Source organism: Canis lupus, chromosome 17, assembly GCF_011100685.1.
Source record: "Canis lupus familiaris isolate Mischka breed German Shepherd chromosome 17, alternate assembly UU_Cfam_GSD_1.0, whole genome shotgun sequence".
NCBI lineage: Eukaryota > Metazoa > Chordata > Mammalia > Carnivora > Canidae > Canis > Canis lupus.
In genome coordinates this window covers 13,867,602-13,939,690 of record NC_049238.1, presented here as the reverse complement: position 1 = coordinate 13,939,690, position 72,089 = coordinate 13,867,602, and the positions used below count along the sequence as shown (strand labels likewise).

At 37.9% G+C, this 72,089-nt stretch overlaps 2 protein-coding genes, 1 long non-coding RNA gene and 1 other non-coding gene across 11 annotated transcripts in view; 3 read left to right on the top strand and 1 right to left on the bottom strand.

Moving 5' to 3' along the window:
• LOC111090421 overlaps positions 1 to 10,664 on the bottom strand; it is a 137,165-nt gene extending 126,501 nt beyond the window's left edge. For all 3 annotated transcript variants that reach the window (XR_005371827.1, XR_005371825.1, XR_005371826.1), the window contains exon 1: positions 10,499 to 10,664. This is a non-coding gene — a long non-coding RNA (uncharacterized LOC111090421). The remainder of the gene's footprint in view (positions 1 to 10,498) is intronic.
• Positions 10,665 to 29,447: 18,783 nt separating this feature from the next.
• Positions 29,448 to 51,665, top strand: NT5C1B (5'-nucleotidase, cytosolic IB). 4 transcript variants are annotated; one of them, XM_038560842.1, is made up of 10 exons: positions 29,448 to 29,603; positions 31,640 to 31,729; positions 32,066 to 32,248; positions 32,867 to 33,004; positions 34,519 to 34,992; positions 35,263 to 35,430; positions 36,727 to 36,856; positions 39,487 to 39,609; positions 40,031 to 40,215; positions 51,181 to 51,665. In XM_038560842.1, the coding sequence occupies exons 1-10, from the start codon at positions 29,571 to 29,573 to the stop codon at positions 51,214 to 51,216; spliced, it is 1,560 nt and encodes a 519-aa protein (XP_038416770.1). In that variant the 5' UTR covers positions 29,448 to 29,570; the 3' UTR covers positions 51,217 to 51,665. The 4 variants fall into 4 exon arrangements, with proteins under 4 accessions (XP_038416770.1, XP_038416768.1, XP_038416767.1 ...); XM_038560839.1 differs by lacking the exon at positions 51,181 to 51,665 and adding an exon at positions 48,619 to 48,942 and having other exon boundaries at positions 29,481 to 29,603; positions 31,587 to 31,729; XM_038560838.1 differs by lacking the exon at positions 51,181 to 51,665 and adding an exon at positions 48,619 to 49,722 and having other exon boundaries at positions 29,571 to 29,603.
• LOC119864077 lies at positions 36,251 to 36,352 on the top strand. Its single transcript, XR_005372861.1, has one exon. It is a non-coding gene; the product is annotated as a U6 spliceosomal RNA (small nuclear RNA).
• A 366-nt stretch (positions 51,666 to 52,031) lies between the features above and the next one.
• RDH14 (retinol dehydrogenase 14) lies at positions 52,032 to 57,229 on the top strand. Of its 3 annotated transcripts, none has more exons than XM_038560844.1 (2): positions 52,032 to 52,479; positions 56,153 to 57,229. In XM_038560844.1, the coding sequence occupies exons 1-2, from the start codon at positions 52,096 to 52,098 to the stop codon at positions 56,768 to 56,770; spliced, it is 1,002 nt and encodes a 333-aa protein (XP_038416772.1). In that variant the 5' UTR covers positions 52,032 to 52,095; the 3' UTR covers positions 56,771 to 57,229. The 3 variants fall into 3 exon arrangements, with proteins under 3 accessions (XP_038416772.1, XP_038416773.1, XP_038416771.1); XM_038560845.1 differs by having other exon boundaries at positions 52,033 to 52,458; XM_038560843.1 differs by having other exon boundaries at positions 52,033 to 52,488.
• Positions 57,230 to 72,089: the final 14,860 nt, after the last annotated feature.

The window sequence follows — 72,089 nt, the reverse complement described above, 5'->3', positions numbered from 1 at the left end:
CTTGACCACTGGTCATTTAGGAATTTTCTGGTCAGCACTAATGAAGTAATCTGTCACATGGTCAGTCTCCTCACCTAAAAGTTGATGAGGTAATCTACATGATAAGACCCTCTGCCCTACGCTCTAAAGTGACCTTGCTTGAAACAATCCTTTGCTTTTGCTAATAACTCTTGCCCCACCTTCCTTCTTAATAAAAACTTTCTATTTTGTAAAACTCTTCCGAGGGGTGCCTTTGGCTCAGGTCATGTCTTGGGGTCCTGGGATCAAGTCCTGCATCAGGCTCCCTATAGGAAGCCTGCTTCTCTCTCTGCCTATGTCTATGCCTCTCTCTCACTGTCTCTCATGAATAAATAAATAAAAATCTTCTTAAAAATAATAAAAAATAAAATAAAACTCTTCTTCCAGCTTCCCTCTACTTTCTGGATGTGAACAGACAGATTCATAAGAGATGTAACAAAGTCAATTAGATTTACTCAGTTGAATTTCTGGTGTTTAACACTATAAAACCAGCTTAGGGATCCCTGGGTGGCGCAGCGGTTTAGCGCCTGCCTTTGGCCCGGGGCGTGATCCTGGAGACCCGGGATCGAATCCCACGTCGGGCTCCCGGTGCATGGAGCCTGCTTCTCCCTCTGCCTGTGTCTCTACCTCTCTCTCTCTCTCTCTCTCTCTGTGTGTGTGACTATCACAAATAAATAAAAATTTAAAAAAAAAATAAAAATAAATAAATAAATAAAACCAGCTTATTCAGTCATGGTCTTTCTTTTAAAGAACAATGGGCATTTGTATATATCTTCTTCTATCCTTGATTTCATTAGGGTCCTTTAAGTAGGAGACATGACAAACAAGGAACCGTCTCTAGTTTCAGGTTTATTCAAACATTTAAAGTGTTACTATTACTGACATTAATCTCTTCTGTGAAGCCTCCACGGCCTAAAGACTAATAGCACAATGTATTTACTCATACTTATTTACTCAAAGGCAAGAGAAGTATAAGTGGCTTTCTGGTGACAATAAGTACTTCTTCTTTGTTTATATTCAGTAAGAGCCCATTCTATGGACCTGTTCAGGGCTAAACAGCATCTGAGAGTCCAAAGAGTTCCCTAAGTCACTCAGTGATAGGAGCCAGCTATAGGTAAAGACAGCTTAGCTGAGTCAAAACAGTGTGTCTAGTTGGTCCTGGCTTCTATTGACTTTCACTAAGAAATCAGGCAATTTTTTTCTTAAAGATTTATTAATTTATTTGAGATAGAGAGCTAGAGAGAGTGACGGAAGTATATAAGGGAGAATCTTCAAGCAGACTCCCTGCTGAGGGTGGAGCCCAGTAGGAGGGCTCCATCCCACAACCTATGAGATCATGACCTGAGCTGAAACCAAGAGTTAGAGGCTTAATTGACCAAGCCACTCAAGTGCCCAAGAAATTAGGCATTTTTGGTTCCACTGAGATAAATTCACCTATGGATGGAACAGTTGTGGTGGTTCCCATTGACTTTATGTTAATATTGCTATCATTAAGTTAATGATAATATGTTAATATCATTATCATTAAGTTACTGTTTATGACGTGATGACTATATGCCAGGCATTCTACTAAGTACTTCACATATATTATCTCATTTAATCCTCCCCACTACTAGACTGTTATGATCATTATCCCCATTTTACTGATAAGAAAACTAAGATTTTAAGAGTTTAAGATTTGAGGGCACATAGCTAATAAATAGCAGATCAGTGTCTTAAATCTAGGTCTGTTGGATTCTATAGTTTAGGTACCCCCCATAACACACACATAAATCTTTATTGCCAATCATATTTAGTATATAGACAATTTTTGACATAAAGAGCATATAAAATGTCTCTTTTTACAATGTAGCTAATCTCTAATGTCAACCTTCCTCTTGAGTTTATTAGAACTCTGAAGCAAAAACATTGGGTCTTACATCAGGAGAAATAAGTTCTGATCTTGAATTTATCACCAATTTGCAATGTGATTTGGGAAATTCATTTCCCTCTTTGTGCGTCAGTGTTGAGATCTGCAAACTAATGGAATTGGATTATATTATCTCTAGAGTCACTCACCATTTTGAGATTCTGTGAGCTGTCCATTGGTTGAGAAAGTCTTATCTTCATGAAACGATATACTTTATTGTAACTGCAATGATCATGATTTTTCAAATCAATGGAATTTTGAGAAATCAACTTCATCTTTAAAAATTAGGTTAGGGCTGAGAAATGTAACCATCTGAGGAGTCTAAGTATAAAGATAGGAAATTCCAAACATTGTGCTAAGTGTTTTCACTAATGCTATATCATTCTAAGATATGTCACTTTACTCTCATTTTATAGAAAAGGAGATTAAATCCCCAAGAAGTAAGGTTTCTGGTCTGAAATTATGTAATTGGTAAGTGGTACAGCAGTGACTCAGACCCAGATCCCTCTCTGGAATCACAGGCTATTAGAGATGGAAGAGGTTTGGGAAGTCACATAGCCTAATGTTCTATCTAAAATTAATACTGGGGGGATCCCTGGGTAGCGCAGCGGTTTAGCGCCTGCCTTTGCCCCAGGGCACAATCCTGGAGACCCGGGATTGAATCCCACGTCGGGCTCCCGGTGCATGGAGCCTGCTTCTCCCTCTGCCTATGTCTCTGCCTCTGTGTGACTATCATAAATAAATAAAAATTTTTAAAAAAATTAAATTAAATTAAATTAATACTGGGTTGCTCAATCCTGTGAATAATTTATGATCCTTTTTACTAGGTGTAGGTTTGAAATGTACACTAAGTCACCCATGGTTTAGATGAAGAGAGAGGAGACAGACATAAAACTCATTAAATGGGAAAAAAAAAAAGTGAGATCCAATGAAATAAAGGAAAAACTAAGTTTAACACAATGATTAGGAACTCAAGGCTTAGAAACAGACTGACCTGGGTTCAAACTTTACCCTGGCACTGAATGGATATGTGACAAGCAAAGCATTTACTTTAAGCCTCAGTGGTATCCTTATCTGTGAAATGGGAATACAGAGTGTGCTCCACAGCCTTCCTATGAAGATTATATGGTATAGTCCATGTTAAAATGCTCAGCAGAGTACCACGTACATAGAGAAAAGTGGGCTACTGTCTCTTACTTAGCTCTGACCTCTAGAACTCTAGCCTTTCTCCTTCATCCCCCACTGCCATCATAAAGAAATTATATTTCACTAAAGACAAACTGTTCACGGTTCAATGACTGACCTCAACACTTTAACCAGTCATTCCAGGTCTATGTAGCAGTTGCATTAACAATAAACTCTTTAAGAAAAAATGAACAAGGGCAGTTGGGGTGGCTCAGCCATTTAGCACCGCCTTCAGTCCAGGGCGTGATCCTGGAGACCCAAGATCGAGTCCCACATCAGGCTCCCTGCAAGGAGCCTGCTTCTCCCTCTGCCTGTGTCTCTGCCTCTCTCTCTCTCTCTCTTTCTGTGTCTCTCATGAGTAAATAAATAAAATCTTTAAAAATATTAAGAAAAGATGAACAAATATACAAGTATCAAACAACCCCATCATAGAGCTTCAGTACTCAATACAAATCTCAGAATACTTAACAACATCATCACAGACGAGGTAGAAACCTAGGCAACCTTTCACCAAAAAATATTTGGCAAGAACTAGGAATGTTAGAAAATGATGAGGGAAGGCAAAGCATGAGGTAAGCAAAGTACTTCAGCCTCAAATATGAAGGAGATGGATGGTTAGTGATAGGGCTTTGTCAGATACTGGTAGCATGGATGATTTGTCTTGCATGAGCTTGTCTAAAACAATAATTCTCGTTTACATGCAATTTTTACAGTACTTTCCTTGGAAAACATGAGGGTTCTCAGCCCAGTAGCTCAAGTTCTTCCAAAGAACAATTAAAATAAATAGTTCACAGCTACAACAAGGTGGGCAAGCATTGAAATAATCAGAGAATGGGGCAGCCCGGGTGGCTCAGCGGTTTAGAGCCACCTTTGGCCCAGGTTGTGATCCTGGGGACCCAGGATTGAGTTCTACGTCAGGCTCCCTGCATGGAGCCTGCTTCTCCCTCTGCCTGTGTCTCTACCTCTCCTTCTTTCTCTGTGTGTGTCTCTCATGAATAAATAAATAAAATCTTTAAAAAAAAAAAAAAGAATGTGTTCTTAAAAAAAAAAAAAGAATCAGAGAACAACAAAGACAGTGGGCAGCAAATGGAAAAATGGAACAGGGACAATCAATTCTAATGAGTGGAAGCATAACAAGGGGGAATAATCACATTAATGGTGCCAACTCTTTCTCTCACTCCAGAAAGGGCCTGGTTATTTTCAGATTGTCTCTTCCAACCTTCTCCCTGTCATCTCTCCTTTCATACCTCAAATTATGAGCATCTGGAGGACAGGATCACATCTTTCATCCCTGTGTGTCTGACCCTAAGAACTCAGTAAATGCTTTTTGAATGAATGATTAAAATCAGTAAACTCTAAGGTGTGCAAGCACCTAGACTTACAACACTACATTTTCTGGCTCCCTAAGCTCCATAATATCATGTTCTACAACTTGGCATGGCTATGTCTCATTGTGTATTTATTTTTTCCTCTAGGAGTATAAACAATTAAACAATGTGGTCATGAACTTCTCTGTTTGTGTAGGGTGGGAGGCTGTAGAAACAAGTTTTGTGCTGCTAATCGTCTCAGTATCCTTTGCCTCAATATTTAGTGCTCCTTAACATCACTACAAATTATTCAATTAAAGTTTGAGAGGAAATACATGATCTTATCCCCCTTTCAATTGAGAGGTTCTTCTAAGACTTTTGGAATATTTAGTTGACTATTTTTAAATCATTAAATATACTTAAAATTATATATAAGATACATTTTTGGATATAGGAAAGCATTCTAGACTAGAACTCAAAATGAAAACAAATGCTATGGGCAAGGTAGCATGGTATATCAAAAAAGTTGTTGAACAGGAATTAAACCATCAGAATTCTGGTTATGTCTCAGCTTTGACTTGTCATGTCATTTTGGACACACTGTTCACCTTTTCTAGACACATTTTCCATGACTGTAGGTTGAGATGGGTTATTAACCTCAAAGGGTTCTCCATGCCCTAAAACTGAAAGAGGCTGGTAATAATTTTATATGGAGCCAAATTTATACCACACATGTATACAATGCTCTTATATGAAAGCATACAATGAGTACTGTTCAGTTGGTTAAGTGCCCAACTCTTGATTTTGGCTCAGGTGTGAGCCCACAGTGTCATAAGATCAAGCCCCATGTCGGGCTCCACACTCAGTTGGAGTCTTCTTGAGATACTCTTTCTCCCTCTCCCTCTGCCCCTTCCCCTGTTCTTCCTCTCTCTTTTTCTCTCCCTCTCTTTCTCTCTCTCTCTCTCTCTCTCTCTCTCTCAAATAAATAGATAAAATCTTTAAAAAAGAGAGAGAAAGAAAATCTTTTAAAAATTTTAATTAATTAATTAAATAAAATGAGCCACCACACACAAAAAAATTAACTTGTATAGCTGGGCAAAGAAATGCCTAATGAAGTAACTTCATCAAGGAAAAAAATGAAAATAAATTTGGATCTGAAGGAATAAATGAGGAAGGAAAAGATTTTGATGACTTTCCAAAACTAACTCAAGTTGTTCAATAAAGTTTAGCAATATTTATTCAAGATAAAAACTATAGGATTTGAACAAGTTATTCTAATTTTAATATCCAATGAAGGCTTAAAATGGAAATTAATGCACTTACTCCCATGAAGTGAAGAAATTAAAAAAACAACCTGTAATGTTAAGCAAAACAGTGGTAACTTACAGAAGTATTTCAGTTATTTATGACTAAGAAACTAGTAACCATAATACATATATCAGAACTATTTCCTATAAAGTAATCTGAAAAGATAAAATGTTTGATTCCCAAAAAAACAAGCCATATAAACACTTCTATAAATTCTTATAAAATACACATTTGTATTCTTGAATTGTCTTGAAAATCTAATCCACCTTCATATAACATTGGATCCATGGAAAAATGCAATAGTTTCAAAATAAAACAGAATTTCAAGTGAATTATCTGATTATGGGTATTATCTGATTATGTGTACTGTAAATATCAGAGAACAGTATCCTATAAATCCACTTAGGCATAAAAACCTCTTATCTATGTAATTCCTTGGGCTACCAATTCCACACTTCCCCCTCTGCCTACAGGTGCACCAGGTATAACATAAAACAGGAAAGGCTGCACATTCTTTTTGTTCACAGCTTTAATTCAAAACCATTTTGTCAGACCCGTTTCTTGCTGCTGACTCCACACTGCCTTCCAAGTTCTGTCTACTAGACTTGCTGCCCATTTTCATCCCTACATTACCTACTGAATTTGTCATTTACGGCCACTTTTCTAAGTTCAACCTTGGTTTCTCTCAACAATACTGCTCTTTTTATAATAGGATTATAAATACATAGAACTGGGAATGAGCATCTTTTAGAGAGTCCACATGGTCCCAAGACCTCTTGTTCCAGCATATTCCACAGACCAGGCCACCATTAGCTCTGTCCAGCCTATCGAAGAAAACAAGACCAAAATCTTTATAATCAAATAGGCAGGGTTTATTAACTGGTTAAAATCACATAATGTTAAAAATGCCTCATAACTGCCTGATTATTTTAAATATTGACTGGTATATAGAAATAAGAGTACATTTGGGCAGCTCAGTCAGTTAAGTATCTGCCTTTGGCTCAGGTCATGATCCCAGGGTCCTGAGATTGAGTCCCCCATCAGGCTAAGCCTGCTTCTCCCCCTCCCTCTGCCTGCACTCTCCCTGCTTGTGCTATCTTTCTCTCTGTCAAATAAATAAAATATTTTTAAAAAGAAAAAGTATATTCATTTGGCAGGATCATACATGATTGCTCACTTGGTCAACAAGTAATTATTAAGCACCTATTACATATCAAGCACTGTGCCAGACATTGGGATATAGTAGTAAACAAGATATATTCCATACTGTAGAGTCTAGCAGGGATGAACTTTTGACAAGTAATTATGAGATGAAGGTTATGAAGTAGAGGTGTAAATACTATAGAAATGTATAAAAAAGGAGGCCTATCTTATTCTGGGATGTTAAAGAAATCTAGGTGAGGAAGTGAGTCAGGAAAAAGACTTTATAAATTATTCTACCTGAGTGTTCAATTACAAATAAAGCCATTTCAAGCTGGAAAGAGGAAATGACCAGCTTGCCCCATGACTTAAAGGCAGAATGGAAAGTGGCTGTCTCTATATATACTTCTCTCTCTATCTTGCTACCTATTCTCTAAATAGAACCCTCCAAAACAAGTAATGAGTTAAAGAGACTACAATAGAGAGATAGGGGTGCCGCAGGCAATTAATCAAAATTGTTATTTGGCAACATTTAATTTAATTCAGTGAAAATATATAAAGTAGACAACATGAAGTAAAATAAAGGTTTGTATGCACTGACAGCGCAAGTATTCCTTTTGACAGTTTAAATTCAGCTCATCTTTAAAGGCTTAGTTGCTTTTTATGTTCTCCAAGAAGCCTTACTCTAGCCACAAGGAGCTCCTTCGAACTCCTGGCACACATGATTCTCTGCATTACTCCTATGGCATCGTTTATTGCATTGCCATCTTTTTGTTTTCACACTGTTTTAAGTTTGAGTATAGCAGAAACTACACATCAAAGCTTTGTGCATAGCCTTTAGTGCTGAATAGTAATCAAGGAATCATATCATATTATGGTAGGCTGAAATCTAATGTAGTCCTCCAAGATTCTAACCCCATGGGATATGTGCAATCCCTTCCCCTTGAGTTTGGGCAGGACTTTTGCATATGATGGATTCCAAAAGTAAAGGAATTTTTGCAGATATAATTAAGGACTTTTAACCAGTTGACTATGAATCAATCAAAATCAAGATTTTGCCTGATCTAATCAGATTAGCTCTTTAAATAAAACTGGAAAGAAAGTTCAGAGTTTCTTCTGCTGAGTTTGAAAGAGCCACTGTGAGTTCTACAGCTGCAAGGAAATTAATTCTGCCAAAAATCATGTGAGCATGAAAGAGCACTCGCAACCTCAGATAGCGACTATCATTCCAGCCAACGCCTTGACTGCAGCTTCTAAGATTCTGAGCAGAGGACTTGGCTAAGGGTACCCACCCTACTGACCCATGGGAAATATGATATAAAAAGTGGGTCTTGTTTTAAGCCACTAAATTTGTAGTAAATTAATATGTAGCAATAGAAAACTAATTTAGTATATATGACTGTGCAACAGTCATGTGTGCACCTGTCTTCTCTCTGAGGGACTGGAAGCTCTGATCCAATTCATCATTTTATTCCTAAAACTCAACATAGTTCTTGGTGCAGGAAAGGCACTCAACCCATGTTTTTGGATAGAAATAATTAACAGGAAAACATATAAAGAACAAAGCCTATAGGAAACTGCTCTTGGTCAATGCTTCATAAAAATTATTTTTCTTTCAGCTGAAGAGCTACCTTAAGTCTCAATTATTTGGCACCTACTTTATGACAGGCATTGTGATAGCCCCTGGTGATGCAAAGATGAATCAGATATAGCCTACAGTTAAAGGACCTCACAGGCTGTTAAAGGACATATTCAAGTAAACATTCACACTGTAATGTACTAAGGAGTAGGTTAGAGTGCAGCACAGGGTTAATTCTATGGGAATTCCAAAACAGAAGTGTCTAACTCATCTAGGGATCAGGATGGGGAGATAGGAAAGCAGTGGATGTCAGGGATAGTGACAGCAGAGCTGGGACCAGGACAGGACCTCCCCACTCTTTTGGAGGTGACTGTGAACACACAGGCTTACATCATTGATCTTAGTTCTCCCAGCAATATTTATTTGAACAGTTCAGCATTTCACTGAGTAGCAGGTGATTGAGCATGAATTTACAGAGAAGAGATCAGTAGGTGGCACAGTTAAAAAAACAAAAAAACAAAAAACAGCCACCTCCTGTAGTCAGTGGTTACCCCTAGCAGGAATGATATCTGAAAAAGTGTCAGGAGGGATGGTTACAATGAATTTGCAACAGATTGGAATGCAAGTCAAGAAAGTGCAAGACAGAAGACAAGAAAGGAGCAGTCACTGAGAAAAGGCCACAAGGAACCGACTCAGTTCTTCAGAAAGGGCTCCTCAGGATACATTGCCCTACAGGCTCCTGGCACTCAAGAATAACCATTCCTCCCTCCTGCTTGCAATCTTGGAAGCTACCCCATTTACCAGGCAATCACACTGTAAAGCAAAGGCCCCTCCTTTTGCATCTATCCCACTATATTAGTTTGTTAGGGCAGCTATAACAACGTCTCACAGACCCAGGGGGCTTGAACACCAGAAATTTATTTTCTCACAGTTCCAGAGGTTAAACATCTGAGATCAAGCTGTTAGGAGTATATTGGCTCTTTTTGAGGTCTCTCCTTGGCTTGTAGATTATCTTTCACCTGTGTCTTCGCATTGTCTTCCCTCTATGTCTGTGTCCTAATCTCCTCTTTTTACAAGGACACTGGTCATTTTGGGTTAGAGCCCACCTGCATGACCTCCTTTTATATTAATTACCTCCCTAAAGGCCCTTTCCCCAAATACAGCCCGTGTCTCACATCCCGAGGTGCTCGAGGTAGGGTTTTCAATGTATGAATGGAGAAGGGGACATGATTCAGCCTATAGCACCCCATGAAATGGGTGCTTTTGTTCTGTGTTAGACTAAGCTTTCTGGTTATGAGAACTTTCAGAATTCTGAGTGGGGAAAATGATCTCCCTGAGGTGTGCTAATATCCTTTTGGAAGAGGTAAATATTCTTAGATAATTAAGGAGCTTAGATGGATAGTTTCTGAAGAAGGTAGTTCTGATGAATAGCACATATTCACAGTGTGAATGTTTACTGGGTCTTGTTTAAAGCCACTAAATTTGTGATAAATTATTATGTAGTAATAGAAAACTAATTTAGTATGATGAATCTTAATAAAGTTTGAGCATCAAAGTCTGTCAATATGAGTCCTGGGTACCACAGAGTCCTCTAGCAGGAGAGAACAAGCAAGATCACTATGAAGAAACATTTCTAGAGAAGCATTTTAATAAATTGGCAAAGAGATTTCAAGAAAAGAAACCTGAATATCCAGGTCTCCAGTAATGTGTTATGATTATGTTTCACATTCTTAACAAATATTTACTTTTATACCTAATTTTGTATTCATAATTTTGTATTCTTTCTCAAGTTTCAGACTCCCCTCAAAACTAGATCTGCCCCATAGAATAAAATGAAACAGATGAAATACTTTCTCATAGCTTGGACATTGAAATGTCCATGAACCTAGAGTAAAGCTCCAGAATTGGGATGTTAGACTTGCCATCTACTAAGGAGAGGCAGGAGAGGGTTGGGAAGTGAAAAAGTAAGGCAAAATGTGTTTTATCTCTGGAAGTCAACACCAGTACGTCAGAGTAAACAGAACATGTCTATTCCTCATGGAACTTACCCACCTTTGAAGTGTTCAGGCCAGGCCTTTCCAATGTAAAGATAGAAAAAAAAAAATGCTTTCACTCAAAAATAGTTTAAAAGCCTATATATTGGCTCTAAAATTATTTTTAACAAGAACTAAGAGACCTTTTCTCCTAGCAACTGAATTCCCAACTCACCTAAACCAGACCTTTGTAAGATCACACCTAGGTGACACAACAGAGGACACCACACAATTCATGTTCACCAGAGCTTGCCTGGCCCATCACAATGAATAATCCCAGCTATACAATATGCATCCTGCCAACTGCCAGCTTAAGAGGCCACAAGCTGCAAGACCTATGCAAACGAAGCTGACCTGCCTTACATCAAGTCTACCAGGATGCGAAATCTCATTCTCCTTGTGTTATTTTGCATTCTAAATGCAAGTCCCCCTAACTAGGGCTCTGTTATTCCTGCCCAATGAGTTTATATTTGGAGTTTTAACTTCTGATAAGTACACCTCACTCCTCAATTTCAGTTTTGGGACTAGTTGAGAGTCAGACACGGCTGTCAGAGAGATGAAGACCCAAATCGGATGTGTTATTTAATATAACTAGATAGGAGGAGGTGAATGAGATGGATAGTCATGGTGAACTATCTAATAATATTTCCTCCAGACTTCAACTTACCCATAAGCAGAGTGGACAACTGTAGGCATGCACAGCCAACCAAGTTGTCCTGGTAATCTGACCACACAGCAAAGAGAAGACCCAGACAAACTCTGTTTGTGGGTAGCCACATCTGAGAGAAATTGAATCTAGGAAGAGCTGAACCAAATTGCCTGCTTCCAAACTCACCCATTAGATAAATCATGTCTATCCCTAAGGGAAGAAGTAAGTGGAGACAGGAGGGCAAAAAAAGACCAGGAGGGTCTCTCTGGCCAAAACAATGAACACAGGGAGTGGAGGCTTCCATTGTACACTATGGGCAACAAATATCTCAGGTCTAAAAAAATGTTTCGACCTTTAGATCAAGTAACTGAACTTTCAAAAATATATCGAAAGAAAATAATCAGTGATACAAACAGTTATGTACCAACATCCTCACTTTAACATTAGAGCAGGACAAAATCCAAAACAATAAAGAAAAAAAATAGTAAGTCTCCATTAAAATGTTTTCTAAATTTTTTTTAATAAAAATGAAAGACATTTATGTTGAAATAATTTTTTTTAAAGGCAACAAAATTGTACTACAACAAAATCCCAACACTGATTTTTAAAAGATGTTTCCAAAAAATATAAAATAGATGAGAAACAGGGCAGCCGTGTGGCTCAGCAGTTTAGCACCGCCTTCGGCCCAGGATGTGATCCTGGAGACCCAGGATCAAGTTCCATGTCAGGCTCCCTGCATGGAGCCTGCTTCTCCCTCTGCCTGTGTCTGTGCCTCTCTCTCTCCCTGTGTCTCTCATGAATAAATAAATAAAATATTAAAAAAATAAAAAATAAATTAAATAAAAAATAAAATAGATAAGAAACATTACAGGTGTATTTCTCTTATTACATATTTTCAAGTGTTCTACAAAGAGAAAATATTAATATAATCAGAACAAGATTATTTTTTCAATTTTCCCAGTGTATCTAATCCTTGATATTTACTATGTATATGAATTTCATAAAGTAAAAAGGAATTTCAAATTTTTTAAAAAGATTTTATTTTTTTTATTCATGAGAGACACAGAGAGAGAGAGAGAGAGAGAGAGAGGTAGAGACATAGGCAGAGGAAGAAGCAGGTTCCATGAATGGAGCCCGACGTGGAACTTGATTCCGGGACTCCAGAATTACGCCCTGAGCCAAAGACAGACACTCAACTGCTGAACCACACAGACATCCCAGAATTTCAAATTTAGTATCACTCTTCAATCATAGGTTATACAAAAAAACCTAAACCTGTGCAGTACATTACTATAGAGACAACAAAATCAACAACAACAACAAAAACAACCAAACAACAAACAAAGCAAGAAAAACGGCACATTACAACAAATATCCATATCTATATGGATATTCCCATATTATATTTCTATAATATAAAATGGAAAACATATATTTTATCCTACTTTTATAATCAACCTAAAAAGATGAGGATAAATATCTAATATACCTATTGATTCTAGAAAAAAAACTAATCAGTGATCGAATTGATTATTGCCTATGAGCAAAAGCAATTTTGACTTATTTTAAAGATTTTATTTTATTTTATTTTATTTTATTTTATTGAGAAAGCATGAATAGGAGGGACAGAAGGAGAGGGAGAGAGAAAATCTCCAGCAGATTCCATGCTGAATGCAATTTGATGCAAGGCTCAATCCCACAACCCCAAGATCATGCCTTGAGCTGAAATCAAGAGTCGGACATGCAACCCACTGAGCCACTCAGGCATCCTTTGACATTTAATTATATGTGATTAGGGTTGCCAGATAAAATACAGCATGTTCAATTAAATTTGAATTTCAGATAAACAACTTTTTTTATTAGAAGTATGTCCTTTGCAATATTTGAGAGTCCATGCAATATTTGGAACATACTCATGCTAAAAAATTATTCATTATTTATCTAGAATAACAATATAATTGGCCACCCTGAATTTTTATTTGCTCAATCTGGCAATGCTGTTTATGAAGTCATTTCAGAAAGCCACGTTGTCTCCCTGAATATCCATTATTCTAGTTCCAGTAAGGGTAGAACAATCGATTTAACCAGAAAGCAGTCATCAAATGAAAACTAGAGCTTTCTAATTCAGAAGGAAACACTCCTAGGAAGGACACCTGAACAGATTCCATGCTTGCAAAACTTGCCGTGTATACTGCACTATAATTGCCTTTGCCAACTTCTCCCCATCCTCATTCCTGTTGCAAGTTCCAGATAAAACAAGAGCAGCAGGGAATCCAAATGTCCTCATTTCCCAACTAGTACTAAATGGAATATGTAGGTTCTGGCAATCCTTCCCACACCCTGAGAGCTACCCATCTGTGCTGCTGTATCATGCAACAGCCAGAGCAAAATCTATCATCACTGGAATAAATAAGAAAGACATTGTCTGGCTTCCTTCTTACTCCAGAGATGGTTACCATATATTATGACCACAGTAAAATGGAGCCTGAGCAAGGACAAGAAGGACAACTGATTCATTATTATCCTGTGGCTGTTGTTTAATTGTATGAATAATAAATACAGATATAGAGCAAAAGATGTAGTTATTCAAATCCTCTCTATCTCACATATAGATAAGAACTCAATCTCCGAAAAGACTTTGGTACCTAGGTGGCTTTCTGGATCCTTTATTAAGTGCTGATCCCAAAGCCCAAAAGATTTCTACCCATTGTTTGGCGCATTACTTCCAGGAAAGTTGTTTTAAAGGAAGATCTTCAGAGGAAGAACTCTGAGAACCACATCAGCAGGAGTAGGAAGGAATCCAGCAGAGGGCCTCCAAAGAGGACAAGTTCTGCTCTCTGAGCTTTTAACTAGATTACCCACCATGCCAACTGGGATTCAGAAGGGCAGCTGCAGGCTCCTCCCTGGGTAATCTGCCCTCTCCTCAATTCTCTGAGATCTACCCCATCCCAGCAAGCAGGTTTTACAGCCTAGTGAAGAAAATGACAAGTAGACAAGTAGACAACAGCATGATTAATTCCTGCTATTCAATCACAAAAATGACTATAAGACTCAAGCTAATAAATTATACATTTATCACCCTGCAATCATATATTTATTCACCCTGCAATGTCCTGTTCACCTATAATTGTCCAGTAGACACAAAGTGAGGAGGATAAGCACCAATGTCCAAAAGTTTAAAATCTATACTATTAGCCCAAGGCTGATTGAATGCAAACCAAAAAATAAAACTCATACTTTTTGTATCCTAATTTTTGTAACTTAAATATCATTTGCTTTCAAAATTATTTGTATATATGTGTGTGAATTTCGCATTTTGCTGCAAAGTCAATGTGATCCTCATGTGTGTGTAGCATATTTTCTTTTTAGCTCTATCCTCTGTAATACTATATATTTTAGTTTTATGTCACTTGTCTTAAGACCCTGTGACACTCTGTTTCCAGTCCTCTTCACCCAATCTGGCTTCTCAGTTGAAATTTTCTTACCTATCTAGGCTGATTGTCTCCAAATGTCCTGTGGCTGTCCATTCCAGTAGCTCTATAGAGAAAGAAGTAGAATGCTGAAAGAAATCATTCCTAGCTATTAAGAGTAAGTTCTCTTCCCATCTTTCCAATCTTTTTTTCACTGATATTGGCAAAAAAGAGGCATTTTTCCATAAAGGACAGCAACCAGCTGGCTTTGAAAATTCTTAAAACATTGAAAGGACATTGATATTGAAGACACTGACATTAGACATTGAAGTGTTCTACATCAACAGAACACTTCTAATAATCATTTTCAAATCAATGCTGCTCTTAGAGAACCTAAATGTCTAAGCTCCTCATTGACACAGGCACCCACCAGTTTGCTTCTTCCTCCCTGAATCCATGTGAGGTGGGAAAGAATCTTTAATTCACCTTGATTATCACTCTGTAATATGAATGGATAGCATCTAAAGTAAGATGACTCTATCAGGCTGCTTTCCCTTCACAGAAATAAAAGTGGGGTTAACCTACTATATATCTTTATCAGGAAAATAAAACTCTGTTGATGTGCATAATGAAAGGACCACTTCCTTCCTTCACTACAGTGTTGGGGTGGGGAGCAGTCAAGAGAGAGAAAACCTGGCTGAGTCCCTGGGCTTCTACTTGCCAGGACTGAAAGGGACTTTGCCTAATGTGTGTGTGTCAGCTTCCTCATCTAAAACACAGGAATGAAACCATGCCAATCTCCTAAGCCTATTGCAGGAAATGAATAAGTTCATGTAAGCAAAGAATTCTACAAACTGTAGTGACCCCAATAAAAGCAAGTTCAAAGCATGTAAGCTCTAGCTACAGAGGAGAATCAGTCTCTAAGGAGTCTCCTCAAACTGGGGGCAGAAATGATGACTTGAAAATAATGCTTTTATTTTAATCTAAGTAATTTAAACAGTGTATATCTGCACTGAGCAGATATGTTATTTGGGGGAAAAATAGCATGCTGGTATTTTCAGTTTGTTTATTTTCCACCACTCCTACAGAATAACATAGCCCTTCTCTCCAAAAAAAAAAAAAAAAAAAAAAAAAAAAAGCCTTTCCTGATCAATAATGTGTTTAACCTCAACATTAAAGAGGTATTTAAATTAGCACATGACTCTCAAGTTCCTTTTCCTAGAGAAGTTCCACAGAGTAACCTTCTAAATATTGCTTTTGTCTGGGCCAAATCAACTTGAGATGCCAGAAATACATTTCTACAAAGCTGCATTATAAGACAGTGCCATCATAACAAAATGGTGAAAACCAGAGCAGTTTTTATTAATAACAGCAGAACCTAATTTCATGGGTTTTAATTTACCACTTTTACATTTTACTATGACATTATCCAGATATAAATTGTTATGATGAGAAGCTATTCACTAGGGACAAAAAAAAGTACAGCTCTGCTTTAAAAAAAAAAGACTTTGCATATATCAGTGAAGGACACACTAATAAAGATTGGTCTGGAACATTTCTCTTTATGACGATTGACTTATCAGCAATAGTTACTGCCGCAGAGTTGGAAATTACATAATTGCAAGAAACTGTAGATATTTGACTTGGCAAGAACCCTAGGTTTATCTGATTTATTTTTGTAAGAATCGGGCCCCGTGGATATTTAGAAATGTTTAATGAAAGAACAGTAGAATATAAATGAAACAAGCAAAAATCCTCTTTTCAAAGGCTTCATTTAACTCCATCGTCACTGTTGTGATAACACAAATAAACCAAAGACAAACCTTTGGTGATGGCATTGGGGAAAAGCACTGCTCTAAATTAAAACATTATGAGCTACTAACATCTGGACAATTTCTCTCTCTTTATCATCACTCTCGTCCATTCTCTGCCTACTATTTATCAGTGGGCACTGCATAACATGACATTGAGCTTTGGAACACATGCACGGTAATGGGCACAAAACACGATGGGGCCATGTTCATGCACAGGTATGTTCTGACCTCTGCACTTGGGAAAGAGGTCATCCATTGGACAGACAGACAGAGACTGAGAGAAAGAGAGAGACACAGAGAGACAAAGGCAAATGTTTTGTTTATCCCAGATTTTTCTGCCTTTGGATCTCTAGTGCCTGGTGGATGCTTGTTACAAAGCTAATTCTAATTGAGTGCTTTGTTGTAGAATTGAAGCAGATGAATAGCATGGACTGATTAGTTGGATATAATAAGAAAAGACAGAACACAAAAAGTGTTGGCTCTGGTTATATCATCAATACCATGTGGCTTTAGGTAAATCCTTTCTTCTTTCTAGGCCTTGGTTTCCTCATCTGTAAAATGAGTTCATATTGCTGGATGGTATCTGAAATATCTCAAATACCATATACTCTATTAACTGAAATTTTTTTAGAAGGTTACTGTCTCACCAGATATGTCATACTTCCTCCCCAATACAGCAAGCTGTTTGTATTCACTACTATATTTACTCACTAAGTTGACTTATTTTGGCAATGTCTCCCAAAAGAACTTCATTGGTAGCTAACTTTTCAGCTCTGTTCCTCTTGATTTCCCCAAGTAGCATAGCTCTGAGAGCATCCAAGCAGTGGTGGACAGAATCACGTAGCAAAAAAAGTTCACATTTTGGAGTCAGACCAACAAGAGTTTAGATTTGGTTCCTTTACTTTCTCAGAAAGTTACTTAGCTTCTGTGAAACTTGAACCTACAAAGTGAAATACAATTTCCTTTATCACAGAGTTAGGCTGTAAGGCTAAAATAAGATAAACACATAAAGCAGTCATTTGGCACCTAGCAGTTTCTCAATATTATGTTTTTGCTTATAATCCACCTGCTACCTTGCTGATCCATTTCAGAAATGTATGTATGTCCCTTTTTTCCCATCCCACAGTATCACATTATAAGATCAGGTCCAGCAGTGAATGGGTTATACAAACCCTAAAAGAAGGGAAAGCTATCCACTTCAGAAGTTAATCACCCATCCTTCATTCATTTGGAAACATTTATTGAGGACCATGATGAAGCAGGACAGTATCATGCATCACAGTACAAAACAGAATCAAAATGTTGTAGAGGAGAAAACATAAAAATGACAAAGTGTCATGTAATATGTTTGATAACAGAGGGATATACATGATGATATAGCAGCACCAAGGAGCGTCTGAATCTGGTAAGAGTTGCCACTAGCTTGGTAGTTTCAAAATTTTCTTGTCTCCCTTAGTAAAAGAGGAATATAATTCTGGGTTACATACCCTCCCCCTTGAGGCTATTTTTAAAGCAGAGTAAAAAATTATAAAGAATTGACTCCTTCCATAGGAATATAAGTAATGGGATTTTAGTTGAATACTTATTTCACAGATACCTATGCATATAAAAGGATTATTGTAAGGTCTATTTGTACATTAAAACATATCAAGCTTGTGGTTTTCTCATAACTATAAAAATGTTCATGTACATAAATGCTTCAAATATCCATAAGATCTTTATATACTCAAAGTCATAAGAGACCTGGAAGACACAAATTCAACCAAATCTTCAAACTAAAATCATCAATATTAGGAAAAACTGACATTGTGATCCTCCTAATGAGATGCACTGAGGAGGACACAATATTGCTTCAATGACATTATTTCAAGAATAAGTATCCTGATTCTAATGATAAGGAACTGTCAGAAAAACCCAAACTGAGGAGCATTTTAAAGAATATTTTGCTAATAATTTTCAAAATGCAGAGTCAAAAACAGAACAACATAGAAAGTCTGAAGAATGGTACCAGAGATACAAGATTAAAGATACATATAAACTAATGTGTAACATGTGATCCTGGGTTAGATCCTAGACAAGAAAAACAATAACTATAAGAGACATTATGCTGTCAGTTGCCAGATAGGAATAGAAGCCCAGGATTAGATAATATTATTATATCAATGTTAATTTTTCTGATTTTAATAACTACATTGTAGTTATGCAAGAGAACATCCTATATTAGTAAATGCACACTGAAATATTTAGGGGTATAAGGGGCACAGTTTATCCAACTCCCAAATCATCAAAAAAAAACTCTATCTATCATCTATCTATCTATCTATCTATCTATCATCTATCATCTATCTATCCAGGAAGAGTGAGGAAGAAAGAGAAAGAGAAGTAAACGGGATAAAATATAAATAGTCAGTGAATCTGAATAAAGGGAATTCAAGAGTTGCTTTTAGTATTTACTTATCTGTAAATTTCAAATTACTTTGAAATCAACTATATCATGCATTTACTCAATGAACCTAATTCTGGCTCTCAATCAGTTCACAGTACAATAGCAAGAATTTAAACAACTTCATGAACACCTTGTGCTGGTAGAGATATTTACTGGCATAGTGGTGACCCAAAATTAGAAGTAGTCGCCTCTGCTTGAGGAAATCAGTGAACTTAGTTCAGAAGTTCCTGTCAGAAGTGATGAGGGCTGAAACCAGAGGAGGGGACAAGTTCAAGAGATATTGTGAAAGTTGAATCAGTAAAACTGACCAAATAAATGGCTGGATAGCAGAGCTCGGAGAAGCTTTGTATGCCTCTTGTGCTCCTGCTCAGGTAACAGAGCTCACCAGCATAAGAAACACAGAATGAAGAAAAGATATTAGAGGAAGAGAATAAATCCAATTATGGAAATGTTGAATCATCACACTGATCATCAGGCAGCAATGACACCTCTGTTTACTTAGAATAGTCTCTGTCAGGCTATCAAGTAGACTAATTAATCACTGAGGACATCTGGCTGAGAGTTGGAAAACCCCAAATAGGTACAAAGTCATTCAAGCCTCATGTTGGTGGAAATAGAATTGGGATCTAATTATAGGATCACAAAAACCACCTCCTCAAATGCTAGCCTGACCTCTGACATTGAAAGTCTTTCCAGGGGACACAATGCCTTGACACTCATTTTTTAATTCATCCAGGAAACATTTACTTCAAACACTGTACAAGGCAGTGGAGATACAGAGATGATTAATTCACAGGCCCTGTCCCCCAAGGTTTATCACAGACTAGTGGAAAAGAAAAATAATTATAAACCAGAGTGCTTAGGGTGGAGGCTGCACAGAATGGTGTGGAAGGGAATAGAGTATGACAGTGAACATGCATTTGGGGGTGTGGCTGGTCTTGAAGATATTAAGGAAATCCCGCTAAAAGATGCTAAGAAGTGAGCTGACCTAATATGACAGAGAGTAAGAGGCAGGACAGATTTTACCTGAGCTACTGGAAGGATGGTCTTACCAGTGACAGGAATAAGAACACAGGAATAGAAGCAAGCTTTTTGTTTTAATGGGGAGGAGGAAGTGGCCAGCAGAGGGGACTAACTAAAAAAAACCAAAAACCAAAAAATGTCACAAACACCAATTTTGTCCATATGCATTACCAAAAATACCAAATGCAAGCTGGAGTGGACTCAGGACTCTACTCTGAGCTGTGATGCACCAAGGGACATTTGTCACTGATCTATATTTTGCAATAATACCAAGGGGGAGGGGGAGCAGAGGACCTCTAGAAACAAGCTGTTTGTTCCTTAAATAGCAAACACACATATTTTCTCACCAGGAAATCACACAGACCCCAAATCAAAAACAAGCCAAAAGGAAACAGAGAGACAAGCCTCCTAGTCTCCTGTTCATGGGGCACTGAAGTTCAGGGCAAGATCCTCTCTAGGTGGTCACACGGTCCAGATAAAATCCTTCCAGAGCCCCTGAAATTTGTTTATGCAGGTGAGTAAGGAGTCAGGGTCCCTGGAAAGGGGATGGTTACTGAGTGGCCTGCTCTGTGCCAGGCACTGTGCTTCACCCTCCACGTTCTGCATTTCCTGTCTCTCTAGGAGGTCAGTATAATTATCATTCCTATTTCACAAAGGAAGAAACAGGCTGTGGGGTTAAGCAACTCACAGAGGCGCTTGGGCAGTGGCAGCACTAATGTTCAACGCTAAGCCTGCAGATGACAAAGCTGTTTGTTTTCTCAGCAATGTGTTGCCTGTCTCACTGAGGTAAGCATGCTTGCTTGGGAGCTCCTGGTGGCTGGAAATGAAGCACCTGGGACTGCCTGCCGTCTCTGATGTGGGAAACAAAGGCATAAGGAAACATAGATAACATTAGATGTGCTTATAAACCTGCTGCCCATTGACAAATATTTGAGCCAGGCAGAGTACAAGTTTCCTCCAGAAAATCCCCAACTGTCCTACATGTAATGTCTTGCAAGAGGGTAAAATAACTTGGTTTGACAAGAGCAAAGCCTCCAGGATCCCTTGAGTCTTCTTTAGCATGTGAAAACCCCTGGGGGACCTCTCCTACCCTTTCTTTCCCCAACCCCAAAGTATATAATCAGTTGCTCCTCACAATTTTGTGGCAGCAGCTCTTTCTGCCCATGGGTCCTATTCCCATGCTTTAATGAAACCACCTTTTTGCACCGAAGGCCTCTCAAGAATTCTTTCTGGCAGTCAGCTCCAAGTCCCAACAACATTACTCCAAAACCACATCATCTCCACACATGAAATAACCTGAGGACAATGCAGGGACAGTGTGATGAGTGTGTGTATTAGTAGGTGTTTCAGCCATTCAGCCATCCCCTTTGTTGTTTTCTTTCTTTCTTTCTTTCTTTCTTTCTTTCTTTCTTTCTTTCTTTCTTTCTTTCTTCTCTCTTTCTCTCTCTTTCTCTCTCTTTCTTTCTTCTTTCTTTCTTTCTTTCTTTCTTCTCTCTCTTTCTTTCTCTTTCTTTCTTTCTTTCTTTCTTTCTTTCTTTCTTTCTTTCTTTCTTTCTTTCTTTCTTTTCTTTCTTCTTTCTTTTTTTTGATACCTAATAGAGAAAGCCCGTCAGTCCCTACAGTCCCTCTCAGATTTTGGGTTTTCTGAGCAAGCTGATAAAGTCCTGAAGGCCAGGAGGCATTTCCCTGCTTTGTTCTACTCAAAACTTGACTCTGGAAAACAGAAGCATCAGAATATCACACAGAACCAGACAGCTCAGACGGCTGCTGTGAAATCCAAAATACGTCCTCCTTAACACACAGGAGTTCCAGGTGCGGCAGTTACGTGCCCTCAACATAAGGAGGGCACATACTGAAGTCCTATTTAGCACTTGGTTCATCTGACCGGCATGCAGCAGGAAACTGGATAATTTTTTTTTTCCCTTGGATGAGGCATAGCAAGCTGATTAATGATGTGAGGGAGAGTGGGCTAAGGAGGGGAGTTTTCCAAATGTTTCCTTTAGGAGAGCCATGGCAGGCATGGGGAAAGAAAGGTGTGCATTGTAAGGGGGTGGCAGGCAGTATTTGGCTAATTAGGGTTCGGTTAATGCTGGTGAGTGTCGAACATTCCTGCTAATGGCTGTTACTAATGGGAGAAATGGGATCATTTGTTAACTTTACTTAGGAAAGTGAGTGTTGAAGGCAGGATGGAGAAAAAAAGGTGAGCATGGCCCACTTTGCCTAAGCCAAATGAAAAGTGGAAAAAACTCCTCATGATTTTCTTTAAAAAAGCAAGACCCTGATTTCACAGGGATACCAAGCTCCTTTGCCTTTATAAGAAAGTGGTCACCAATTTCTACTTTGCCTGCCTGATTTTCAGGCCCTTTGGCCATCTTCCAATTGACCTTTCCTCCCTGTTCGACATACAGATTTTTAAATGGAAGTTGTCTTGGAGGCATGTGTTATTAAGAACTGACTGTGAACTATGCTCTGTGCTTTGACTTGCATGATTTCATTCAAGTTTTACAGCACAATTGTAAGATGTATATATGCATCTAATTCCTATTTTACAGATGAAAAGATTGAAACCCAAAGCCCTAATCTACACAACTAAGTGGCACTTTTATTTTTCAAGGCCTTATGTTTTATAGAGTATTTTTACCTTTAAGACTCCCTCAGGATAACCTTTAAAACTTATTTTCTAAAGTACAAGAATTCTTCTTTTCTTTTCATTCTTTCCCAATCCTTCGGACATATTCCATTCCAGTGTCCCACAGAAAGATTTCTCTGGCCATTTGAATTCATGGTAACCCCTGAGTCATGTGGGTAATCAAGATGGACTGATCCAAGAAATATGAACTTGAAAAACAACTTATTCTTCCCTAGTAATTCTGAATGACACACTCTCCTCTCTGAAGAGCCTTCTCAGAACAATGTATGATGCAGCCATGACCTGCATATGTGGAAGGCTGACTTTAAAAGTCATCTAGGTAGAGCCTAGTAAATATGCACATTGGCCTCCAGTCAATATTTTGAATAAGGAATTTCCATTTATCAGCTTTCAGCAAGAGTACTCTCCATATATACTATGAATAGGGTTGATATGATAAGCTGCTCCTTAATCATGCTCTCAGACCTGTAAAGACATGGTCTCAACTGATAAGGTTTATATTTACAAATATGAAGACTCATTCTCTAGACTATTTTATTAACTGCATAGGATTTCAGATTGAGGTGTTGTTAACCTGGGTATTAGAGAAGCTCCCTCAAGAGGAAGTACAATTAAGCAGTTAGTCACTGAAGCTTTAGACAGGTAGGACTGAGAATCTTGATTCTACCAATTGTCTATTTTGTGACTTTGGACAATTTGCTTTACTCTGCATGGTAGTTGAAAAGTAGTAAATAGTATAAAATGTGTAAAGTGTCTCTTAATTCATAAAGATTTCAAACCATTCCTATGGCATTTGTATCTCAAAAAGGAAAAAAAAAAAAAGAAAAGGTAGTCACTGCAAACCTTTGAAGACCTGGGTTTTGGCACTTATACAATGTTATTGCCCCAGCATTATATAAGATAAAGCACGTCGCAGGCAGACCTGAATTCAAGGAATGGGAAACAGACTGCACTTCCTGATGAGAATGTCTGCAAAATATTATGCATGACTTAGCCACAGAACCGGGTACTCTTAGTCAAACATGCTACATGTATTGCCCATATATTTCTCCCTAAAACACCCTGAAACTAGGTGTTACAGGCCCATTTTATAAATATGAAAAACAAGGCTTAGAGACATTAAGAACTTATCTGAGATTAACCAAGTAGTGAATAGCAGGTCTGGATCTTAAACAGAGGTTTTTGTTTTTTTGTTTTGTTTTGTTTTTTAATTTTTTATTTATTTTTACTTTTTTATTGGAGTTCAATTTGCCAACATATAGCATAATACCCAGTGCTCATCCCGCCAAGTGCCCCTCAGGGCCCATCACCCAGTCACCCCAACCCCCCACCCACCTCCCCTTCCACTACCCGTTGTTCATTTCCCAGAGTTAGGTGTCTCTTATGTTTTGTCACCCTCACTGATATTTTCACTCATTTTCTCTCCTTTCCCTTTATTTCCTTTCACTAATTTTTATATTCCCCAAATTAATGAGACAATATAATGTTTGTCCTTTTCTGATTGACTTATTTCACTCAGCATAATACCCTCCAGGTCCATCCACATCGAAGCAAATGGTGGGTATTTATCATTTCTAATGGCTGAATAATATTCCATTATATACATAAACCACATCTTCTTTATCCATTCATCTTTCGATGGACACCGAGGCTCCTTCCACAGTTTGGCTATTGTGGACATTGCTGCTATAAACATTGGGGTGCAGGTGTCCCGGCTTAAACAGAGGTTTTACTCCAAAACTAACACTGATAACTCATATATACTTTAAAGTATATTCATTCATAAGCAATGCTTCCATGTCTATAGGAAGGAGCAAAGAAACATAAAGTACTTTATCATCACATTTATTTTTTAGGATTATTCAAAAAAAAAAACCCAAATTGAGTATATAAACTCCCTATTTAGGTGTCAAGGTGCTTCCAAGTCTGTTCCATGCCAGCCTCAAAAATCTATAGAGAAGTGTCCACCACTCCTCCAAAAATGTCCAAAGACATGAATCCAAGGAACTTAGAAATAGGCTCAAACAATGCTTTATATATTACTTTTCCCAGCCTCATACTCTCAAAAAATAGGAAATGTCTTTAAATGAAGTGCCAAGAGCAGCCCTAGTTAGCCCATATCCCCAGAAATAGATGATGGTGATCATCAATTTGCAAACCTAGATTTTATTCATTTAGTTCAAAATTGAAAGCTCACTAAGTAAGGTCAAGTCAGTTAAATGAATGTTGTAGGCAATAGTCTAAGATGAATTCCTAACTATTCTTGGGCAGTGATTATCAAAGTGTGGTTCTCAAACCCACATCAACTTCATCTAGGTACTCGTTAGAAATTCAGATTCTTGGGCTATAATCCCAACTTAATGATCACAAACCCTGGAAATGAGGCCCAACAATCTGTGTGTATTTTTTAATTAAGTAAACTTCTTAAAACTCTTGAAATAATTACAGATTCATAGGCAATTGTAAGAAATAATACAGAACAATCTCATCACCCTTTGCCCAATATATCCCAATGGCGATATTTTGTAAAACTATAGTATCACAGCCAGGATGTCGACATTGATATAGTCAAGTTAAAATACAGAGTACTTCTACCATCATAAGGATCTCTCATGTTGCCTTTTATAGCCATATCCACTTCCCTCTTGCTGTCACCTACTTCTTAACCCCTGGCCACTATTATCCCCATTTGTATAATTTTATCATTCAACAATGTTATATAAGGGAATCAAACAATATAACTTTTGTGGATTGGCTTTTTTCACTCAGTACAATCCTTTGGAGAGTCATCCAGGTGTTTGTGTGAATCAATCAGTTTGTTTCTTTGTATTGCTGAGAAGTACAGATGTTTGAATAACCATTCACCTACTGCAATCCTGTTTCAACAAGCCATCCAGGCAATTCTGATGCATGTTTGTTTTTAAGAACCTCTGGTCTCTAGACAAAGAACTTAAAAAGATAGGGAAGAAGAAAAAGCACTTTTCTACTTCCACTTTCTACTCACTGATCTTATGGGTCTTCTCAAAATGTATGGGAAACCACTTCTTTTCATCTTCATCACTACTGTTAACACAATATTCTGCTATGGTTGTTATGCATTCCTTCAAGGACGGATGCATTTATTTAAGAAATGTGTATTGTGGTACCTCCTAGTAACTGTTCTGGGCAGCAGGAAGACAGCAACGGAAAGGGTATACAGGTCCTTTCTCATGAATTACTTTCAGGACAGTGATGCCAGAGAAGACAATAAATAAAGTCAGGTCAAAATAAATGCCATCTGCTTACACCCCTCTTGAACATAGGTGAAGCTCCATCATGATCACCTGGATTCTGATGAGCCCACTCAAATACAGGTTTGAATCTACTAGTCACTGTGGAAAGATTTTGTATTAAGGAATTTTATTTTAGATGAGAAAGAAGATACTCAGGAAAATATCTCGTAAGAGCAAAATCCTGGAGATATTCTAAATATTCAATACCAGCAAAATACTTATGCAAATTGTAGTGGACCCACTCTAGAGCATATTGATTCATTAAATTGATGATTAGTCAGACCAAGTAAGTAATAGCATGAAAATACCTATTTAATATTACCTAGAAAAAAATCAAGATACTGAATTATATATGCTATATAATTCCAATAATATTTTACAAAGAAAGAAAGATTAAACAAGATAAATGAATGAAAAAACTTTGGAAGAATATAACTGTAATTATGGCTATCAGGATACTGAGTTTACAGATTCTTTCTTTTTTTTAAGTCTATAATTTTCACTAAATTTCATTATCTTTGAACCTGTTTATCTACATACATATAAACATTTTTAAATATTAATAAATGTTGACATTCTGACAAGTTAGTGACTTTTGTGTCTTTACACTCAGGGAAGAAAAGCTATGAAGGCAATAGAGCCACTTTCTACAATATTAATTTCAATAGACCAGGGTGGACATGGTGAAGAAAAAGATTCTTCAGAGTCTTCCCAGTATACTGGTGCCTAGTTGTATTGCTCAATATGCACCCTACATTATGAAAATCTCCTGGCTAAAGCAGAGTTTACTAATGTCCCCAGAAATTTGGCTTAATATTACAATTTCATAAGAAAATGAGAAATAGCAGAAGGATGGCCAAGTAGGAATCATGTCCCACAAATGACTCTGCAATGTCTTCTTAGCTCTGTCAAGGGAATGGGTATATTCCTCTCAGTAACATGGCAAGAATCAAAACACATTTGCCAAAAATAGATGGAGAATACCTACTTAGACATATTTGTGATATCCTAAAAAGTCTTTTAAGTCCTTACGGAGCTCTTTTTAAAAAAAAACAAAAATTTTATCCATAACTAGAACTGACAATTAAAATTTCATTATAAAAACCAATTTTGGGCGATCTGAGAAGGGTGAATGGCAATGTCAGAACTTTGCAGCATCTTGAGCTTAATTACCAACGTTGAATTCATGGAGAAACAATCTAAGACAAGCAAAAGATAAGTTGCTATGATGGTTAATTTTATGTTACAACTGGACAGGGCTAAGGGATGCTCAGACAGCCAGTTAAACATTATTTTGAGTGTGTATGTGAGGATGTTTTTGGAAGAGATTAGCATCTGAATCTGTAGACTTGGGTAAAAAAGATCCACCCTCACCAATGTAGACAGGCATCATCCAATCCACTGAGGGTTGAAATAGAGCAGAAAAGGTGGAAGAAGGGTGAATTCTCTCTCTCTTCTTGAGGTTAAAATATCCATTTTCTCCTATGCCCTCAGATATCAGAGTTCCTAAGACTCATACCTTCAGACTCTGGGTCTTAAACCAGTTGTCCCTCGGGTTTTCAGGCCTTTGACCTTGGATTGAGAGTTCACCATTAGCTCCCTTAGTTTTCAGGCCTTCTGATTTAGACTGAATTATATCACTCATTTTCCTGGTTCTCAAGTTTGTTGATGGAATATTATGTGACTTCCCAGCCTTCACAATTACATGAATCAGTTTCCATAAGAAATGACTTCTTATATACCTGTATATCTCCTATTGGTTCTATTTCTCTAGAGAACCCTGACTAACACAGCTGCCTACATGTATATATAATTTTTGGTGCTCAATAACAAAGTTAATAATCAGAAAATAATAAAGAAAAGCAAATTAGGAAATCTGAAAAAAAAAACAATTATTTAACATCATCCTCAGCACTCAGAACAAAATGATATATTTAAATCTCAGCACATAAAATAATTCAAAACACTCATGAGGCTAATATTCTATCCTAGGCTGTGTGCTATGGGAAAAGACCAATAATCAAGGAACTTATTGAACATATGGATGCTGATTTGCATGAAAGAGTCATGGAAAGGACCAGAAGCAAAAGCTGATATTGGCTGTAGACCAGAAGGACCAGTCAGAAACCAAAGACTTTTTCATTCCCTGATCTCTGCAAAATCTTCCTCCTATGTTTTGTAGAACACAAGTCTCAGAGCTCTCTAGCTTTTGTTCCTAACTGCTACTGTATCAATTTCCACCTCCCAGCCTGCCCTCCTTGCTCTGTCTCTACCAGTATGGCTAGAATTTAGGATATGGGAAGAATCACCAAGCTGACATTTGATTGATTATACGTGTATATGAATTATGAGTATTTTAAAACTTCTGTTCCTTCAAACAGATTGCATTGGAGATTAGAGATTTCTATTTGAAATCTCTACTATAGCTACAGTAGAATTATGAATAAAACAGTAATAGTGAACATTTATTAATCACTTATAAATATCAGGCACTGTCTTAAGAACTTCATATTAGTTCAACTACCATTTGATGTTGATACCACCATTTTCTCCATGTTATAAATACAGAAATTGAGATTTAGGATGATTAAACCACTTGTTTAGGATCACAGTGAGGTAATGGCAGGGGCTGGGATGTAGGGGGACAGTAGAGAAGGAATTCACACTCAGGTCCTCTAAACGTGAGTCTGCATGTTTTACCATCTAGAAGACCCCTTGGATAACTTTGCTTACAGCTATCAAAAACTTCTTCTGATTTTCAAACAAAGTCATCAACTCCAATTAAGAGAGGTGGAAATTTGCTTTTGTCCATGATGGTTTGACCAACTCAGGCTGGTATGTGAGTCTCTCATCTAAAGCTTGGGTGAAGTTAAAATCAGAGCTATAAAATACATTGCATTAGAAGACCCTGTAAACCAGCGTTTGGGGCAGGATTTTACATATTTTCTTGTGTATACAAGAGGGACAAATGTATGTTTAAAAGTTCAAGGATAGGGATCCCTGGGTGGCGCAGCAGTTTAGCGCCTGCCTTTGGCCCGGGGCGCGATCCTGGAGACCCCGGATCGAATCCCACATCGGGCTCCCGGTGCATGGAGCCTGCTTCTCCCTCTGCCTATGTCTCTGCCTCTCTCTCTCTGTGTGTGTGACTATCATAAATAAATAAAAAATAAAAAAATAAAAATAAATAAAAAAAATAAAAGTTCAAGGATAGGGCAAATGGTGGGGAAGATAGTGCAAGTATCATTCTACTACTATATCTGGCCATAGGGAGAGGACTTTAAATTCGTGACAGGTCTTGGCATTGTGAAAGACACCCAACACTAAAGCTAAAAGACAAGTCTAAACGCCACGTATAATGAAATCTTAGCTGTCAAAAATAATTTGCAGATGTAGAAAGTTCTCCAAAATCTGTCAGGATGAACAATAATACATGATTGGGTCCACAAACAAGTTTACCATTCATTTTGGCAGTGCCAGAAAATGTACAGCCACAGTGGGGCTTATATGATGAGTAATATAGTAATGTTTAAAAAGAAAGAAGCAATGATACTGATATTTCTTCATATTAAAAATTTTAACATTGTTTAGAAATCATTTCCTAAAAACTCTAAGAATGGTTATGAGTGGATGTACTCAAATATGAAGAAATACTCTTGGTTTTTTTTTTATAGTCACATATTCAGAGTCAGTTTGTTACTATGGAATCACATATGATGTCATAAATTTGACATTCTAAATGCAAACTTAGAGCAACAGAAACAACAGGAAATGGAGCTGGGGAGAGGAAAACCTGCATAACAACAAAAGAAATTCAAGAGTGAAAAGAAATGAGTCAAACATCTCTGAAACAAAAAAAGAAGGTGAGTGAATTGAATGTCCTAGAATCTTGCATTAGAGCTAAGAAAATGCAGACATCAACAAATGTAAATATCATTACCTCTGGGAATATTCTGCAACAATTAAATCATTTCATATACTACTACAAGTGGAGTAAATGGAAAGAAAATAAAGAATATGAAAAATGGAGCAAAAGAGGATTAAAGCATTCAGGAGGGATCCCTGGGTGGTTCAGTGGTTTAGTGCCTGCCTTCGGCCCAGGGCGTGATCCTGGGGTCCTGGGATCTACCCTGGAGTCCCAGGATCGAGTCCCACATTGGGCTCCCCGCATGGAGTTTGCTTCTCCCTCTGCCTGTGTCTCTGCCTCTCTGTCTCTCCCTCTCTCTCTCTCTCTCTCTCTGTATCTCTCATGAATAAATAAATAAAATCTTAAAAAAAAAACCTTCAGGATAAGTCAGTCTAATAATTCAGCATTTATTGAGCATATGCTTATATGTTAGTGACAAGAAGTGAAAATACTCTATCTTTGAAGAATGCACAGCATAGTAGGAAAGAGAATACATAAACAAAGTACAATTCAGTGCTCAGTAAAAGTACTTACAAAAAACACAGGCAACACAAAGCAATGTGTTGCCTGTGCAACTTCTCCCAGGTCATGCTGAGATGCATTTTGAAGAATATTAAAGAGAAGAGGAGGTTACAAGGAAACAGGTTGATATGTAGGCAAATACAAGTCATTTAGCACAAGCAAACATACCTATAAAAGTGTACAGTGGAGGGCAAGTTGGAGGTAGACAGGATACACCATGAGGCTCCTGGTCAATAAAAAAAAAAAGTGAATGAAGAGTGTACCAGAAATGAAGCATAATTGGATTTATGTTTTATAAATATCACTTTAAATAGATGGGGTCTATGGATCTAGAAATCAGGGAGGATTTGAGGTTATGAAGCCTAATCAAAAGTCTATAATTCTAAGAATGAAGGCCCATAATGATCTGAGATCTGGAACAAGGCAATGATAATAGGGACAGAGAAGAGGAACTGAGTTTTAAATATCTTTTGCAGTTATAAGTGACAGGATTTCATGGTGATGATGTAAGGAATGGCTGGAAGGGTTTCAGGATCAGTTCAAGGACCACACACCTCTGCCATTCTCTGCAGTCACAGACTCAAATGTCCAGCTAACACTGATGCAAAAAGGAAATAATGCACATGCTGCTCCTGAGCACACTGATCCATATTAGAAGATGAGCTCTTAAAATAGGAAATAACACTAGTCTTGATCACATTATAGCTACTGAGTTAGCGTGAAACAATACAAATAATGCTCCAATACAATGATATTTCCCGCAGTTGAAAATAAACATATTTGAATAGTGACCATGACATGAATTATCTCCCTGTTCTCGCCTAACTAGTCTTCCCTCTTAGCTTGTTCACAAGAAACCTCTTTTCATCCTAGCTGGTATGAACAATTAGAAAATATGTACAGAAGGTAGGACTGTCAATAGATCTGCACAGGATTAATAACCTTGATTTTAAAAATCCAGCTAATATTGGTGAGGCTTAGATCCACAGAAGATTGGAGTTCAGGTTTATTAAGAAAAGAAACAAAAGAAGTTTCATGGCCAAACGAAAAGTTCCTTAAGTAGCAATCTTTAGAGTAGTAGAGAAAATAAATGTTATTCTGTATGAGTAATTTCACATTTAAATCAAAGTCCTACTGAGCTCTGGAAAGTCATCCCACAGTATTTCCTCTGGCATCATTTTTTAAAATGATAAATGCCTCATGCCTCAAATCTATAAACCAACAAATTTATATATTAAAAATTGTTTATATAGTTCTCTGATATGTATTATTTTTATTTATGCCTCTTAGAACAAGATGGAAAATGTCTAAAATGCATACATGTATATACATATATATATATATGTACATATGTTTTTTTATATTGGCAAAGAGACAAATTCTAATTTTTGTTTATCCTTTTATTCCCAAACCCAAGGTTTCTTATGCTCCTGTGATTAATTAATAAACATTCTTTGTTTCCATATTAAGAATGAGACTGGATCGAAGAACTCAAAAGACAGCATAGACACAGAGAAAAGAAAGGATTCTGACAAATCAGGAGTTCGTCTGAGCACTCAGGTGAGCTGACCTCTTAAGTGTTGGTAGAGAATTACAGAGCAGAAAGCACAACAGAAAATTTGAGGGGGTAGGGATGTTCTGGAAGATAAGACTGAGCTTCCAAGATTTCTATTAAGGGATATCTAATATCCTCATGGAGAGGCTAAGGACAAACTAGAAGAAGCTGGTCCCTGCTTTCCCCACCAGTACACATCCCCATGTTCATGTAGAATATATAATTAGAAACCACAGCCACCTTCTCTGCTCAGCCTATGGGAGGAGACTGGTCTTTGTTCAAATCAGGGAGGGCAGGGGAGTCTGGCCATCGCATTGACCATTTTCTGCACAATCTTTCAGATGAGGCGTGCAGTCAATCCGAATCACTTGCTGAGATGTTGCCCCATGCGAGGTCACACGTCGTGTAGACGCTGCCTTTGTGCAGCTGAGGGAACAGTACCTCTTGGCCCTTGCCGCACAATACGTATTTATATTCACATGTGCCTGTTGTGGGAGCAGGGCCGGCAGATCACCATGATCAGGGTGAGCAGAGATCAAACTACTGATTTTGGAGGGGAGCCACAGGCAATCTGGGTGAGGGGAAGGATATGGGGAATAGAAACTCTTCCACTTGCCTCTCCATAGGGTCTTCCAGTTTGATTCTTCCCAAAGGAAAAGCTAAAGAATGCTCTATGCCCTCTTAGGCAGCTGCTTGGGAGCCCTGCTGCAGCCTCACTTAGATGCTAGCTGCCCTCATCTTTGTAGTGTACTCAAAAATGGTAAATATATATGTCTTCCTAGCTTCAGCTAACAGGCTTAACCTTAAGGGAGAAAATGGGAAAAAGGGAAGAAAAATGGTCAACTCTGCCATCTTCCATTTAAGAAGAGCCACAGGTGAAAAAATATGAGACATCAGATTTGTTTCTTAGTTTTGGATTCTCCTCCAGGTGGATCTCTATTTTTTTGCTCCTCAGAGAGTTTAGGATTGGGCCAGAGCTAGAATAGCATGTAAGGGCCAAGGTTGAGGTAAGGCCATATAGGACAAGGACCTTCTCTTTGGGCTCTGCTATGTTCAGCTTGAAGTAGTTGTTCTGTAGGCATGCTCATGGCAGGAGTGGGTGATGGGGTGTTACATCCCTGGGTCTCTTCTCTCCTCCAAAGGGATCACAGGAATTATCATTGCCAAAGACTGATTCCCGAGGTCTCCTTGTGCGAAATCAGTGGTCCCGAACTTCACGGAGCCCATCTACCAGAGGTCCATCAATAGACGAACCCAGAAGCAAGAGCACCAGTCTTAAGGTAGAGATGGATATAAAATTATGGAGAACATGATATAATAATAATAGTTAACATTTATTGATGCTTTCTATGTGCCAGGCCCCTCTATGTACTTCACATGTTTTAGCTAATTCAATCATCATTAAAACAAACAAACAAAAACCCCATAAGCCCCATTTTAAGTTGAGAAAATTGACACAGAGTAACTTACCTAAGATCTCACATTAATAACACTAATAGAGGTAGATTAAAGCCCAGGGTCACTAGGTCTATAAGCTCTACACTTAATGATTAAGCCCTTTGGCTTCTCCCTTTTTTCCTTTCTTCCTTCCTACCTTCTTCCTTCCTTCTTTCCTTCCTTCCTTCCTTCCTTTAACAACTATTTACTGAATAATCAAACCTTAGAAGATGGAGTGGAAAAATCAACAAAAGAGATAAATTGTTGAAAAGTGTTAGATTGTGTGTTGTTTTGGTCCCTTAACTAGGCCTGACCCCATGAAAAGAAAATGTTAGTTTTGAGATTAAGTTTTTAATACAGGGAGAGAGAATGACACAGACCTAGCCACTAGGAAACATGTATCTCTGTGAAAAGTGGCTCAATAGTCTAACCAAAAATATGCCTTTTGAAACACATGAAACAGTCATAAAAACTGAAATAATATATAGATGCTTAATAATTCATTGCACACCTTCGTAAAGGTATTTTTTCTCTAGAATTCTTCCTTTTTACTTAGGAAGATGATTCTCTCCAGATGAGCTCCATTGGCACATAGAGTTATTTTCTTTACTTTTATTTTTTTAAGATTTTATTTATTTATTCATGAGAGACACAGAGACAGAGGCAGAGGCAGAGGCAGGCTCCCCATGCAGAGCCCGATGTGGGACTTGATTCCAAGACCCCAGGATCAAGACTTGAGCCAAAGGCAGATGCTCAACCACTGAGCCACCCAGGTGCTCCAAGGCACACAGAGTTCTGAAGGCAATGGAGAGATGTTTCGTTCTCCAATCCACCAACCTTCCCAGCAATCATGGCATTAATCAGAGGGCAATGTAGAGAGAGGTACCTCCAGGTGTTTTGTAGAGTCTGCTGGTGGGAACGTCTGGTCTAGTTGCTCATAGAGTTAACTGGAGGTCACAGATGAAGGCAGTGGTGAGCAAGGACCCATCCTACCTGGAGATCTCTGAGCAAATGCAAAGGAAGCAACAAACTAAGTGCCAGCTGCCTTAGGGCAAGCAAGGAAGAAGACCTGTGCCCTATCAACTCCAAAGGAAAAAAAAAAAAGCTTGAGGTGCTGATGGGGGAAGGTAGAGGGAAATAAGAACCGTCTATCTCTGTGCCCATGTAACTGAAATAGCCAATAACTGGGGCCTTGAAACATCTGAGCCCCTTCAAGCCCCACTGAAAGGAGCTAGGATTGACTAGGATCAAGTTAAGGGCTATGAATGGATAGAGGGGAGGGGAAGGCTCCTTGACTCCTCCTGGTTAGAGATGGGGACAGATACGCATCTAATGCAAACTCACTTTCTTGCTCCAGCTCCCCAATAGCTCCACGACCTCCCGGACTTCATCTGCCTCCCCTAGCCAGCACGAGTCCCCAGAGCAGCTGTCAGAGCAGGCCTCTCCGCCCACGCCACCTCTGCCATCCACGCCGCCCATGCCTCTCGACTCGCGTCCTCCCACTCCCCCGGAGCCCCATAGCTCATCCCGGCGCAGCACCAGGATGCAAGAGAATCCCGAAGCCTGGGCTCACGGCATCGTGCGGGATATCCGCGACTCCCGGGAGTCTTCGCAGCTGCGGGATTACCCACGCACGCCCCCCACCGAATGGAAGTCGTATTCCCAGCGCAGATCGACTTACTCCTCTCAGCTGGACCGCGACTGTCTGTCCGAACTGCCTCAACCACCCCGGCAGCACCAACGGGAGGAAGAGGAGGAGGAGGAGGAAGCCTACTGGGCCTCGGTGAAAACTCTGTATGAGAAGATCCCGAGCTGCTCGCGCCCCCGACCGGTGAGAAGGGTCCCCTCCACTCAACCCTGCAAGCCTGAGTCTCCCCCAGCCTCCCTCCTCTCCAATGTGTAGGAAGTCCTGCCCAGCTTCGCCCCTACCCATGCAGCCTTAGGAGTTGGAGGGAATCCCAGCCCTTGGCTGTCTCCAGCATCCCAGGGCTCCAACAGGGGCCTCGCTGTTTTCTTCCCACCTTGCCTTGGCATGAGCCCCTTTCCTGATCCCTTCCATCTGTGTGGCTGACTGTCCTCCCAATGGCGCCCTTCTCTGTAGCCCAAACCCAAGAATGCTATCACCATCGCTGTGTCATCCCGGGCTCTTTTCAACATGATGGACGCCAGGAAAATCTACGAGGAAGAGGGTCTAGAAAAGTACATGGAATATCAGCTCAACAATGAGAATGTCATCCTGACCCCAGGGCCTGCGTTCCGCTTTGTTAAGGTACACTGTTATACTGTGTTTGTAATGGCAGGACCCCGGATGCAGAGGGAAGGACCCATGAAAACCCTTGGGATCTCATCCAGGTTCCCAGATAATTCCTGGTCCACTCTTGTAATCCTTGTCTTTTTCAAATTGACCCCAGGTCAGCTTATGCTTCCAATAGAGGCTCATAGACTGATGAGAAAGGGCCTCCAGTTCTAGATTTGGGATGTTGAGATGGCCTCAGTGCAGTTCTAATCATGACACCTTTAAGAAACACCTTTGTTTCCTTCCTAGAAGGAATGGTAACCAGAAGCAATAATGAGTTTACAATGCCTATAGTAGAAACAAAATGCCTCATTAAAATGAGATGAAATTCACTTTAGCTGCTTTTGATCCAAATATAACATATTAAGAAAATCAAGATGATCTTGGTTGACATGATTTTAATTGAAAAATGTAAGGTTCTCTGAACTCGTAACACTGATCCCGTATATAACTTATACAAATGTTACACAATAACATTATAACCAGGCAGAAATAAATGACACTTCTGCAAGGTGTGAGTAGGAAGTGATTTTCTTTTAAAGATTTTATTTACTTATTCATGAGACACAGAGAGAGGCAGAGACATAGGCAGAGGAAGAAGCAGGCTCCATGCAGGGATCCTGATGTGAGACTCAATCCTGGGACTCCAGAATCACGCCCTGGGTGGAAAGCAGGCACTAAACTCCTGAGCCACCCAGGGATCCCTGAGTAGGAAGTGATTATAGGGCATTTTAGAAGCATGGGAAGAAACTACTGACCTATTCTAAAGACTCATGTTTAGAAAATAGACAAAGTGTGTTGGTAGCATGTATTCTAAAATTGGAACAATACAGAAACCATTAGCATGTCTCCTTGCAAGGATAATATGCAAATTCAGGAAGCATTCTATAGTTTCACAATAAATGATAATCACCAGATGATAAAGAAAAGCAGATTTTAGAAATAAAAAAAAATAGACAAAGCATGAAAGGGTTATCCCAATCCTTTTCTCTGCCTACCCCACAGAGAGAATTCTAGAAAACCAAATGTAACAATTTTCAACAAACATTACCTATCTATTCAGTAAACATTAACTGAAGTCCTTTGCATAAGAGGCTGAAAGTACAGAAATGAGTGGCATAACCCCACCTTCAAGGAGCCACGATCTCTCAGTGAAGAGTCTTCAGAGTTTGAATTTGACACCAATGATATCTTTTCTCTCCAGACTTCAGACTTCAATGCCCACCTTGCCTGGCCCTCTTTACATGCATTCATGTTTGTAACCTGCAGGCACTGCAGCATGTCAATGCTAGACTCCGTGAGCTGTATCCTAACGAACAGGACTTATTTGATATTGTACTGATGACTAATAACCATGCCCAAGTGGGAGTGCGGCTTATAAACAGCGTCAATCACTATGGTAAGTAAAATAAATACCATGTGGAAGAACAGCTTGCTGCTCTGGAAGAGAGAAGCCATGTTATTTTGCTAACTGTGGCCTAACTAATGCAGTGTCTTTGATACTGAAACCCCCCTCTGCGTGAGGAATGTTTATTTGCCTATGTCAGAGAAAGAGAGGCCATGTTCATTTTTAACTTCAGCATAGCGTTGGGCCCAAAGCTCTGGACTTAACTTGTCAAGTGTGAATTTCAAAGTCTTAATCCCAGCTCCCGCAATATATTTCTCTGTTTTATGTTTTTCACTTCTAAACTTGACTTCAAGGAGCCATCAACCCAGAGGCTTTCCCTGTGTGATCAAACCTCTTGCTCACCACAGATCCGTGTTTGAGGTTTACGGGTTTTCACCTTTCCTGGCCACTCTTACAATCTGATTCTCCCTGACTGCTCTCCTCACACATCAAATCCATATCCATGCCAGCAAAATTATCTTTGTTCCTTAACATGGAAATTTTGATTGACTCTAGGTTCCTCATGGCATTTCCATCAGCATGTTGGATACTTTCAGAGAAAATCCCCATTTTCCTGTTATGGAATTACTTGACTTGTTATTTGGGGAGCTTTAGACTATTTTCTAAGTACCTATCCAGGTTTATGGATATGTCAAGTCAAAGTAACATTGAACTTTTGCATATTTAAATTCAAGGTTTGAAGTGGGCATAGTTATAAATAATCAAGCTGTCTTACAACTTATGAGTTTTACATTATCCTAATTATAAGTCTGATGTCTGAGACATACTTTAAAAAATGGTTGCCTTTCAAAACAGCAGCTTTCATAGTGTTAAGACATGAGAAGAGATCATAGTACTCATCTATGCTAAACCTTTTATTTTTTACAACACACAATCTTACACAATTTAGTAGGTACCCTGGGTCTATCGATTCTTCACCAAACTGAGCCCATCAAGGGCATAAGAAATCATATGTACCTATCAGTTCTGCTAATGAGCTGGTTGAGTTCATCTTCTAAAGCAACTTTATTCGTGAAACAATAGGCTTTCACCTGGAAGAGTTAGTTTCTTCCATTATTTGGGTGCTGAAGGCAATTTGTATCTCCCTCTGCTATGGCCTATTACATTATCATTTCTGTTTTACATGCCTGGCTCTCAGTGAACTGTGATCTCCTTAAAAAGGGAGATGATGTTTTAATTGCTTCTGAAGTCCTCAATGCCACCAAATTATTTCTGATCATTAAATTAATATTATTTAAGGGTTTGTAGAATACACTTTTGTGGCACTTATGCCCAATATTGGCTTAAGTGAAAAAAAGGGTATTTGTTAATATCATAGCAAACACTTCAACCTTAACTGTGGATGGATGGACCCTACTATACTCTTAATCCATACAGAGGAAAAACAACTGACAAGACACAAAATTCTACTTTATATCACGTACAGCTACACAGTTCACTATGTATCTAAAAACACTTTGAATCATATGCATAATGTTATGCTTTATTTAATTGTTCTCAAATCATTAGAGTGTTGTGCTCTTATAAATAATCTTGAACTGAGACCTTTACACGTAAATCTATATCAGAGTTTCAGATTATTCCCTTAGAATAAGCTAGAAAATGTCAAAAAGTATAAACCAATAAAAGCTCTTGATACATATTGTCAAATTACTTTCTAGATAGCTTGTACCAGTTTATACTTTCATCTAAAGTAAAAATAGGTGCCTATGTCACAAACCTTTCACCAATATCTAGCATTTGTTTTTTAATTGTTATTGATTCGAAAGACATTTAATGGCATTTTAATATTTAGTGTACTTTTAAATTATATTTAAAATTTCAAGTAAAGGGACACTTGGGTAACTCAGCTAAGCAGCTGGTTCTTGGTTTTGGCTCAAGGAAAGATCTTGGGGTCCTGGGATCAAGCCCTCAGGGAGGGGGTCAGCTTGATGATTCTCAGGATTCTCTCTCCCTCTGCCCTCCCCCATCCCACCCCCCGTGCTTGGTTTCTCTCTCTTTCAAATAAATAAATCTTTAAAAATAAATAAACAAATAAATAAATACAGTTTCAAGTCCAGAAACAATTTCAGACCTTTTGTTGTTGTTTTCAGAAAACAGCTTAAACCCTAGCAGTGCTTGTCATTACTATTGTATTGTCCCTCCAGAAATACAGAAATAGTGCTTAAAATAAAGCCACACGTTAACTACCTCTTTCAACAAGTAAAGAGCCTGTGGTTGAAGGAAGAGAACTTTGTCTAGTCTAGTCACAAGAGTCACTGTGAATCAGTGGGCTTAGACAAATCTTTGTGTCTCAATATCCTTTTCTGTAACAATGATAATAATGCCTATCATACAACTGTTGTGAGTGTAAACTGGCATGGTCTATGTGAACATACTTAATAAGCTATCATACACCAAATACATTCACTACTATATAAAATAATAATATAATTTAAAATATAATTTTTATATGTAACATAGCAGTTTTTCAATATTAGTGCTACAAAGGTAATTCTAAAACCTCAGTAAGGAAGTTATTCCTAAGGTTATTCCTCAATTATTCCTAAGATAACTTTGATTTACATTTAAAGTAAGGATATTGTCTCTGACATAACAAAGTCTTTCTTGCCCAATAATAGGCTTACTAATTGATCGCTTCTGTCTGACCGGTGGAAAAAGCCCCATTGGCTATTTGAAGGCATATCTTACCAACTTGTATCTTTCTGCAGATTCTGAAAAAGTACAAGAAGCAATACAAGAAGGTATTCATTGGGTTTTATCCCTCAAGTTAATAAAGAGGTTTGCACTAGTGTTGACTTTCATTGGGCTTCATATAAGATTATATGGCTTATGTCCTTGTTAAATTTTCTGCTAAGGTGTTTCCACAAGTGGCAGCCCCTAAATCTCTCTTTTAGAGCTTTTGACCTTCTTGGAGGTGGACATTCTCAGTGATTGTCCTACAACCCATTTTACACTTTCCCATCCATTACAGAAATGGAGGCAGTGCATAAACAACTGTTTTGATATGTGTGGTTATAAAGAGCAATTGAGTCATCAGGTTAGCTAGACAAAAATATTGTGAGGTCTGGGCGGACCTTTTTTTTCTTTTTTTTTAATCATTAAAATGGTAGAAGAAACTGATGCCCCTGAGAAGAGTATTAATAAATCTCCATGGTCTGCCAGGGATCGCCTCTGCAACAATGTTTGATGGAGCTAAAGACATGGCTTACTGTGACACACAGCTCCGTGTGGCCTTTGACGGGGATGCCGTCCTCTTCTCTGACGAATCTGAACATATTGCCAAGGAGTATGGGCTGGACAAATTCTTTCAACATGAAACACTATTTGAAAATAAGCCTCTTGCTCAGGTGGGTTCAGTGAGTTCTAATTATTTTTCATCTGCTTATTTTCTAAAATACAGATATACATAGTTTAAATTATTTTAGGCAGGCCACTCCTCATTTCTTATTCTTTACACTTTGCTTCCTTTCTTATCCTTCATACTTTTCTCCCTTTCATGAACTCCTCATTTTGAAACATCTACTAGTCAGTTGGGTTTTTTGTTTGTTTGTTTTGTTTTGTTTTAGCATTCTTTTATCTATCCTTTTTGGAAGTGTTTCTATGATGTTCTCGTGATAATGAGTTCACCTCCAAATTATAAGTAATAGAGGTAATATGGTTTACCAGTGAGCCATTTCTACATAATAAATTCCCAGAATAGTAAAATGATTTCCAATAGGTCAGTAAACATTTGTGGACCTCTTTGTCCATAAACCTCAAACTCACTAACGGCATTACTTAATTGAGAAAATCTGCACAACTGAGAGCTCAAATTGAATCAAAATAATGAGCCTCAAACAAGTGCAAGCTATGAACACCTAATCAAAATGAAACTGAATATTTCGTTTTTTTGGAATCAGTCCATGAACTGAAGTGTTAAAGTCACAGTCTGAAAAGAACAAAATTTACAACTTCTGAACCAAAGAAATCTGAAACATCAAAATATTCTCCAAACTGAATCTGAACTGATGGGTTATTTAATTTTAATCTAAGAATTTGACCAAAGAATTGGTCTTTTTTTTTTTCTTAGCTCTTCTAGAACTTAAGATAAACTTCAAGTTGTTATTTTCATTACACTTCTAAAAATATAAATAGACCAACTGAAAGCTGAAAAGTTTCACTAACTCACCTCATGTTACAGCAAGTGATATTTAAACTGTGTGTATGAGTGTGTGTGTGTGTGTGTGTGTGTGTGTGTGTGTACATGCATATAACTTCATGGCCCCTCCATAATAGCTTCTTTGAAGCCTCGATCTTATGTTATGAAGTTGCTTAATGCTAACAAATTGAGAGGAAAGTCTTTTGTTGTATTTTACTTAAAGTCTGCTTTGCTGAAATTCAGAGGCCATTGTATAGTAGCCTTTAACTATTACTGAAATTTGGAAGAGTTCCAGAAAAAGAACACTTAAAAAAAAAAAACTTCAAAAACATAATGACTTCAAGATAATCTTAAAATATCATTTTCTCATTACAGGTAAATAATTCAAATTTCTTTTAGATTTGGCATTAATCATTTCCCTTTTCCAAGTTAAAGAACTTGTTCTTCCCATTAAACGATTGAAATTTTGAAGCCCAATACTAGTTATTACTGGAATACCCAACAAATTTCTATTAAACCTACTTGTTTCATTATGCAGTCCTTCTGGCAGTGGATAAAGATGCTATTTTTTTTTTTACATAGAAGAGGGTAGCTTTTCTATAAAGACCAGCCTTTGCCAATGTGTTCCACTGATGGGAAAGACGTTATGAGGTGAAATTACTGCCCAAACCTTTCAAGTATGTTGATCATGGGACTTGCGGCTTGGTCATGACAATGTTCTAGTTATCTCAGATGGAGTAGACAGCTGGACAGGATTAACTTGTCCACTCAGTGCAATTTATAAGCCTCCAGTGTGGCACCACAGCAAGTAACAGACATTTCCTGATTTGATGCCTACCTCATCTCACCATTCTCAGCCAGTGGTCTCCAATCGTGTGTGTGTATGTCTGTGTTTTAATCAGAAATATTGAGGTATAATTTATATATAGTGAAATTCATAATTTTTAGTGGATGGTTCTAAACGTTTTTGACAAGTGTATACAATTATGAAATGATGACCAAACTCAAAATACTCATTATACTCACAAAATTCCCTCATGCATCTTTGTAGACATCCTACCCTGCAATCTTCAGGATCTATCTCTCCACTACTAATTTGATTTGTTTCCCAAAGTTTTTCCTTTTCTAGATGTCACATTAATGGAACCACACAGGATATAATCTTTTGAATTTGACTTCTCAAATAAGAAAAAAGATACATCCACATCATTCCATGTATTAGTAGTGTCTATTCCTTTTTATTGCTGAGTACGAGTCTCTTTTATGACTGTACCACATTTTCTTTGTCCATTTACCTGTTGGGTGGATATTTAGCTTATTTCCAATTTTTGGCATTTATAAATAAAGCCACTTTAAGCATTTGGATACAAGGTTCTATATAAACTTAAGATCTGATTTCTCTTGAGTAAATAACTAGGAGTAAGATTACTAGGTCATATGGTATATATGTCGCTAGGTCATATGTTTAACTTTGTAAGATACTGGCAAACTATTTTCCAAAGTGACCAGAGAGCTTTGCATTCCCAATAGCTCTATATGTGAGATTTTGTTGCTCTGCATCCTTAACAGTATTTCGTACTGGCAAGTTGTTTTTTGTTTGCCTCTTTTAAGATGTTCTAGTGGATATATAATGGTATCTCATTGTGGTTTTAATTTGCATTTCCCTAATGACAAATGGTATTGAACATGTTATCAGGTGTTTATCTGCCATCATGTGTACTCTTTGGCAAATATATCTGTTCAAATGTCTTGCTCATTTGTATTGGGTTTATTATTGAAGTTTGAGAGCTCTTAACATACTAGGGATATAAGTCTTTTAGCAGATATGTTTTGCAAATATTTTCTCTTAGTCTCAAGATAAACATGGTTTTTTAAATTCTCTTTATATATTCTCTTTCAGTGTCTTTCAATGAACAGAAATTTATAATTTTGATGAAGTTCAATTTATCAATTAGTCCTTTTATGAATTGTGCTTTAAAAAAAGATTTTATATTTATTTATTAGAGAGAGAGAGAGAGAGAGAGAGAAACAGGTTCCATGCAGGGAGCCTGATGTGGGACTCTATCCCAGGTCTCCAGGATCCCACCCTGGGTGGAAGGCGGCGCTAAACCTCTAAGCCACCGGGGCTGCCCATGAATTGTGCTTTTAATGTCATATCTAAAAACCGTCAAAGTCACATAAATTTCCTATGTTTCTTAATGTTTTCCTATGTTACAAAATTTTGTAATTTTAGGGCTTTTTTAAGGATTATGATCTATTTTGAATTAACTTTTGTATTTGTGCAAAGTGTTGGTTAAGTTCACTTTTACTGCTTATGGATGTTCCAATTGCTCCAGCATTATTTGTGGGAAAGACTAGCTCTCTGTTCCTTTAATATAGGTGCCCATGCTTTTACCAATATCACACTGTCTTGATTAGTACAGTTTTATAGTAAGTCTTGAGATTAGGTAGTGTGAGTTCTTCAAATTTGTTATTTTTCAAAATTCTTTTGGATATTCTGAGTCTTTTGCATTTTTTACAGATTCAACAACTAGCTTGTCCATCCTTGGAAAATAAATTCTGTTTGGATATTTTATTATGATTGTGCTAAATTTTTAGCTTAATCTTGGGGAGGGGGATGTTTTAATATCAAGTCTTTCAGTCCATGAACATAATATATCTCTCCATTTATTTAGGTCATCTTTGATTTTTTTTTTCAACAGTGTTTCAAATATTTTTGTATACAGCTATCACAACACTTTCTAGATTTTATACCTAGGTATTTCATATTTTTTGTGCTATTGTGAATGATAAAATTTTGATTTCCAATCTGTTGTAAATATACAGAAATACAATTGGTTTTTGCATATTGACTTTGTATCTTGCAACTTTGTTAAATTCACCAGTTAGTATAGAAAAATTTTTGTAGTTTTGTTTTGTTTTTTTGAGATTTTCTACATAGACAATGTTGACTGGGAATAAAAGCACTTTTATTTCATTGTTTCCATTCTGTATGTCTTTTAGTTATCTTTCTTGCCTTAATACCTTTGCTAGTGCATTCAGTGGTGTTCAATAAGAGTGGTAAGAGGGGACATCGTTGTCTTGTCCCTGATCTTTGGGGTAGGACATTCACTCTTTGACTCCTAAGTATATATAGAGAATATATATATATTTTTTTATGATTTTAATTCTTTAAATTTGTTGAAGAGCCCAGAATATGGCCTATCTTGGTGAATACTTGATGGCTACTTGAGAAGAATGCTGATTCTGTGTTATTGAGTAGTCAAAAATGTCAATCAGATTAAGTTGACAGTGTATTAGCCAGGTAATATTGCCCAGATTTTCCATACTGCCAATGATTTTCTATCTTCTATCCACTATTTTTTTTTTAAAGATTTTATTTATTTATTCATGATAGTCACAGAGAGAGAGAGAGGCAGAGAGACACAGGCAGAGGGAGAAGCAGGCTCCATGCACTGGGAGCCCGACGTGGGATTCGATCCCGGGTCTCCAGGATCGTGCCCTGGGCCAAAGGCAGGCGCTAAACCGCTGCGCCACCCAGGGATCCCTTCTATCCACTATTGAGGAGGTAGTGTCAAAGTCTTGAAGTATATTCTGAGGATCAATCTATTTCACCTTGCAATTATATACATTTTGCTTCATGTATTTTTAATCTCTCTTGCTTAGTGCCCAAATATTTAGGATTGTTATACATTCTTGGTTAAATAATCCCTTTTCATTATGTAATGTCTCTCTGTCTGAAAGTCACATAATCACACAAGCTTTTTGCTCTTTGTTTGTATTTTTTTTTGGACTGGTGTTTATATTGTATATCTTTTCTATAATTTTTATTTTTATCCTATTTTTGTTTTTACATTTATATTGTCTCTGTATTTAAATTGGCTTTCTTGTAGATAGTATACATATATAGTTCATGTTGCCTTTTTTGTACAATCTGACAATCCTTGTGTTTTAACTGCTATTCTTAGATCATTTGTATTTAATATGATCATTACTTAATATTAAAATCTACCATCTTCCTACTTTTTTCTATATGTTTCATCTGTTGTTTCTTTTTCCTTTTCTTACTTTTTGCTTTTGGATTTATTGTATGTATTGTATGTTTCCAGGATTCCTTTTATCTCCACTATTAACTTATAACACATTTAAAATTTTTCAGTGATTACCCTAGGATTGACAACATACAACTTTAAGTAAGCACAATCTACTTTTAAACAATATATTGCCACATTATGTACAGTGTGAGAATCTTACAACAGGATACTCCCAATCCCTTCCTCCCATATTTCATGCTATTGTCACACATTTTATTTTCACCTATACTATCAACTCACAGTACTTTGCTACTGTACCCTTACATTTCATGTCATTCTGTTGCCCTATTACCTCAGCTCTCTAATTGGCTCAATAAATGTTCTGATCTTTTTCTTAGATTATCTGACTTTTTCTTATTTTAGATAGGAATATCATCAGTTTTTCTAACTTTCTACATCCTAGGCAGATTCCAAATGTTTTAAATCATATAGCTTCTCAAAAAGTATTTTTTAGGAACTTTACTTCATATTTTGATATTTTTATTGACAAATTATATACCAGTACTGCTGCACAAATGTTTAAATTATAAAACATACCAAAAATAGAAATAAGAAAGGATGACATGGATACCTGGTTTGAATATAGTAACATAAACTGACTTGTCCCTATTTCTCCTTTTGGAAACCACTCAAAAGCAGCAAGGAGAACTGTATTCCTCTGTGTTTCAAAGCCAAACTATTGTGAGTTGGGTGGCTCCTGCTAATAGTTACTGTACCCCCTTTACTACTGTTACAAAAAAAAAAGTTAATAGTTTTTTTTCACATACATAGAGATAGATATAGATATGTTTTTCACCTTTAGAAAGTGAGTATTACTTGTTTTTTTCGTGATATATGCAGCCTCAGGGAAACAGTGATCTAAATAATGTTTAGATCAAAATAGACAGTGATCATCTAAATAAGCCATGTTTATTAAAAAAACAATTTATTTCCAGGACAGCAGAGAAGAAGGGATCTTTGGAATTATGAAATCAAGTTAGCCTTAGAATATTATCTTTTACCTTTGCCATAAATCCTCAAAATGTTCCAAGGAAAACCAATCTGTTTCAGTGATAAGTAATAAAAACAGAACCGGCAAAGAATATAAGCAAAGATACTGAGGAAAGGGAAAGAAAGGCAAGATCTAATAAGACACATAGATCTCTCACTAGAAATAGTAGCCAAAGTATGATAAAAAATATCACTAAACATTTACTATAACTTTTAAAAACTTAATAAAGCAAGTCAGGGTCATAGAGTAGAATTGCAAGAATCAGGGGACAGATAGTAAAAAGCTAAATGGCAGAACTCTGGAAATAAGTAGAGTTGAAAAATAAGTTTTTAGAGAGGAAAAATGACAAAATAGATCACAGGTAAAGAAAACATATACATAAATGGAATCCCTGAAGAAAACACTGCCATTATATTCTGAGGGGAGGAGAGGGTTGTGTGTAGTAAATACAAAGATGCAATGCAAATTTATATAAAAATATAAACCAATAAAACATCTCAAACTGTCAGAAGATCTTAATGCATATATTAAACTATTAAAAGATTAAAGGCCACATTATATAATCAGAAATTGAACAAAGTGATCATAAAATTGGAGATGTTCCCTAGTAAAATTGTTTTACATCAAATATGAAGAAGTAATTCTTTGAGCAGTCTGCACATATGAGTGGGGAAGAAAATCAAGCTGTCCTCAATCTTCTCCACAGCAGCACTCAAAAGAAAAAGACAGTAGAGCATTACTTATTAAAAAAAAAAAAAAAATCGGGATCCCTGGGTGGCGCAGCGGTTTGGCGCCTGCCTTTGGCCCAGGGCGCGATCCTGGAGACCCGGGATCGAATCCCACATCGGGCTCCCGGTGCATGGAGCCTGCTTCTCCCTCGGCCTATGTCTCTGCCTCTCTCTCTCTCTCTCTGTGACTATCATAAATAAATAAAAATTGAAAAAAAAAAAAATCTGGGATTTCAGGGTGGCTCCCAGGGTGTGATTCTGGAGTTCCAGGATCGAGTCCCACATCAGGCTCCCTGATGGAGCCTGCTTCTGCCTCTGCCTGTATCTCTGCCTCCCTGTGTGTGTGTGTGTGTGTGTGTGTGTGTATGTGTAATAAATAAATAAAATCTTTTTTAAAAATCTAAGAAAATGGAAGGAAAATCTAAATCACAGATTCTATACCCAGCTAAAAATTCATTCATGTAAAAAGAATATAGATCAACAGTTGAAAATATCAGGGGTTGTTATTTCCATAAGATTTTCTTGAGAAAACTAGTCTAGAAGACAACATTTCAGCCAACATGTAGATGATTGGAAACACAAAGGGACAAATGGGCACAGGATATATTTAATCCCAGAACTAAACTAAATCAATTGTAGGGAATATGGTGGCAGAAAAGAAAGCACACATTATGTGTCCTAACAATGTAGAAATGATATAACTAATGAAAACTGGAAAAACGTGGAGGAAAATAGCTAAGGAAGCTATCTTCAGTAATAATAGGTGATCAAAGGATAGGATGTAAAGCTGATAAACAAAAATATAAGAATCTTTAATAATGCAAATGTAAACACTGAGAAAGAGGGAACAAGTAAAATTGGGTGGTGCAGAAGAAATAGAGGATAAGAGAGAGGTGAATAAGTGCTGTGATTTAATTATTTCACATTGTAAAAAAAGAATAGATCCTGGATTAAAAAAAAATAAAAAAACAGAACTATAAAAACATAGTTACAAAGAAACCAATAGAAAGAAAGAATACAAACCTTCCTAAATCTTAGATAAAACACACATACATCCACAAAGGAAAAAAAAAACACACTCAATGAACAATCCTTTAAAATCTTTAAACAAGAAAATGCAATAAAGAGCATAAGAAAGAACCATCACATATATGTATAATACCAATAAATGTAAGTGGCCTAAAATTCTACTTTGTTTCAAAAATTAAGACTTCCAGATTGGAACACATAGCAAAACCCAATTCTTGTTCTATTCCAGAAAACAGCTGAAATTAAGTGTTCAGAAAGGTTGAAAATAAAAGTGAGTTTGAAGATCATAAAGGTAACTGTAAATATGAGACAAGGTTAGATTCAAGCCCAGAAGGCACTGAACTAAATAAAGGAGTATACTTCATAATATTAAAATCTGCAATTCACAAAAAGAAAACTAAAATAGTTCTTTTGGTGATTAACCAAATTTTATTTAGAGTATCCCATTTTGTCATGGAAAATTTATGTCTGCTGCCCTGGTTTAAATTTTTATAGAAACTTCTTTCACTCTTAAAACATCAATATTTAAGATAATAAATTATACGGTCATCCTACATTCATTCCAGGAATGCAAGGATAGTTTCATGCTACAAGGAAATATATTCACATAAATGCATAGAATTTCAAGATTGTTCCATTGTTGTTATAATACTGCATGCCTAGTGCAGTACTATATCCTTTTATAAGCTCTTATAAGCCTCTGCTTTTTTTTCAGCATTCACTTCCTTTAGCTCACTGGATCACAGTTGTGACATATGTTCCTTTTACAGGGTCCCTTAAAAGGCTTTCTGGAAGATTTAGGCAGACTGCAAAAGAAGTTTTATGCCAAAGACGAACGGTTACTTTGCCCTATCAGGACCTACCTGGTTACAGCCAGGAGTGCAGCCAGTTCAGGCGCCCGTGTGCTGAAAACCCTTCGCCGCTGGGGTCTAGAGATAGACGAAGCTCTTTTCCTTGCTGGAGCCCCCAAAGGTCCCATTTTGGTGAAGATAAGGCCCCACATTTTCTTTGATGACCACATGTTCCACATTGAAGGGGCACAGAAGCTCGGCACCATATCAGCTCATGTACCTTATGGCATTAATCAAAAATGAACAATTAGGGATGGAGAGGAGAAATAAAGCAGTGAGTCCGGTATTACAGAAACCACTTTTTGTGGATCTCTAGGTTATTAGATAGGTATTTCAGAAGATCAGGCCAGAACTTAGTTCATTTGGAAAAGAGGTTACCTTTTGATTTTTTTGAAAACATTTTGAACTTTCAGGTTACTTTCAACTACTTCTCTTTGAGCTGTCAGTGCTGTTGAATACAACTGCACCTACCCTCATGGGTAAATCATAATGATGACTCTTTAGGATAAGCTTAGTACTTGAATGCTTAAAAGCTGAAAGGCTAAAGCCTAGTTGGTTTTACAAAGCATTGCTCATTTTTGGATGTTGGTAGACAGAATGAATTGTTACCCATCATCACTGTAGAATATTGGTCTTCAAGGAAGGAAAGAGTAAGGCTAAACACAATCTTGAAAATTAGAGTTTATTCTGTTGCCTCTATGACCAGCTTTTTAATCAATACAAAATTAAAAAGTCACTCCACCTGCATAAGAATACCAATTCTGACACTGTTCATTCAGAAATAAATCAGCAGGTTATTCATATCGGGCACTTTCCATCTTAAGATGAGATCCAGACAGAAGTTCCTGGGTAAGCAAGCTCCTTTGAAGCTTACCTGGTGGGTCCATTGCCTCTGGACCACAAGGCTTCACATTTGAAATCTTTAGCTCTGGGCCAGCAGGTAGGTCCAAGGTTTACACAGGAAAAAAAGCCTTGGCTGCCACTTCAAAATGTAACATAAAGTATGGTATCCTATATCCTAGACTTTCGCTGTTACCATTCTTTTATTATTTTTGTTTTGTTTTCAAGAAACATTGAGCAGTTTTTAACCATAATCCATTTTATAATAGGCACAGTGAGCTGGTTATTTTCATGCCACCTCATTTTCTTACAAATCAAATGTTTGTAACATAGTATTATTATTATTACCCCATTTTTATCAATGAAGAACTTAATACTCACAAAGAAAAAGTAGCTTGTCCCATAATGCGCAGCTAATAAATGGCAGAACTAAGATCCAAAATCAGGTCTTAACTTCAAAAGCTATATTCTGTCTACTTTCTCTATGTTATAGAGCCTTCCACATCAAGTTGTTCTTATTAATTCCATGGCCAAAGGACCCATCTTGAACAGATTAGTCTTTCCATTAAGTTCTGTGCTTGAAGTACACAGCAGTTACATAGCAGATCTGGGGATTTCCTTCCTCCTCCTCCTCCTCCTCTTCATGCCCTCTCCTGTTCTTTCTATCCCCACCTCTATCTCTAGTGCACTATGTATACATACTCCACCCCAGCTCTGCCTCGAGAAAACTGCTGCTTGACATATAGCTTTTGCTCTGCTTCTTAATTTGATGTAAGCTAGTCCAAAATATATCAGTCATGACCCTCATTCAGTAGCTACTATTTTCTATGCGTTCTTCAGTGTGAAGATGACAAAAGAAACTCAGACATAATCCCATCCTTTAGGAAATTGAAAATCTCAAACAATCTGGTAAAGTAAGTCAAGCATGAAAACTGTTATAGTCAACACAAGAGGGCTTTTTTGTCCTCAGTTCCAAGAGAAGGTCAAAAAGGTAGAGATCTGCATGGGCTGGAAGTGGTCAGACCATAGAATTGAGGTCCTCTTTGAAGTAAAAGTATGGATAGATAGAAAAAGAGGAAACAGATGCTCTGGGATCAGTGAGTTTGAGAGGCAGCTTCAAATTACAGAAAGGGTGGAATAAGGGCCCATCCCTGGTGATTTCTGCTCTGGTGCCTTGTGGAATCACCAGGGACAGTGCTCCTCTCCACCTGTGAGCTCCATCTTCAGCACTCACCTGAAACCTTCTCCTGACATTCTAACCCTCTTCTATTTGTAATGCGACTGTTCACTGCGTGTTATATCCTTCCCAAATGTACAGGAGTGAAGAAGTGTCTATCAAAATAATGTAGGGAGTTTATTTCAAACTACACAGCCTGTATGTCTCTTCTCTTGCCCTGAAGATTCTATAACGGGGGCTGTGGCAGTGGAGGTCTCTGTACCAGACGATAAGCACCTGCAGGGCAGAAATGGCCTCCTATTGCTCTGTGACTCTCACAGGGCTCGGGGTCTGGCGCCTATTGGATGGGTGAGTAGATGAATGAATGGTGACTTGAGAAAAGCTTGGTCAAAAGCTATGACATCTGCAGCCTGAAGATGGGTCCCTGTGGCAATAAGCCCTGACAGTTTTCAATCACTTTACAGTGTACAAAGCACTTGCACTTCCATTATTACATTTAATCGTCTCCTGGAGCGTGCGTGGAAGCACTTGTGAACGGACCTCCTCAGAGGTGTGTGTCTACAGCAAGTCCAGGCTTTCCCACTGTATCTCGAGCAGCATCGCCTAAGACCACTGGAGGATGACTCCTGCTATAGACATCAACACCGCCGTGGTTTCCAGTTCTCAGGCTGTGGTCCATCAATCAGCAGCGTCGGGATCACCTGGGAACTTGTTGGAAATGCGAAGTCTCAGGTCCCATCTGGAACCCGTTGAAGCCTAAACTCTGGTACCCAGATCCTTCAACTGGGGGAGGCGGAGCGGGAGGGTGGTGTTGTTTTTACGAGCTCTGCAGGGGATCCGGATACGACACTAAAGCCTGAGAACCACCGGTCCATTCTGTCTCCCACTGGTTCATGCTGCTAAGTTCTTCGCCTCATCATAATAAAAAAGAGCCCTTGCTCAGACCCCAGAAGGGCGGACATCACTCGTTCTCCGGAGGGTGAAAGGCGCCTGCACGGAGGGGGTAACAAGTTCCGGGGGTCCTTAACAGGAAAGCACACCAAGCAAGCCCTGATATGTGGGATTTGCAACCTCAAAATATTCATTGGGTATTGCCACGGGGTCGACCACCACCGCTCTGGGTGCTGTGCTCACCCTCCACGCTCAGGCTGGGGGCCGGCTCCACCGAGTCACCGCGACCCGGGGCGCCGTAGTCCCCTCACCAATCCGGTGCCCTCGGAAGGAAAACTACAAGTCCCAGCATGCCCCACGCCGCTCCGTCAGACGGCGACAGGCCCCGCCCCAGAGTCCTCGGCGTGCAGGTGACGGCCTCAGCCCCGGGCTGGCGGCGACTCCGGAAGTCCCGCGCGGGGGCCGGTGGGCCCTTGGCCCCGGCGGCTATGGCCGTGGCCGCGGTAGCGGCACTCCTGGCCGCACTGAGCGGGGTCCTGTGGCTGGCGGCCCGGCGGTTCGTGGGGCCCGGCGTCCAGCAGCTGCACGGAGGCGGGGACTCGGGCCTCATGCACGGGAAGACCGTGCTGATCACCGGGGCGAACAGCGGCCTGGGCCGCGCCACCGCCGCCGCGCTGCTGCGCCTGGGCGCGCGGGTGATCATGGGCTGCCGCGACCGCGCGCGCGCCGAGGAGGCGGCGGGGCAGCTCCGCCGCGAGCTGCGCCAGGCCGGGGGCCGCGAGCCGGGCTCTGACGTCGGCGCGGCCGGCGAGCTCGTCGTCCGGGAGCTGGACCTCGCCTCGCTGCGCTCGGTGCGCGCCTTCTGTCAGGAGGTGCTCCAGGTGTGGGGCTCCGGGGGCCGCGCGGACGGGCGAGGCGGGGCCGGGAGGTGGCCGCCCCGCGCCGGGTGTGACCTGGGGAAGGGCCGAGCCTGGTGCTTCGCGAGGGCCGGGGGAATGAGTGAGGCAGGCCTCTGTTTACCAAAGATGCTGAGGAAACAATGGCCCCAAGAGGAAGAAAATACGCCAGGTTCTGGACATTGTCTTTTGTCACGTGAGGACGGCCCAGGCGGGGATCCGCCAGGTCTTCCTCTTGTTTTTTTGTTTTTTTTTTTTTCTGTGTCCGCAGTGAGTGCACCAAGCCTTCTTTCAGGGAGCCTGAGAGCCAGGGACCTTGAAGGTTTTTTTTTTTTTTTTTTTTACCTTGATTTGTTTACTCACCTTGAAGTATTTATTTATTTACCTTGAAGTATTTATTTATTCATTTTTTTACCTTGAAGTATTCATTCATTCATTCATTCATTCATTTTCTCTCTCTCCTGCTAGGGTAGGAAGTTTGGCTCTCTGCCACCACGGGACTCACTACACCACCTCCTTAAACAGTCTCTGGCCTGATGTCTAAATACACTGGAGCTTGGAATCCCAGTAGCCATGTGCCCTAACAGGGACAGAAGTAAATTTAATACTGAGTATTTATTGAAGGTTTCCTATGTGCCAGGAGCTGTTCAAGAATTTCAGATATTTTTTTTTTCTTTTAATGAAATTAGAGTGTCCTTGGCTGCTATTGGCATTGAATCCTCAGTAACCCTGGTAGGCATTTTTTTTTTTTTTTTTAAGATTTTTAGTTATTTATTCATGAGAGATACAGAGGGAGAGGCAGGCTCCATGCAGGGAGCCGGATGTGGGACTCAATCCCAGGTCTCCAGGATCACGCCCTGGGCTGCATGCCCGGCCCTAAACCACTGAGCCCTCAGGGCTGTCCCCTGGTAGGCATTATGATCCCCATTTTACATTAGGCAACAAAGGCATAAGTAGGCAAATAATTTACCCAAGATCTGTCTCCAAAGCTCTTGCTTTCAACTGCTGTACTCCTGCTGCCTGCCAGTGAGGTGTAGGATTTCTGTTTAGATGATAAATATTCCACTGAAGTGGATGTCCTCTGTTGAAATTGAGATTAGGAGAGTTTCCTGCAGAGGTGACTTACAAAAAGGCATATAGCAGAGTGAAATTGAAAATTTGCCGGCATGGGAAAGCTGTGTGCTATATGAAATGGAGCCTCTTGAGTCTACAGCAGAGTTTCCCAAACTCTCTGGTTTTTTCATGATAACCAGTAGGCCGAAGGAAATATCTATCAGTTCATTAAGTAACTAGGTCCAAACAACCTAATATGTATTTATGTCCAAACAACTTAGTAGCTGTTTGAAAAAATAATACACACAATTGAGAGGAAAAAAGGATATTTCATTCTTTAGTAACCATGATTACTACCGAGAAATGTGCACTTGTTCACTGTACCAACTCCTCACTCTTTGGAATCAGATTGGAAATGTCCACGCTCATTTCTTGCTCTACATCGATTTTTTTTTTTTTTTAAGATTTTTAAAATTTATTTATTCACGAGAGACACATACAGAGAGAGGCAGAGACACAGGCAGAGGGAGAAGCAGGCTCCACCCAGGGAGCAGGACATGGGATTCGATCCTGGGTCTCCAGGATCACGCCCTGGGCTGAAGGTGGCGCTAAACCGCTGAGCCACCCAGGCTGCCCTCGACTTTTAACATTGTACTAAAAACTCAGCTTTGCAAAGATAGGACACCTTTGAAAGGAATTTAGCACAATTTGATGTTGAAGGTATGACCCACCTGCAGCTATTCTTGAGATGTTGAATGAAGTATCACTTTTTTTTCTCTGGAAAATCTAAAATTATCCATAGCACCCTATGGAGTTCCTTGTGAGACTCTGGGGCATCTTGATGCAGTTTGTAAACTCTTGTAGATCTGGAGAAGTTGTTTGTTCTTTTGTCATAATGGCTAGTATTCCATTATCCCGTAAAACAGGTTAAGAAATAAATAATACTAGTGTATAAAAGATGTTGAAGCATTAAAAGTGGGTCTTCCTATTGTCCATTAAAAATGTAGGTGTGTTCGGGTATGTTTCTCATTTCTGATACTTAAGGCATTTTATTACTTTGGCCACTTGAGACAGAACCTATTAAAAGTTAAGGAGATAAACTTTACTAAGTTTCTTTCTGTCTCTGAAGTCCTGTGACTATACCCAGAATTTTTTTTTTTTTTTTTAAGTGGAAGTGTAGATTTCCCACAGGTTGGTATTCAGGATATTTATGTCATTTATCTCCTAGAATTTAAAAAATAGTGAATGATAAAGTCTTAAAATAACACAAGCCGAGCAAAGAATGATGGTTCAGAAATGATTAATACAGGAAACTCGTCCAAAGGATTAGTTAAAAAAGAACACTCCTTTCTTTCCCCCACGGGTGAACTTTTGCCTTCTTTTTGAAGTTGACTGTTGGAAAAGCCAAAGGTGCTTAGACAGACAGAATGATAAATAGTTAATCCTCTGACAGGTAGGCTGTGATAACAGTTGTGAAATTTAACACATTTTTCTTTTTACTTAGACTTGGCAAAAGGGCCAGTGAAATTTGAAATTTGACCTCAAATTGATTTAATCGTAGGTCATCACTGTGTCTTTACACCTGGAACATGTTGTACATTTCTTTTCCTCTGCCCATCAAAAGAGACAAGAGAGGAGCCAGGAAAGGGCTAGGGAAAACCAACTTATATGAATTAGGGAATGAAAAGACTTCCTTTCTGAGGACAGTCTGAATTTTACCTTAGTACTAAAATTGGACAAATTTTGGTACTGGACATGGACAAAGTGCAAAATTCTGACTAGATAGATTCCCTAAGCCAGGGGCCCCTCAGAGTTCAAAAACAGGTAGATTTTATATAGCGAAAAAAGAGAACTGAATTCTAGATTTATAATAAAAGGTAAAGGTGTTTGTTGGTCCTAACTCCTTTCTAAAGGTCCTTTGCTATTATTGTGAGACTTCGTATTTATGATTCATTGTTTTGTTTCTGATATTTTTACATTACCTATTTGCTTTCATAACATTTCTACTTTTGACATTCTCTCCACTTTTAATTTGCATCCCTGACCCTTTCTGTTGCTTGTCCCAGTTTTAAGGAAACCACTTGAAGTTGTTCCATCCCTGTCATACCATTTGCCCTTAGAAAAGTACAGAGCAAAGCAATTCTGTTTGTCCCTGGTGTTGATAATAGCTCTGGGAATAAACAATGCCGACCTGCCTTCTGCCAGATTTCCACTTTCTAGCTCACTTAGACTCTATAGCTATGGTGTGAAACTCCCAATTAGACAAGCAGCTAGCTTACTAATTAAAAACAGGGGCATTGGTATCAGCAGATTTCATCTTCCAGTTTTTGTTTGCCACTAAGAGCCCTGTGATACTGCACAAAGCACCTACCTTGGGTGCTTCAGTTTGCTCATAGAGTTGATGAGGGAAGGAAGGTGAGAGAGCACAAGGCCTGGCCCCTATTAAACATGCAAGCCTTTCCCTCTCCCTCCCCCTCTCAGTTGTTGAAAATCCACAGAGGCACTTCGTAGAATTTTAGTAGTTAGCAGAATTTTTAAAAATCTCATTTTAGGTCTGTGTTCATAATTGTCCTATTCTCTTTTTTGACATTTAAAGGAAGAACCTAGACTGGACGTCTTAATCAACAACGCAGGGATCTTCCAGTGCCCTTACATGAAGACTGAAGATGGGTTTGAGATGCAGTTTGGAGTGAACCATCTGGGGCACTTTCTACTCACCAATCTTCTCCTTGGACTCCTCAAAAATTCAGCTCCTAGCAGGATTGTGGTAGTTTCTTCCAAACTTTATAAATATGGAGACATCAACTTTGAAGACTTGAACAGTGAACAGAGCTATAATAAAAGCTTTTGTTATAGTCGGAGCAAACTGGCTAACATTCTTTTTACCAGAGAACTAGCCCGCCGCTTAGAAGGCACAAACGTTACTGTCAACGTATTACATCCTGGTATTGTGCGGACAAATCTTGGCAGGCACATACACATTCCTCTGTTGGTCAGACCACTTTTCAATTTGGTGTCCTGGGCTTTTTTCAAAACCCCAGTAGAAGGCGCCCAGACTTCAGTTTATCTAGCCTCTTCACCTGAGGTAGAGGGTGTGTCAGGAAAGTACTTTGGCGATTGTAAGGAGGAAGAGCTATTGCCGAAAGCTATGGATGAGTCTGTTGCTAGAAAACTCTGGGATATCAGCGAAGTCATGGTTGGCATATTAAAATAGGAACAAGGAGTGAAAGAGCTATTTATAAAACTGGCTGCCAGTTATATCTGTAATCAGAAATGGTGTGGCTTGAGTACTTGCTACTTGAAAACACAGTTTTGGTTTTACAGTAGTACTGCTAAGAGGTACATATGGATATTTCAAAGTTACAAAAAAGTTATTTTTTGGAGAACATAAAATTTAAGAAAAGATGTTTTAAATATATAATAAGCATAATGAATAGTATGATGAGCAATATTATTATAATATACTTTAGAAATTTAACTGAGCAAGCATGGATTACAAATATTAAGGAATCCAGTGACTTAAACACCTCGAGAAGTTTTTCAAATATCTTTTGAGTTTCATGGCCAAAGTGTTAAATATTTTTATTGCAGTGCCGTTTTTTTGTGTGAAAATAACATGCCTGTTGTGTGCCCAATTCTTATTTGGAATAAATTCAGTGATGCAAATTCTTAATTGTGTTTTTTGTTTTTTTGTTTTTTTTTTAACAAGTTTCACTGGAATGAGTCCTTAATCATCTTATGAGCCTCCACTGATCTTCGTATGCTCAGTGTCTGTTCTCCCGACATATCTTGCATGCTGCATTAAGAAATAATATTTCTAAAACCCAAATTTGTGTCAGTGTCCTGTTCCTTAACAATATGTGGTGATTTACAGTTGCCCATAAGTGGGTTTCTAAGCCTTTTTAAGTCAAGCTGCAGAATTCTTTCTTCAAAAGAAGTCTCAAACACAGAATCTGGTTGGGTGGAACAGGTCATAACAATACTGCAGGGGTAGAGTTTCCCTACAAATATGTTCCTTTTGCCAGTTCCTGAAAGGACTTTGTATTTAAAGTTTAAACTCTTGTCCTCAGTGCTGTCCAATAGAACTTTCTGCAATGATAATAATTGCAGATGATAACACTGTCCTCTATGGTACACTCTGTACACTTGTGGTTATTGAGTACTTGAAATACAACTGGATTTCAAATCTTATTTAATGTTAATTTAAATTTAAATAGGCACATGTGCTTAGTGACTAATGTCTTAGCATATCTCTTCCATTGTATAACCCCTCCCCAGTATAGACCATGGTGACTTGACTCTTGGCCTTTGTATTGTTCTTTCAATCCCTGTAGGCAGAACCAGTCCTTTTTCTATTTTGTTTTAATTGATCTTGGCAAGTTTACTAATTATATGTTAAAAAATCCAGTTGGACAATTAAAATAAGAATTCTCCAAGGAAAGATTTTATTCTTCTATTCTTAGTAATTTTCCTTCCTCAAGTATCAAGTATCGTACTTGACACACAGTAAACACTGAATAATGATGTTTGGATGAATAATAACTAATAAACCAATGGTGTACATAAAAATAACAGTCCGAGTAGGGATATTTTAGGTATCTGTAAAGCATCAAAAATTAGTAATTCTTTGTCTTAACCATCTATTATTGGAAAAAGGCATTAGGACAGTAAAGGATAGACCTACTATACTGAATTTAATGGCCATTTTGGTCAGGAATAATCTTCAATCCCAACAATTGATTATTGTTTTTGAAACTATATTATCTGGTTACTAACTATCAATTCTTTTTGAGAATGGCAGGATCTTGGCAGATCACACAGAAGATCTGTTTGCTGTTAGAGCATTGGGTTGTGAATATGAGAAACAGTGTTTGTACTGTCACAGGTGTGTCTTTGCAGGTGTAGTGAGTATATCTGCATCATGGTCTTTGAAATGTATTTTTTTTAAAATAATCCTACAAAGAGACTTGCTGAACTTAGAAATATGGGCAGGAAATACACCAGAATGCAACTTGGAAAAATGGGAGCTAATAAATCTGTCCTACACCTTGGCTTCATTAAAAAGACCGCTTTTTTTTCTTTTTTCTTTTTCTTTTTTATTCACTTAATACCATCTTTTCTGGCTGCATTTTGATACCTGATGCTTTTCAGGGGAGTTGGGCCTTTTGTAAGAGTTGAGCCTTTCAGAGTTCTTGTTTGTGGCACCATAATAAAAATAGGATATATTAATTTATCGTGATGGAAAACTAGAAACTCATCTGGAAACACCGAGTATTTAGGTAAAATGAGCTGCCATTTGGAAGATGTCCTTCCCACCCTGTGTTAGATGGAATTGAGGACTAATAGCTATAGGATGACTAGTTTGAAGATTATTAAACCTTTCTGTTATGCTGACTAAATTTCTAACCACTTCATTGGGCAAAGAAGTAAAAGGCAATTTTGTTACATTGATACTTTTCCCACTCTTAGCAAAATATTCTTAGAAGGATGCAATGTGCCAGATAGTGGAGTTGGAAATCCATTTTCATGTTGGTTTCTGGCTTCATCTTCTGAAATGTTGACTTCTATTTCAACCAACTTGTTCTACTGCAACAAACTTATTCTGAAAAGAAGTGAGTTTGCTAACTCTTCCGTCTCTACTCAGAGTAACTTTTATGGGAGGTTCCCAGGAGCATTTAACTGGGAGAGAGACCTCAGGACATAAACACACCACCACTTTGGGTTTGATAAACAGCTCCAACTACTCAGTTCTCCCTGCCACATTGGCAAGATACTTTACCGCCACCACCACCACCCACCCTCAGCTTCTGTTTTCTTGGCTTTGTCACTTAGATAATCCTTTAAAGGATTGCTCAGTAAATAAATTAACAGTATATAAAGCATTTAGCAAAGTGCCTGGCATGTATTGGGCACTCATCTGTTTCTCCTTCTCCAATGCACCTGATCATTACTATTAGTAGTAATAGTAGTTAGTAATGTTTACATAAGTACATATGATAGAAACAAAACTAAACCAAGGGTCAGCAATTTTTTTATAAAAGGCCAGAGTGTAAATATTTAAAGTTACTAGGCCATATACAATCTGTTACATGTTTTTTCTTTTCTTTTAGAATCTTTTAAAAATGTTAAAACCATTCTTAGCTCATGCAGGCCATATCATTATGTTGATCCAATAGCCTAATGGACTGACTGACTTTTGTCTTTAAGACACTGCATGGCAGCAGTTCTTGTGTGTACTATAATTCTGATTTCTTAATATGGCTCCTGTTGTTTCTCCATATCATTTCTAATCCTATAGGACTGACTATTTGCAGACCCAGGAAGTCTAGAGAATGTATTTTTTAAATCTCTCTTCAGCTATCGATTCTGGTATGAGGAATCATAGTTATCCGCCTTCAACTCTCTCCCCTCACAAACCTGCTGAGCCTGGCCCAAGATCTGAGAGAACCTCTATTTGAATATTTAATTGATTCCAAATGTCCTAAGGAACACTGAAGAGAGAACATGTTACTAATCACCCTTCAGGAGCTTGGCCCCTACAGACAGCTTCAGATGTTTCACAAAGCATAACTGGACAATAGGGAGTTAAATTAGTTACAGGTTAACATGGAAGAAGGTTGTTTATTCCTAAAGGAAAGTTAGGTAGAGCCCTCCTTTTTATGCAGACAGTAAGGAAGAGTTTTTGCTAAATTAGATATTTAACCAAATTACAGAGAAGCACCTTTAACCATTGTTGAACAGACTTACTGTAATAATTCCATTCTTTTTGGAAAACGTACTGACTGATGCCCACTGTATGCAAATGCTCTAGGCTGTAGGCTCCCCTCCAGCACACCCTTGGCACTGTTGTTCCCACCTGTTAGATCATATATATAGGTAGAGAGTTGTGTAGCTCTCACTTGTTCATTTAACAAATATTTATTGAATGCCTATCATGCGCCAGGCATTATTGTAGGCTTTGAGGATGCAGGAGGCAAGAAGGAAACCCAGCCAAACCTGTGTGTGTGTGTGTTAGTTGTCCTTGCTATTAATCATAATGGAAGTTATCCATCATAATACAAACCAATGAAATATGAGTACAAAGAGAAAGAGTTTCTATGAAAAGTAAGCTGAGCACTTTCTACAAACGAACAGAAGGCAAATCACTAGAAACTTACTGTTGAATGAAGTTTCAAAGCAACTGTCAAATACTAAAAATAGATATAAAAATCTAAAAGTTGTCTTTATTTAGTACTTTGCAAGTAACTTTATTTATTTTATTTATCTGAAAGAGAAAGTGTGTGAGAGAGACCAAGAGAGCATGAGCAGCAGGGAGAGGCAAAAGGAGAAGTAGACTCCCTACTGAGCAGGGAGCCCAATGTGAAGCTTGATTCCAGGACCCTGAGATCATGACCTGAGCTGAAGGCAGAAGCTTAACCAACTGAGCCACCCAGGCACCCTGCAGGTGACTTTAAACTTTGACTTCATTTTAAAAACACAAAAGCGGGAAATCATAGACTATATTGTTTAAATGACTATAATGCAAAAAGATGAAATTCCAAGTGAACTCATACTTAGAAAAACAACAAAAAGCCCTTAACCTTGTATCAGAAGATAGTTAAGTGAATGAGTGTGCTGTTTTAAGTTCAAATAATAAATTCCGGGTGCATATGATTCATCTTTATGATTTCCTTCTTTAATCAACTTGTTTGTGTAACCAACTGATTCCAAATAAGAAGGCTAGTACTGTATAAAATAAAGCTATCACTGACATCAGAAAAGTTTCAGTTTGAAGGAATTGGCAATAAATGTGTTCTGCATAGTGAGTCATATTTTCCCTAAGACTTCTTTTTTTTTCTTTTTTCTCCCTAAGACGTCTAATCTAAAATTGAGATATACATATTTTTAGTGCCCCAATATACCTAATGGATTATTGGATTTATTTGGTCCTGTTTTTGCAGCCTGATTTATTTTCATCATCAACCCTGTGTCTGTTTCTCTTTTTCATTTAAAGCTCCTACTAATTGTGTTAAATAGTAAGTTCCCGAATATATAAGTTATTTTTTCAGTATGTCATTTTATCTTTAGAAGTTGCCATGTTACATATAATATATGACAGCCTGGTCTGTCCTAAGTTGTTAAGTTTTAAAGTCTATTATAAAAAACAAGAGCAAATAAGAAGAAATAACTTCCTTGATAAATTTTGACTTAAAAAAAATATTTGTACCTTTTTTTTTGAAGGGGGTATATCCATAGTCTAGATAGCTATCCAGTTATTAGAAGAATGATTTTTAAATCCTAAAGGCACATTTTCTGCTACTATGAGAGCAGTAAGATGAATGAGTAAATAGAAGTTTAAGTTGTAAATATAGTCAAAAGATCTTTATCTGTACAGACCTACATACAGTGTTGGCATTTCAGGAATATCTTGAAGTTGTACACATGGTTTGAGGAAATGCTGAGCATGAAGAAATACATAATCATTATTAGTTTGTGAAAAAAGCAAAGCAAGTTTCTGCCACCAACCCATGAAAGCACAGGAAATGGCTTCATGTAGTAGGTGTCGGAGTCTGAGGAGTCTGAGCATTCTGTTGACAGAAGCGGGTTCTACCCAGGGGTTTTGTGTTAATGTAATCAAACACTTCAGAGCTGCAGCCTAGCAAGCTCAAGTCCACCCACCTCAGAGTTTATCTTTAGCTCATCTGGAAGAGTTTATTTTAAACATTGAACATTGTTTGCTGCTGTTGAAATGAAAGTGAGAGAGTTACAAGCTTTCTTCCACTGCCATCTGGCAGATTTACTGATGGATCGGGTTCTTTAATCCATGTAGCCCCGTGTGTGGGAGCTATTGTCTTTGTGTTGATCATGCAGCTGGCTTGGCTGAACTTTAAAAAGCTCACACAAAGCTATCAAGACCCATCCTATAGATAAATGAAGTTGGGGAGCCTTTTGCAAGAGGGTGGAGAAGGCTTGGATGTATACTTTTCATTCTTCTCTGAACACACATTTTAAAATCTATAGCTCTCTTTGTGACCCGGAAAAGAGGAAGATAACCATTTTGGAATATCTTAAAAGAAATAATTGAAGCTACAAGGAAATTACTATAGCTAAATTATAAAAGTATGAAGCAGAGTAGAATGGAAAGGACAGCAGATTCAGAGGTCTATATCTCATTAGAGTAAACGTGAAATGTAAGAAGTCAAATGAGTGTACTCTTCTTTTCAGCGGGGATTTGTCTTGTTATTTATTTATTTATTTATTTATTTATTGCATTATGTGTGATAATGGGACATTCAAAGATACATACATCATGTACTCAATCCTTCACTGTAGCCTCTGGGGAAAGGAAAGATGTAGGATCTCACTCAGTACATTACACTGAATATAATTTATGACTAGTTCCAGTACACAATTCTTATCATATCTACGGATGCATACACATGCATTAAGTGATTGCATGTGAACAACAGTAACTGCTCATGTGCAAAACAAGGTAACTTCAATATACCCTGTATTAAGTTTATAGGAACACAAGAAGACAAATAAAGCCAGAAATATCTTACATATGTTCGACTGGCATTCAGTTTTCTTTCCTAAAAATGAAAACAAAGAACTACGTAGCACACAGTCTGGATGAAAACCAGTTTCCAACAAATAGGTGCCCCCAGCATGAGATTTTTGTGGGGAGGATTAAAAAGGAGGGCTTCTTCCTACCTTTTTTGGCTATTTTCTCATAGTCCTGTTTTCAGGACTATGAGAAAAATACTATTACTGTTGTTTCTTTTTATTCAGTTTTGTTTTTGTTCTTTTGTTTTGCTTTTTTGATAACAAGAGGCAATTGAGGTAGACCTTTTGTTCTGTGTCTTCTCACTTTTCAAAGGGTGTTAAGAGGGGGCTGCAATAGTAGCAGTATCCTGATTCTGGTTTCCTGATCCCAGAATCAGTTTGGTATCTTATAACTAAGTATTTATAAGCATCCTCTAGGTTCCCACCTTCCTGACCATGGCAGAAGTAGCAGCTTCCTCTTACAGGTCTGTTCTACAGTATTTCAGGATTCATTCATATTACTGTAATCTCTTTCAGCCCTTCTCATTATTTTGTAGGTACCAACTTACCTACTTTATTATATTCTATCCCTTTCTCCTTAAAATATCTGTGAGGATTCTGTTTCCTATTTAAAACAACAACAACAATAAAACAAAACAAAAAAAGCAGATTAATAAGATTACTGACCAGAGAGAAGCATAAAGTTTCAATATAAAAAGCATCTTGCAAATGAGCAAGCAATGACACAGAAGACACAAAGAAATGGAGTGTTACAGATTGAAAGGGATGGGGGCTGATGAAAGAGATGCAGCCATCATGGAATTTCTTTGGTGAAATCATTGTAAGGTACAATGCTTGTGCCCTAGCTTAGCAGCTTTATGTATTTGTACTAACCAAAATGTCAGCTGACAATGTGAAATTACAAAGGAACTGGAAATCTACCAAAGGAATTTGGGTAGCACATAGTATCCCAATGAGGAGATCTATCTGTGGAACCAAATTATAACCAGAAATTTGATTAGTTATTATAGACTGAGAAGAAAGGAGTCAATTCTGTTGGAGTTTGGATGTCTGGTGACATTAGCAGTGATACCCATATTAGGTGAATCCATAAGCAGGAGCTTTATGCTCTGGATGGCCATGGCTCTTGAAGTGAGCCTTGTAAGGATGTGTTCTGTTGTTGCTGACTACGCCACCTTCTGAGTGACATTTTCTTTTCTCTTTTTTAAATATGTGTTTATCACCTAAATATTGCTAGTCTGCCTCAGGAAACATTTCACCTCTGTTATACCCCACAGAGAAGTAAAAGGAGCCAAGTCAATTAGCCACACTCAGAGACACAGGTAGGGGTAGAGGAATATATTATTCATAGTTGGAAAGGCTGACATGTGAGAGAGTATCTGCGAATCTTTCCTAATATAAGATTTCTGGTGAACAGATTAATTTATCACAGCTGTTTTCCATTTAGGAAAAATGTAATAAATACTAGGCTTCCTTCAGCAGGCAATTTGATTAAGATTGTAGAATGACGTGTGATGGATAATCCTGCATAAGTGTTTCGAGCAGTGTGAATGGATTAGAAAGACATTCATAACCGAAACCCTGGCTACCCTAGGAATATTTATTTCTATTTATCTGCTGCAAATCAAATCAGAGAGGTAAAGGTAAGAGGGGATTCAAAGGCTAGATGTGAGTATTTAAGAATGAGACTATAGTGCATTGAAGGCAAGGAACATGTTGGAACATTTTCTGCTTCCTGCTAACATCTGGCATGGGGCTATAATATATTAATTATTCACAAGATATTAGGTTGATTATTTAATTAGTTATTTAATGACAGAAAACTAAGGTGTCTATCACCCTAATGATGGCCAGGGTAGATGGAGCCGATTTAACTGGCCTGGCAGATAGTCTCTTCCTACACCCTGGAAAATAAATTCAACCTTCACAGGGAATCAAGGGGGCTTTTGGCTTGTGACAGTAACGCTGGATTGTTCTGTACACTCTGTTCTGGATTGTTCTGTACACTTCCTTAAAACAGGGAATGATATGTATGAAAGAGCCTTGAGTAAGTATAACATCATTTTGGACAACTATAGTCAATAATAATTGGGACTTCATAGGAGGGAAACTAGAATGTCAACAAAAGAAAGCTCAGAGACCAAGAAAAAAAAAATTAATCTTGCCACAAATTACCCTGGAAACATCTATATAGTTCATTCAAATTATTGACTAGTGCCTTCCAGTTCTTTCTGCAGATTCCTGTGGATTCCAGTAGGTAGTCTTCCTTTGGGTGATGAGAATGGATTTGCCAAAACCAACACAATTAATTCTGCCACAACCAGTATGTATTTATTGTGGCTCATAATTAATTTTTAAATAAGTATGTATGCATGAAAAAAATAGAGAGGGTTTATTTTCCCTTTAAAATATGGCACCATTCTTGCAAATCCCTGAACCCATGGATTGTCAATTCATAGGACAAATTAGGAGATGTGATTAAACTCATTAGAGAAAGTTCCTTCTAGAATAATTATTTATGTGAAATATTTCACATATATTATCTCTAATCCTTGTAACAACCTGCGAGGTAGTCTAAGTCCTAATTTGCAGGTAAGGTAAGAGAGTTTCAGAAAATCTAAGTGGCTTGCCTGGAAAGTAATGAAACTAGCATTTGAACCAAATTTTTTCAGATTGTAGAGGCTTTGGCTTCTTCCTACCAGTGTACACTTCTTTTAGTGAACTAAAATAATGGACCTAGAAAATTTTAAATTTACTCTCAAACCACAATACTGCATTTTCATATTTGTAATAATTATTTTTCCCAGTCTGTCCATTTAATATATTCATTTTCTAGAATAGATAATATTTTAAATAAGGTTATTTCTGCATGATAGGTCAAGAATGTGTTAATTTTTTTTTCATTGACTACTATATTTAGTTTCTCTGTCAACACAAGTTAATTGAAAAGGTTTCTGCATAATATCCCTAAGTGTAAATTATTTATCAGGGTGGTTAAAAAAAACCCAGTGCCCCATCCAGACTGTTGGATTCCTGCCAAAGGGATATATATCATCTTTCATGGGTTTGCAGAAATTGCACAAACAATGAAATGTCTGAGTTAAATCATAATACAATGATCAAAAGAGCTGTATTACTGTACTTTATAATAAACGCATCTATTTCTTTTGAAATAAAGCAGTTTTAACTCTCCAACATCTGCTGAAAATTCAGAGATTATACATATCCTATTAGTGAAAACCCTCTAAAGGGTCCAAATACTTAGAATAGTTTTCCCACTTTGCAATTGATAGCACACTTGACATATCAATATTAGTTCATGTAAAATTTTCTGAATAAAGTAAGAGGTGACAAGGAAAATACTTATTCTGTTTCATTTTCAAAAAAAAAAAAATACTTGAGGGCACTTTGGCTTCTGAAAATGACAGGCAAGCCTCCTTAGACCAATACTTCCTCAAGGACAACTGACAATTCTGGATAAAAATAGAACAAATATGTGAACAAGATGGTGAGAGATTTTTTGATTAAAATGAGGCGAATATGAAGTAAGAATCCTAGAAGTTAAGAGAGCAGGCAAAATTGCTTTTGCCCAGAGGACGTTTGTATCCTTAGCAGAAACAATGGTGAATGTGAAGTTTTGTTTTGACTGTCCAGAACTTGAAGAAGGGTAGAAGGGAATCCTGCACAAAATCTGGAATCTGGTACACACTTACACAAATACGCATCAACCTGGGATTCTGAAGGACTCCACACTCATGGTAAGTATGAACAAAAATTAGTGCCGAATTATACTCCCAACTTTCCCATGGAACAGGGAAGTTGTCTTCACTTTGAGCAGAAAAGGGAACATATGAAAGAAGAGAAAACCCATCTCTGGAAGAAAGGCTAAGTCCTGGCCCTCAGGCAGAAATGTGTGTTGATTTCACCAGAGCACTCCAAAAAAACCTCAAACCATCATTTTGGTCTAATGTCACTTAAGGACTGGCAGTCAGTACCCTAGATGACCAGCAGAAAGAAACCTAAATCCTCTTCTGATGAAGGGCCTTCATCAGAGGGCTTGGACAACCTCCATAAATATTTTTTCAAAGTCAATGAATAGCTAAGGTACACACACAGGACCATGAGTAGGAATCAGCAGCATTGATCCAAGAATTGCAGATACAGGAATTATCAGACATAGATGATATAATAATTATACATACTATTCTTAGAGAAATAAAAATGAGTTTGAAAATTTCATCAGAGAGAAACTACGGAAGTGAAAACCTTTAGAACTATATAACTCTTCTAGAAATGAGCTTATTTATATAATTTATAGCAAATCATAACAAATAAATTTTTTTTAATTTTTATTTATTTATGATAGTCACAGAGAGAGAGAGAGGCGCAGAGACACAGGCAGAGGGAGAAGCAGGCTCCATGCACCGGGAGCCCGATGTGGGATTCGATCCCGGGTCTCCAGGATCGCACCCTGGGCCAAAGGCAGGCGCCAAACCGCTGCGCCACCCAGGGATCCCAACAAATATAATTTATAACGAAATTATAACAGATGCAAAATTCAGAGGGTGGATTTGGCTGCTGATTGAACACAGTGGAAGAGAGAAGTAATAAACTAAAGAGACGGATCAGGAGAAATAATGTGGAATGCTGCAAAAGGAGACATAAGGATGGACATTTTAGGGGAAAGATCAAGATATGTGGTAGATAGAAAGTAATATATTTTTAAGGGAGCCCGGGTGGCTCAGTTAATTAAGCATCCAACTCTTGGTTTCAGCTCAGAATCTTGCATTAGGCTCTGTGCTGAGTGTGGAGCCCACTTCAGTCTTTCTCCTCTCTGTCTCTGCCCCTCCCCTCACCTGCTTTCTCTCTCTCTCTCTCAAAAAAAAAAAAAAAATTTTTATTGGAATTATAGAAAGAAGACAAAGAGACAATAGGAATACAGACAATATTTGAAGAGATAGTGACAGAGAATTTTCCAGAACTGATGAAAAACAATAATCTACAACTTCAATAAGCCTAATTCTAAAAGGAGTATTACAAAAGGCACACAGTGTAAACTAACATTTATACAACAAACTGCACACAGATATTTAGAGCAGCCTTACTCCTGAGTGCCAAAACTTTGAAGCAACCAATGTACTTCAGTAGGTAATTAGTTAAGTAAACTGTGGTACATCCAAACAATGTAATGTTACTCAGCACTAAAAATAAATGAGATCTCAAGACACGAGAAGACACGGAAGGATCTTCAGTGCATATTGTTAAGTGAAAGAAGTCAATCTGAAAAGGCCACATCTGAAATATATACACATGTGAAAGGTAGTAATGGACTGAATGAAACTAACTGCCAACCCAGAATTCCATACTCAATCAAAGTATATATCCAGAATGGGTGTAAAATAAAAATGTGAACATAAACATACCAGAATGGAGAGAACCCGCCACAGCTGAACCCCATCAGAGGACATTCTAAACAATTCACTTCAGTCATAAGAAAAGTAATTCCAGATGGAAGTCCTGAGGAGATAAGACCAAAGAAAATATGAAATATATAATGGATAATTATATTAGAAAATAAGAATCCTATGAACATTTATTGTATAAAGATAATAATGTGAAAGAATAGACTTAATATACCTGGTAAGATTTAAGTAGAAATCGGGAAGCAGTGAGCTGAGTTAAAGTATTCTAAAGGTTTTCCATTATCCAGGAGTAGGATTAAAAAGTCAAGATTGGATGCATGGTGTACTAGAGGGTAATTACTGAAGTAATTTTTAAAAGGTATAGTCTCCAAACTAATACAGCAGAAAAAAAAAAAGCACAATAGAATAAAAATCATCTTCCTAGGAGTGCCTGGCTGGCTCAGTTGGAAGAGCATGAGACTCTTGATCTCGGGGTTCTGAGTTTTGCACCATGTTGCAGATAAAGATTATCTAAATAAACACAAAGTTTTTAAAAATAATCTTTTTAAAAGAAGATAAGAAATAAGAGAAAGAGTAGAAAATGTGAGACAAATACAGGACACAAAATAATATAGTAGAATTAAACCAAAATGTATAGTTATAGTAAATGTAAATGATTAAATACTCCTGTAACAAAGATTTTTAGACTGTTTTCTTTTAAATGCAGTTGTGCATTGTTTCAAGAGATATATCTTAAATGTAAGTATGAGGATATTGAGCAAAAGAAAGGAAAAAGATGCATCAAAGGAAAAGAGTCACCAGATGAAAATTGACATTATTAAGATGAAGTAAAATGTAAGCCAAAAAACCTTATTATAGATAAAGAAGGTCACTTCAAAATAATAGTTTTAATTCACCAGGAGGTTATGACGGTTTTTTTCAAACATTGCATGAACCTAATTGTATAAAAATTTAAAATTATAGAGCCTCAAAATACACAAAGCAAAAAGCAGAAAAGCATTATCTACTGTCATCGTGTTTTGATTATTTGTTTGTTTTGTTTTTAACATATATTGCTCAGTAGCTAATACAGAAAGCTGACCAAATGTCAATGAACTTGCAGGAGATTTGAACAATAATTTGATTAACAAAGTTTATTTAATGGACAGCTGCAAAACACTGCGCTCAATAGCTGAAGAATACATGAACTTTCAAGCAGATACAGAAAAATTTCAAAGTGATTTTATATTGGGGTATAAAGCAAGTTTCAACATATTTCATAAATTTGAGATCATATAAAATGTATTCCCCAATCACAATGCAGTTAAGATAAACAACAGGGACTAAATAACAACCAGAAATAAAGTAAAATTTACATCTATATTTAAAAGAAAAAAAAGAAACCACATATTGAGTTTAATTGCCCTTAAATCTACTGAAAGACTAACATGCCTTAAGGTTAACATACCCCATGTGATGGGTGGGGTACTTCAACAAAAATTTGTTAATATTTCTAGGAGAGTGTAGTCATGGAGTCATACAGTCCCTTGCCACCAATACCAGATTTCTACTCAGAGTTCAGAAACATTTTTTTCAGATTTTATAGCATCAGACAAGCTTGCCAGGAGATCATCAATACAATAATTTACTAAAAATTCTTAGATCGCTCACTTGAATAAATCATATAGGATATATGAAGCCAGCAGATTTCTATTATTCCCATCTTGTATAAGAGAGAACTGATAACTTGAAAAACTTCAATTTGTATATAGATTCATGTCTTCTCAGTGAAAATATAAACTGAGATTAAATAAGTCATCTAATGTAAGAAAAGGAACCTAATTAAATTTTAAAAAGAAAAAAGAAAGGGAGTCACTTCAAGACAGTGTATTGTTTTGGCAAGAATATTGGGTAGTCTTTGACATTAAATCCTATAAGACCATGGAAATCATGTACCAACTCTAAGCCCATTTTCTTTCTCTTTTAAAAATGTTTTGAAATCATTTCAAACTAGTAATTTCATAGAATAAAGACATTCTCATACATAATCATATGTAAAAAAAAAGAAATTCTTTTATGTTTCAAAATTAAGAAATATACTTTTAAATTATCAGTGGGTCAACTGAGAAATCAACATAGAATTTTTTAAATATTTTGAAAAAATAAAAATAAAATAATAGTCTCAAGGAATATATGAAAAATAGAGAATAATTGGGAATCAATCAGCTATACATTCATTTCTGGAGGTTGAAGAAAGTAGAGCAAATATTGGCTCAAGAAAAGTGAAAAAAAACTTAAAGAGCAGACATTAATGAAATAGAAAATAAATTTGTAATAGAGAAAATCAACAATGTTGGTTCTTTGAAAATGTTTATAAAATTGGCCTACCTTTTGTAGAGAAGGCACAAATAAATAAAGAAATAAAAATGTCACTTAGAGCCCTTAAAGCCCTTACTGGAAGAATATTCTTTAAGATCTTTCCTGCTTTCACTAATGATCTCTGTGAGACTCTTCCAATGTTCTGTCTGCTATCTAGTCCCAAAACCATGGCATCTTTATATTTATTTAATTTTATGCCATTCCACTAACAGGTATCAAAACTTCTTCTGCCTCCCCATTGCTGTGAAACACAGTACTCTAGAACTCAAGTTACTTAAAATAATATCAACCATGCATTTTGCTCTTGCGTCAGCTATTTGGGACTGAGCTCTGCATGCGTTGGGGTGGGGGCTCACTATTTTTCCTCTTGGCAGTAGCTGGAACACACATTGGTTTTGGAGTGTGTAGTACATGTCTATACAGAGGGCCTCATGCTCATAAGAGGACCCATGCTTAGGTTTTAATACTCTGTAGTCTCTTTCTTCAACTTCTATCTTTGAATTTGTGTTTTGTAAGTGAAATCTGATAAGACAATGAAACGTACAATAAAGGGCTGGAGCCTGGGTTGAATGTAGGTTAGCCTCTGCCACATCCCAGCACCCCAAGGAGGATTCCTAACTGTCTGGCTCCTGCCTCCATCAGGCACCCACTTGAACCATCCTTATCTCTGCAAAGTGCCCAGGTACCTTTGGGGGTCTGCACTCACTTGGTATCTATCCCTGTGCCAAAGGGTACATGATACTAAATAGCAAACAACAATAACAAAAATCTATAACAGGTCAACCAAGAGGTCATAAATAAAAGAAAGTTTTTCTCCTACTTTAAGAACACGGGTCTCTGAATTTTCAGTTGCACTGGGCCCTGAAAATTATGTAGCTATTCCCATTGGGCAACTTGCCTGAAATGGAAGATCCGGTTCCAAGAGAACTCATTCACATGGCTGGATACTTGGTCCTGGCTGTCAGCTGATTGCTCAGGCAGGACTGTTGGGGGGTGGGTGGGGGGATGGTTCTTCTCCTTGTGGACCTGTCCATGTGAGGTTTTGGACTTCTTATAGCATGGCATCTGGATTTCAAGTGGCAGCTGCTGTTTCCTAAGGCCTCGTTGGGGAAATCTGCATAGCATAGCATAGCATTACTTTTTGTCAGATCCTATTATTAGTTACACTAATGGTAGATCCCATCAGATTCAAGGGGAGGACAGTCT

Coding starts and splice junctions, on each gene's coding strand:
- NT5C1B (XM_038560838.1), top strand. CDS start 29,571: ATGAGTCAAACATCTCTGAAACAAAAAAAGAAG. Junction 29,604..31,639: donor CTCTGAAACAAAAAAAGAAG/GTGAGTGAATTG, acceptor TTCCATATTAAG/AATGAGACTGGATCGAAGAA. Junction 35,431..36,726: donor CTGCGTTCCGCTTTGTTAAG/GTACACTGTTAT, acceptor TGTAACCTGCAG/GCACTGCAGCATGTCAATGC.
- RDH14 (XM_038560843.1), top strand. CDS start 52,096: ATGGCCGTGGCCGCGGTAGCGGCACTCCTGGCCGCACTGAGCGGGGTC. Junction 52,489..56,152: donor TCTGTCAGGAGGTGCTCCAG/GTGTGGGGCTCC, acceptor TGACATTTAAAG/GAAGAACCTAGACTGGACGT.